This window comes from Arvicanthis niloticus, chromosome 11 (assembly GCF_011762505.2).
Source record: "Arvicanthis niloticus isolate mArvNil1 chromosome 11, mArvNil1.pat.X, whole genome shotgun sequence".
Classification (NCBI taxonomy): Eukaryota; Metazoa; Chordata; class Mammalia; order Rodentia; family Muridae; genus Arvicanthis; species Arvicanthis niloticus.
The window spans coordinates 56,990,392-57,062,480 of record NC_047668.1 but is presented as its reverse complement, the minus strand read 5'-3'; the positions used below and the strand labels follow the sequence as shown (position 1 = coordinate 57,062,480).

The following is a 72,089-nucleotide window of genomic DNA, read 5'->3' as shown; positions in this document are numbered from 1 at the left end:
TATAAAATGGCAATGTGAGCAAAGTGCTAGCATCCACCACTCCCTGCTTCCTGAGTGTGTGTGCAATGAGGCCAGCTGACTCACAATCCTGCCGCCATGATTTCCCGTGCCAGGAAAGATTCGGACTCACAGCTGACAGATTGAGAGAGAGCTTTGTGAACCTCTGTGTGAACTGTACACACAGCACAAGGCCAGATCTCTGGCCTCTGCTCACGGCACAGGTATGAAGCACAAGCTGTACTGCTTTGGGCATGGGCCACGTTTCCCACAGCCCATTCTGTTAGCCCTGGGCCCACACCCTACTGCCTTCATCAAGCTACCATCCCCGACTCTTCTTTCTCAGTGTCTCTTTCACATTGTGTCTAGTCTCTTTCTGCTCACTGCCAGGCTCAACAGGCTTAGGGTCAGTCAGGTCACAGATGACCCTCTCCTAGACCTATCCTGCCCTTAACACTGTGATGGCCTTGAACTCCAAGGGGTAGAACTGGCCAGTCAATGTGATGGTCCAGCCCTGGAAGTGAAGCTTTGGAAAGCCTCACCATTGGGCTGAAAGCATCCTTGCCCCATGGGGTGTTACTGATAATATTTAAAAATGCTAAGGTTTGGGCCAACTATCTAAGCAGCCATCGGCCATGCTCTCTGGCCTGAAGCCAAGCACTCCGCAGCTAGAAACAGCCAGCCAGAAACACTGACCCTGGCACCCACGAGATGCCAGCATGGGAGATGGCTCTGCCAATCTCCCATGCTTTCGCCACAATGCTTGCCTAAGCCCAGACCATCCTGCCATCCATGCGGTACCTGGCAAAAATGAGACTCTAATGCTTAAAGATTATCTGATGGCTTTATATATTTGGTAATGCTCAATAAACAAGATGCCCACATAATCAGAGGTGTTACCCAATACCTAACCTAGATATTACAGCTACCTTAGACTGCTAGAGACATGCACATCCCTGTCATCTTCCCCTCTCCCCTCCGGTCCTCTCTCTCTTAGCTCCTCCTCTTCCTTCTCCTCTTCCTCTCTTTACTCCTCCCACATTACTGAGTTTGTTGTAAAATATCCAGCTACACAGGGGCTGAAAGAAGAAAATGGTCTTGTTTCTCTGGTAACAGTAATATCAGTTAAACTGAGTTTTCATAACAATGCATGAAATTAGTTCTCCATTGATCTACATATTCTGAGACCTGTTAGATAAACAGAGGCCTGGTTCTGCTACCATCACTGGAGTGGTAGTAACAGGATTTGAGGGCTCTAGAGTTCAATGAAGGAGTCCAAAAGAATGAGAGGCCATGATCTTGAGAGCTGAATCAAAGATGTAAGGAGAGTAACAGAACCTGAGGGAGATTAGGATGCTCAGAAGCCAAGAATCCTGGTTTTGCCTGTGAAAGAAAAAGACTGTTCTATATTAGCCAGCTGCCATACACAGCTACAACCAGGACAAAGTGTCAAACACTGAACAGTGATCAGCATGAGAGTAGGATGTAGAGAATGAGAATCAATGAGGTGAGCCCTTGAATCACCTCAGGTTCTTCCTGAAGAAATGAATTTCTTAGCGAGTGATGAAGGAAGTAGAATCTTAAAAAAGCCAGCTGGTCTTGCCCAATGAAAGATACAGCATCTGGAGGTCAAGGAAGCCAGGGCAGCTCAAACACGCTAGAAAAAAAAAATGCCCAAAGGTGAGGGGCTGCATAAGGAAGATGTTCTGGAAAACTTCTCAGGGGTCCCATGGAGCCTCGAGCTGAAACTTTTTCTATACTTTTAAAAAGTAAAGCCCCACAAGACTGGACAGCAATCAGAACAATTCTCATGGCTGACCCAGAGTTAGACACTTTATAAATTCCCACTGGCTGGAGTTAAAACACATTTAGTGAATACCTGATGTCTTTACTCAAGACTCTTAGGGGTCTGTAACAGCTGTGGAGTCAAATGATCTAAAGTAAAGACTTAGACTTCTATTAACCTCCCCTAAAGCCACTTAAAACTTTTAAGTAATGAAAGAATCCCTGAGTGACGTATCTACCCAGAAAAGTGCCATTATTCCTTAAAACAGTGGTTCTCAGCCTTCCTAATGAGACCCTTTAGTATGGTTCTTCATTTGTGGTGACCCCCAAAATAATACTACTTTATTTCCACTTAATAACTGTCATTTTGCTACTGTTGTTTCTCAAAGGGGTCATGACCCATGTGTTGAGATTGAGAACTACTGTTTCAAAGGAAAGTAATGAGGGTCCCTACTCCAGAACTATCAAGTACGTTGTGTAGCTTACAACTAGTGACAAGTTACACCAAGAAGCCAAAAATGTGATCCATGACCAGGAACAAGATCAGTCAGTAGGAAGTGACATAAAAATAGGAGAGAAAGTGACATTAAGCAAACCTGAATATTAAAATAGGAACTACAAATATTTTTATGTTCTCAAAAATGTTTAGGAAAATATGCAATGAGGTAAGATGCAATGAGGTAAGACATGGAAGAGATTCCCAAGTGAAATCTTTAGAGTTAAAAAATACTCTTGAAATAAAAATTATACTAGATGAGAATGATAGCAGATTAAACCCTGTGGGAAAAAGCTATTTTGTTTCATCTTGAAAGTATCAGAACTATAATTTGGCATATCATCTCTCTCTAATAAGAGTAGCTGTCCTCTCCTTAAATGAGTCACCACCAATGATGATATGATATTTTGGTAGCACTTTACACACTAGGTATTTTTGGTGACATTTCTCATCTAGATAAAGTCCCTCTAGAAATTCAGTTAACTCATAGCACTTGCAATGCAGCACATACCATCACCAGTAAAATCCAGCTTATTTCTCTAACCACCAGATTTTTTATGTATTAAAAACAACCTAGGGAATGTCATAGGAGGGAGGAAATGGAGGAGGAGATGATGTAATTATAATCTCAAAATTAAAAAAAAAAAAGTTAAATGACCAAGTTGGGGATGAAGAAATGGCTCAGCAGTTAAGAGCACTGGCTATTCTTGCAGAGGACCTGGATTCAGTTCTCATTACTCACATGATGGCTCACAACTATCTATAACTCTCATTCCAGCGGGTCCAATGTTTTATAAAGGCCTCTGTGGAGCCTGCATGCATGTGGTACCCATATAAACTTGCAGGCAAAACACTCAGTCACATGTAATAAGAATAAATAAGTCTTCAAAAATGATCAAGTCATAATACACATAAGAATATGCTTATATATTCTAAAGTGTTACATGGGGGATAAGTATAAGAATCTTTGTAAAAAACAGTACAGATGACCCCCACACTGTGCCTTCCTTTCTATCTGTGTCTATACCCAGGGTAAAACCCACATACCTTTCAGACTGCCTGTAGGCAGGAACGACATATTTATAAGCATCCAATCAGAATGCCTAGAGGCCATTAAATGTAACCAGAGAGTAAGGATCAATCCACATTTATTTACATCTGACTCAACAAGCCCTGAACTGTGTCAGGGATAGAGCAATGGGGTAAAGTAGCCTACAGAGACCTCAACCAAGCCCCACATGCGGTCTGACCTTAAGCCACTCACTTAATCCAAGTATTCATTCCTCTATTAGTAAAGTGGGGGACACAACTGTCTACCCCATAACAGTGCTGATTGGGAGATTGAATGAGACGATAAACGTTCAAAGGATAGGTCACAGGACTGGCAAGCCCTTAATAAACATTAACTTTAATTGTCCTAATAAAAAGAAAGCATTCTGTGTAGCATGAAGCTGCTTGTAAACGTGAGGGGTTGAGCCTTGCTCTGGGAGCTCTCTGATCGGTCTAAAAGGAGGCATATGTTTAGCTATGTGTGAAAACTGCCCCACCATTGTAGCCTCCATCTGCCTCCCAGACGGTCCAGACATTCACCTAGAACATCAGTTTTCTTTCTATGCCCCCTCCAGGGGTTCCATAGCATTGCTATGTTTGTATAGCAGGTACACAAAATAAGAATTGATTTGGGTTGCTGGATTAAGATAAACTTGCCAGATATCTGGGGGAAACTCAGATTTGTAGATGAGACCAGTAGAATAGTCAAAGAACTGGAATGATTTGGTAGAGGAGAATTAAGGCCCAGAACACATAGACTAACCTCTCCGAGGCTAATGCTCAAACATATGGTAGTAGGCTCGACAGTGGTCTACCCAGAACCTATGACAGTGACCTTGTTTAGACAAGGGAACTTTGAAAACGTAATGAAGTTAAAATCTAGATAAGAGAAGTCACCCCAGATTATGGCATGGACCTTTTATCCAAAGATGAGTGCTATTAGAAAAAAAGAGAAAGATAGACCACCCCCAAAGACTGTGTGAAGACAGGCAGTCTAACATCGAATAGCCCAAGGGACTGAAGCCATGAGAAAGTGCAAGAGGCAGGCAGGCTCCTTCCCAGACTGCCGGAGGAGGGTGCAGACACACCTTGATTTCAGCTTTCTGGCCTTCTGACAGTACAAAAATAAAACTCGTATTTAGTTTCACTCAACTCATCATTTGCTGTGGCAGCCTCAAAGTGAATACACTTACCTACTCAGGGCAGTGCTCTGAGATTAAGGGAACCCCCAGCAAGGCAATTAGAACATCCAGAACATGGTGGATCATGTGACGTTAGCTAAGTAAATAAATTCCAAGTCCACGGCACACAGCAAACATGCTTGTTGGAGACTGAGAAGGCACAAGTTAAAAATTTTAGAAAAAACAGACTCTTGGCTGCCATGTGAGTATCCTACAAGAGATTTGAAGGCCAGGGAGAGGTAGTGGAGGGTCCTTGGGAGTTGGCCACTCAAGGGACAGCCAGAGTTTCTATTAAGATTCATTCCACTAGCTGGCGGTGGTGGCACATGCCTTTAATCCCAGCACTCAAGAGGCAAAAGCAGGCAGATCTCCAAGTTCAAGGCTAGCCTGGTCTACAGAGTGAGTTCCAGGATAGCCAGGCCTACGCAGAAAAACCTTGTCTCCAAAATGAATTAGTTAGTTAGCTAGTTAGTTAATTAGTCAGTCAGTCAGTTAGTTAAAAATATTCATTCCACTGGTCTCTTATCACCAAAGTTTCTCCCTCAGAATGTCTGTCTCCCTCACATAGAGGCTATTCTGTGAAATCTTGTCTTAAAACAAATAAAAATTAAAAGACCCTCTTTTATGGGGAGCAGCTCAGAGTTTTTTCTAATTCTATTGTTCTTTTTGATTCCCTGTACTTCTCACCACCCCTTGTCTCTGATACAATGCCTCCATGGTTTTCCATGTCTAGGTGGGGGCTTGGTTGGCGTGGGAAGCAGTGATGGTCTTGGCATCAGAAAACAGTAAATAATTCCATATTTTCATAGACATAGTCCCTTAAAATTTAGGTGTATGACAGCTTCTGTGTCAATAGATCCTAAGACTTTTAGAAAAATCAGACTCTTGGCTGCCATGTAATTTAGAAGAGCCCCTTGTGAATTTTGCACAAAGTTGAGATTTACAACTCCTCACTTCAGACAGTGATAATAATTACTGAGGTGGGACAGAAAACAATCTATAACCCAGATTAACTTTACTCTGTTTCCAAGTATGTTCCCAAAATCTCTTGGATCAGACTTGGAAAAGTGGGTTGCATTTTGAGTTAGAAATTGTCTTTTATAGGAGTTGTTGGTGCATTTTACATAATGACAAATATGCTGGTGCAGTGATTAATAGCTTCTTAATTTATACATCTCATGAGTCTGGTTGATGTGGGGTGGGGTGTTAGAGATACACTAAAATTTGTTCCCAGCAGATGGCATTGGCCATGACTCAGGATTTCATACCATGTCTGATGGAGCCAAGTGAGACCTCAGTATATTTTGGTTGCAGCTGCCATATGTATTTCTGGGAAGGCCTGAGAGAGATGCTTCTTAAACATGTGGCCTTCACCATATAGAAGATGGGAATGTGGGAACTCAGTTTGCCCCTCTTAAGAATTACTGACACAAGTACAGTGTTGTGAAATTGCACCTTTCTCTTGTTGCTTCATGCATAGCTCCTGAAGTCCCTAAAATCACCCATAGGTTAGTTACGGTCTTTGCGTGCTGATGAGATGACTCAGGTTGATAGTCCTCTGGGCAGCTTCAGGACTGGGATCAGTTACTGGGAAGATCGAGATGCAATTAGAGAAGGTGGAGACTTTCTATCCTATCCCCCCCCTTCCAATAAAGTATGGATGGAGATTAAATTGATCTTTAAAGGCCAATGACATGATCAATATGCCTTTGTAATAAGCCTCTACAAACCCCAAAGTCAGGGTTTGGTGTTTTTTGTTATGTATAGATCAGTGTTCTCAGCCTGTGGGTAAGCAATGCCTTTGGGGGTTGAAAGACCCTTTCCTGTGGTCACCTAAGACCATAGGAAATATCAGATATTTACATCACAATTTATAACAGTAGAAAATTACAGCTATGAAATAGCAACAAAATAATTGTATGATTGGGGATCACCACAATATGAGGAGCTGTATTCAAGGTTTGCGACATTAGGAAAGTCGGGAACAATTGAATGTAGAGGTTCCTGAAGAGTGGTGCATCTGGAAAGGGTATTGTGTTGTTACTTTTTTCATTACTGTAATCAAATAGTTGATAAAGCAATTTAAAGGAGGAAGGCTTTATTTTAGCTTGAATCTAATTATGGCAGGAGAGAAACAGAGTCAGGAACAGGAGGTAGCTGATCACAAAGCAATCAGAGTCAGCAAGTAGAAATGAATTTTCTCCTTTTCGTTCTGTCTGGGACCCCAGCTCCACACTTAGGATGGCCCTGAAAACTGCTTTACAGATATGCCTAGAGGTCTGTTTTATAGAACAGCTTTTCCCAGAGTTCTCTGAGTTGCTCTAGGTATTTAACAGAACAAGGAAAGGTCATAGGGAGCTTAATAAATACTCTGTGGGTCAGAGGCACACATTGCAGAGTAAAACTTGGAGTTAGAATCTTAAATGAGAGTTAACCTTCCAGGATTGAGCTCCCAGCCTGTGGGATCTGTCACTGTCTCCCAGATCTAGACTGAACCAGAGGACACTCAGCAGGCATCCACTGGAGCTGCTTGCTGACATTTCAAAAGAGGCAATGGTCTCTTATGCCCTGTTAGAGTATTCTAGATCTACAGGCCTAAGCAAAGAAGGCTGCAAGCAGGTTGGAGAAAAACCTAGACACCCCAAACACACACACTTCACCTTACAGGTCCAAGGCAGCCTGACTGTTCTCATGACTTACGGGTCACACATTAGCAAAGCTTCACTTCCCAACCTACCAAAAGAGTTACCTCTGTGAGGAAGCCAAGTTATTTCTGTCCTATAATGTAGATCACATATTAACTAAGCCTGCTTCCTTGCTATGCAGGACCTCGCCTTCGCTCAGAAGCTTTTAAGAGTGGATATTTTGCCGACTTCCAGCCCAGTGCCATGCAGGCCTGGGTGGGCAGACCACACCCAAGACAACCCCTGCTCAGTGCCACAGGCAGGGCATAGCACTCCTGAGACAGGTCCAGACACTTAGAGGCCCCAGGCTCACTAGGATGAGCAAGTAAGTAGTGGAAAGATGGAAGAGAAAGAAAAGCAGAAGGATGCGAACACAATGAAGAGAGAGGGAACTGGACACTAGTGAGGAACAGCCTGATATAAGTAGCCAATGATGAGGCCATGGTGTTGGCCAGCCTCAACATCTGCCCCTTCAGTGAGCTGCTGGAGCCCATGAAGGGCCTGGTCCTGCAGATCGAAAGCTGTAAGATCTCAATGACACAGGACAACAACAAGATATCTGAGGGGAGTTCTGGTGAGGATCCAGTATTGATAGTCTAGCAGGAGCCAATGGCCTGGAAAACAAACCAATGACTCATTACAATGAACACTTGCAAGCAAAGATGTGCGGACAAAAGTGTACACTGTGGGACATACAGTGACACACTACAGTTTCCACAGTAAGACTTTTTTTCTTTTGGTGGGGAGAAGTTTCAAGGGCAGAGGGCTGGTACAAAAAGTTGGGAAGATGAGTGGGATTGGTGTGTGTGAGGTGAAATGTACAAAGAATCAGTAAAAAAGTTAAAAATTTAAAAATAGTAGATATTCTGTTTTGTCTGGTGGGACTGATGCTATTTTAGAACCCCACAATACTGTACTGTCAGTCTGCTTGCCAGACTGAATAAGCTTTTGCCTGAAGGATGACCCAATGAAGTTCCTATCTCAGAAATCTTCTCCCTCCATAAGAATCTAACAAGCAGCAGTCTAGTAGGGCTTCAGTGTCCTTTTTGGAGACCTGTAGAAAACCCCTCATCAAGTCTTTCTACCTCATCAAGTCATCTGCTTCAGAAAGGTGACTGCAGACACATATAACAGATGTTGGCTTTGGTCCCCAGTGTCTTTGAATGGTCTCTGCTGCTCCTAAACAGAGTGGAGTATTGGCTCACCCACTTTCTGAGGGAAATAGACAGGAAGTGAAAAGATAAAGGTTCCATGTGAAAAGGACCAGATGGGCTTTTTCTGGGTTCTTGTCTCAGAGACTAAGGTTCTTAAACACCCACTTCAACCCTAGGGTTCCTAGGAGGCATTTGGGACCTTATGGCAAAAGCTTATACATAGAGAGGGGTCTCCACAGTCAGACATTATGCAGAGAGAGTCTAAATTGGAGGTCTTCATCAGGTCCTTCCCTTCAGAGACTTGGGAATCCTGTGGGAGAAGGGAGATAAAGATTGTAGGAGTCAGAGGAGATGGAGGACACCAGGAGAACAAGGCCCACCAACTCAACTAAGCAGGATTCATATGGACTCTCAGAGACTGAAGTGGCAAGCATAGGGCCTGCACAGGTCTGCACCAAGTTCTCTTGTGTATGAGTTATGGCTGTTAGTTAAAATTGTGGTTTAGAGGAACTCGTAACAGTGGGAATGGGCCTGGTGGTGGTGGTGCATGCCTTTAATCCCAGCACTTGGGAGGCAGAGGCAGGCGGATTTCTGAGTTCAAGGCCAGCCTGGTCTACAGAGTAAGCTCCAGGACAGCCAGGGCTACACAGAGAAACCCTGTCTCAAAAAAACAAAAAAACAAAACCAAAAAAAAAAAAAAAAAAAAAAAAAAAAACCACCAAAAACCAAAACAAAACCAGTGGGAATGGGTGCGTCCATCTCTGACTCTTTTGCCTGCTCATGGGACTCTTCCTCCTATCAGGTTGCCTTGTACATCCTGGATATGAGAGCTTCTGTTTTGTGTTATTGTAGCTCATTTTGTCCTGTTTGGCTGTCATCTCTTAAAGGCCTGTTCTTTTGTGAATAGGAAATGAAGGGGTAATGGATGGGGGGGGGGGGCTGGGAGGAGTGGAGGGAGGGGAGAACTGTGGTCAACATGTATTGTTTGAGAGAGATCTATTTTCAATTTAAAAAATTAAAAAAGAGAAGGGGGAGTGATTCTTTTGCCTCGGGGGCTTGCCTTAGATACCTGCAGGACACAATGTTACAAGATCAATTATGCTTATCAGGGAGTTGGAGAACAGAAGCCAGAAACAAAGGCTCACACATTGGGGCTCAGAGTGAGTGTGCTGCTCAAGGGCACCCAATAACCTTGTCCGTCCTAACAGGGCACACAATGGTCTTGTCCCTCATCACAAGGTACACAGTGATCTTGTCCCTCTTCACAGGGCACACCAGCTCTGACAAGTCCAGCTGGTACCACTTGACTTTCCTTCCTTTCTCCTACAATTAGTGTGTGTGTGTGTGTGTGTGTGTGTGTATATATATTATATATATATATTATAATATATATTATAATATATATATATATAATATATATAATATACTAATATATATATTAGAAGAAACCTGGATCTTGATGGCTTTCCTGATCAAATGTACCAGCTGTAGACCTCTGCTGTGACTTAAAGTGTATGGACAAACTATTTCCTAACTGGAGTCTTTGTAGCCCTCCCAACTGAGACATAATGACATGTAGAATTCGACATGCCTCATGGATACGTCTTGTGAAATCTAGTCAGGAGCTTCATTCCAGGTCTCAAGCAGCACCCAGCAACTCCAATATTCTAGCAAAGCCCTAAATCTTCTGCACCTACTTTTTTTTTTTACAGCTGCAGTTGAATAAATCAATGTTTTCATAGCCTCTGTTATTTACCTCCTGGTGTACTTGTGATAGAAAAAAATGAAGTTAGGAGAAGCCTTCGAAGTAATCTAATACAGTATTTAAAAAAATATAAGAGTGGAATTCTTTCATCAAATGAAATCCTACGGAGACACAAGGATAGAATCTTGAGTCTGTTGGTTGGGTTACAATGCCTTTTGGAAAGGTTTCTCAATTTATTGTTTGAAATATCACCAGTTACCCAGACCTCTCATTCTAATCTGTTAAAAGCAAAACCCACCTTCCATTCACTCACTGAAATTGTTATTTAAGATTTGCCGTCTGCCCTTCCCTCTTGGCTTCTACACTCTGCTAGGAGGTAAATGGGTGGCATACTAACAAAGAATTAGTGTGCCAGAGCCATACCCAAGAGTCCTCACAGGCCCAGCCTCCCGCGCTCGCATCTGCTTGACACAGTTCAGATCTTGGTGCAGGATGAATATACATACTATAAAACAACAGAAAAACTCATCCAAGTGTGAATACCCACTCATGGCTTCAGGAGCAACTCAAGGGTCCTCTCCACTGGTCAAATCTGGTTTGTCTCCTTGAGTCCCTTTCTCCAGCTATTGACCCTCAGCCTACCCCGGCAGATTACCTACAATTTTTTAATTGATGCTTGTCAATAGAAGGTCTGTATTCTTTTCTTTTTAATTTGTCACAGAAAATTAGTGAAATGAATCAATAGAAATGTGAATTTTTGATAGATACACAAAGTCAAGCCTCACTTTTAAAAACGTCTTCGGATTCTATAGAAAGAGAGTTCTTTGGTCAATTGCTATAAAAGTGTTTCTAAACATTTACCCTCAGTTTTGCTTCAGCTCAGCATGTGCTGCTAGTGTCCTGTCATGGAATGGCCCTGTCCTCAGATCTACTTTTGGCCCTCCCCTAAGCACTCATGTGGCAGAAAATGTCCCTGTTTGGTGCTGGTATTTTTATCCCAGAGGATTAACTCTGGTGGGACATGGCTTGCCTCAATCCGTTCTCTCCATTCTCTCTGTGTAGTTAGTACAGTCTGATTCTTGGCTATTATTGTCACAAGTGTAGGCAGACTTCCTTGAAAGAGACTTGTACTGTTAATAAACCTGTTGTAGCTGCTCGTTCTTGTGTCTGCCTAGGATCGTTCTATTTGGATGAATGAATAGACACGGCCTCCCCAGGTCTAGCCCCATTTTCTTCACAAGTTCCTTGTACCACATGTACAATGATAAACATACTGAAAGTCACAGTAAAGCATGGTCTTACTGCATTGTCTCTTCAAGCTTAAACAATGATCCTACTGCTTTTGATGTGATTCAGGCTCATGTCCTCCTTGCCAAATTCTGGGTCACCCTCTCTAAGACTGAAAGTATGGCATCTAATGACAAGTGATGTGCGCCATGAACTGAGTAGAAACACTCATCAGGAGTTGTTCTTACCATAGCATACGCTTTTAATCCTAGCATTTCGGAGGCAGAGGTGGACAAATCTCCAGATGTTTGAGACCAACTTGGTCTACATAGTAAATTCCAGATCAGTCAGGGCTATGTAGTGATACCCTGTCTTAAAAATAAAAATTCTCTTAACCCTCCAAATTTCAGAACGAGGCCACACATATGCAAATAACTTAAATTTAAATAAGGGCCAAAAATATATGTCTTCTATGGAAGACGCTGGCTCATTCTCAGGTTAGCATTACTCTTTGAAAAGAGCCAGATGGGTCTTGGTCATATTTGGAAATTCACTGTGACTATTGAAACCCAGCAGTGTTGACACAGCTCTATAAAATAAAGCTGTGGAAATGGAAGAAAAGAGCTGACTGGAATATAAGACACTGGCATATGCAGCCTGAAAGCATCCTTCCTGTGCAGGCAGGGGGCAGGGCATCTTTCCTGACAGTCTGCTGTACATTGCTGTGTATTGTTCTTCAGGCCAGAATTCTTTTGCACTCAGGGTGTTTAATCTTTGCTGGCTCCACAATGGCTGTGTTCTGCGCTATCTACAGGATGGGTGCCCTACAATGGGAAAGGGGATCTGTGGCTCTCAGCCCTAGTGCCTCAAGCCAAAGGAGGCCTTTTTTGTGTAAACTGGCTATTGATGATCAAGTAGCATCATGGGGGTGGGGTGGGGCATCAGGTCTGCCTACCAACTACAGGCAGGGTCTTCTCCCTCCTGGCAATGCTTTATTTAATAGATTAGAGATTATCATAAGTCTGTGTTCACAGGTGGCGCTTGTAATTGCCCATGGTGATCATGGCTGTACTGCAAAGCCGGCACATGGGATAAAGGAAGGGCTACATTATTTTTTAAAAACAAATAATAAATGTTTTTTTTGAGAGCTAGTTGCTAAACATTTACCAGCATTCTACCAGTTGAGCCTGAGAAAGCAGATTGATTGTTGCTGTAGATTACCAGGTAGAAGACTCCAAACTATTCACTATTTCTTGTGAATGCAAAGTCCACAGTCTCTGGTGAGAATCATCGAAGTGTTTTATCCTGATTATCACATTGATGCAGAAACGATCAGATCCAGTGGCTGCAGCCTAACCAATGGCTTAAGCCATTGATGGATTCATATATATGTATATACATATATATGTAAATATACATATGTATACTTATATAAGAATACTATAAGACATATATAGTATATACATATATATTTACATATATATTTTATTATATATATATTATAAGTACTATATATGTACTTATAGTATACTTATATAAGTATACTTATAGTATACTATAAGTATATATGTATATATACATTATATATATGTCATATATATATATATATATATACTTATAATGCTATGTCCTCCCCACCAGCACAAACCTCTAGTCCCAGCAATGATATAATAAGCATGACAGTGTTCCAACACATTTAGAAAGGGGTTGATCACCGATAAAGTAGACAGAGATAAATATATCTCTGCCAATATAAGGTTAGTTGTATGGCTTTGTATGTTCACTGTAATAACTTTGGAAACAGGAGAAAGACTTCTTGCCTAGTTATGAATTGACTTGTTTCCCAAAAGCAAATATTTAGTATAAGAATATTAGAAAAAGGGAAGATGACTAAAATGACTCCTATCTCAATGTTTTGTTATTAGAAAGAAATTTTCTACATTTAATTTTATTTTTTATGAAAGTGAGATGCAATACGTGTTTTAGTGCAGTTTTTATTTTGACAATTACTAATGAACACTTTCTTTTGTCAACAAATTGAATATGCAAAAGCATATTTAATTATTGTAAAACATACTATACTATTTTAATACTATTTCTGGATTTTCATAACTCTTCAGGTTTCCACTACTCTAACCATTGCCAGAATTACTACATTATAAATTCTAGGAATTGTTTCACTAAGTTAGGTATAGAATTAAAATTGTTAACCTAAAAATTGGGCTGCACTAAAATATATAGAGCAACATTTTACTTTGTAAGAAAGGGATTAAAACCATTTCCTTAGCGCTTGAGAGATGGCTCAGTGGGTAAAGTGCTCCCTGGGTAGCATGAGGATGCTACCTGAGATGGGAGCTCCAGAACCCACATAAAAGCCAACATATATCTGCAACCTTAGTGCTGGGACAGAGATAAATCCAGTGTGCTAGCCAGCCACACTTGCTGATGAGATGACTCCAGGTTCAGTGAGAAGTCATGTCTCAAATACCAATATGGATAAAAAAAAGAGGAAGACAACCGACATTGACATCTGACCTCCATAAACACACCATGCATACAGGTACATACAAGCCTCCCCTCCCCCCCACAACACACATACACATATGGAAGCATGTAGATATTTTAAGAATAGCAATTACTACCACTCATAGCTTCAGTTGTAAATCTTAGCCAAATCAATAAGAGAGAATAAATAAGCACACACACAAATAAGAAAGCAAAGAATCTATTCTTCACAAAAAAGATTATTCTACATGTAAAACATCTATAGGAAATAACACAATTTTTAAAAGTCAACGAGTACAAAGCAATTACCCTAGACTCAGTAGAACTCAATGGTGTTCTTCATAATAGCGACAACTAAATAGAACTGTAATTTAAAGAACTATTAATAATAATGCAGGTTACTGGTAGGAGTAATTTACCTCATTAATTAAGATAAAGGGATCAGAAAGTCTATGAACAAAATAATTATTTCAAATGCAATCATTAAAGATACATTAAACAATCACTGGGGAAGCTGTGTCTGTTTCATACCCCTGTCATTAGCATGCTTGTGGGTATGTGCATATGGTAACACACACACACATATGCACACACACACTAAAAAAAATACTTTTAAATAATATTTTTATAGTTTTCTATATTTTATGAATTCTCTAGTATACATCTTCTATCATGAAAAAATATGTTTTATAAAATACAGTACTGATAAAGCAAGCCAGCATTTACATGAGGCCAGGATGGACAACTGACTGGCAAGGTTCAGGGACTTTTAGAGTCATTGCAATGTGCTCTTTTATGGCGTGGTTGCAATGGTTCTAGTGTAGAGTGAAAAATTATAAAGATCGTTTTATAAAATATATACAGGCTTTTTTTTTTAAAGGGCATGAAAAATGTAGAAAGTTTTTAAGACCCCTAGACCTGAGCAAAAGAATGCAGGTTCACTAGTTTCAAGAAAACGGAACTAAATGCAAGATTTTGGGTCTTCACTGCCCCTGGATACATTCCACATTCTGGGAGGGGTACATTATCCCTGAGTCAGAGGACACTTGCTAGATTAACATTCCTTAGACCTTCCTTAACATTAAGATTAAGATTAACATTCCTTAGAACAGGTGGGTTCTCAGGGGAGAGAACCCACCTGTGGGTGGGGAAGGCCCAAAGCAGGAAGACACATTCCTGATCACAAAGAAAAATGCAAGTCATCTAGGTGGGGCTGAGAAACTAATAACCAGGATGACAGGGCAACAACTGAGAAATAGTTGAGCAAGTGACAGGGCAAGACCACATTTTTGAGAAGAATGAGTATATAGAGTGTTTTCCACATGACCCTGATTCACTTAGGTTGGGTTCCTCTAGAATTCTCCTCTATTTTTATGTTATATTTCCTTAGCAACCCCTCACCCCCTCCTCACTCCCCTGGTTTGTGGTTTTCCCCTTTAAAAAGCCCCTCAGCCAGCCAGTCTTTGTCAAATTCAACTCCTGGGTGAGCAAGCAATTTGACCATTGGCTGACCAACTCTCCCTAAGAAACCTCTGCTGATTGCATCCAGGTACAGTGTCTTGCAAGTTTGGGTGGCTGTGACTTCCTGAGACTTGAGTCTCCCGAGTTTGGGGGTCTTCACTAGTTTCATTCTGTTGCTGTGATAAAAAAAAAAAAAAAAAAAAAAAAACACTTTGACCAAGCCAAGCATAGTGGCACACTTGGGAGGCTGAAGCAGGCTGAATCTCTGTGAGTTTGAGGCCAGTCTCACCTACATAGTGAATTCCAAGACAGCCAGGAACCTGTCTCAAAGAAAATACAAGAAAAAAAAAAAAAGACAAAAAAATCACTATGACCAAAAGCAACTTAGGGGAGAACAGGGTTTGTTTCACCTTACAATCCCAGGTCACAGTCCATCACTGTGTGGAAGCCAAGGCAGGATCCTGGAGGCAGCAATCACAAAGGGACACTACTTTTTGGTCTTTCCACTAGATCACTCACAGGGTTAGTGGCCTTCTAGTACAGCCCATTATCACATGCCAAAAGATGGTGCTGCCAACAGGGAGCTGGGCCTTCCTATGTCAATTAAATTTATTAATTTAAATTAGAATTAGACAATCAGAAACACAAGCCCACAGGCCAACAATTGAGGCTTTCTTCCCTGATGACTGTACCTAGGCAAGTTGACAGTCAAAGCTAACCAGGACACGTGGGCATATGCATATGTCAAAATTCAATAAACTGTGCACAACACCCTAACAAACACACTGACTTCTGTTATACAAAATCATACTCAATGAAGCTGATTCACACTGAATTCTTAAAGTCAATTTAGTAAAAGCAAGGAACCAGTCCAACTCTTATCCTTGGGCATTATCCTGTTTTGAATTACAGTAACAACAAAGCTACTGGATTTCCTGTGTGAAACCACCTCCTCTGAAACAGTTGGGAACTGTGGGCTTTACTTTAAAGCCGGAAAGATAAAGATGTTGCAAAGTAGAAATGAATTTCTGGATCTCAACAGAATACAAAACAAAAACTAACTTCAGGAGACTTAACACCTGTCTCAGTGTTCAGCTCAATTATAGTTTCTCTAAAATCCTACCAACATACCAGAAACTGTGCCTGGGTTGGGCATTTACACTGGCTTGATGCACCTGCAAGGGTAAAAAGTCGAGTCTCTGGAAAGGAAGGAAGGGAAGGAAATCCCACCTCCTTCCTTCCTGGTGCTGTAGTCATGCAGAAGCCTCCTTGGGATGATGGATTTCCAGAGGCACCTGGCCTCTTGCCACAGCTACTACATTGTCCAGGGTGGAACTGGAGTAGAAACCCAGCCTCCTTGTGAAATGGGTCTGTCTATACGACATGATACTCTACATTGGGAACATGATCAATTCCCTGCTCTTGACACAAAACAGAAAGACTGATTGTCAGTGCTGCCTGATCTATCCTGCTTCTCTCATATAAGCTACGTACGGTGGTCACAGAGTGTTAGATTTGGACCATGAAAACCCAGGACTGTCTGATCACACCCTCTCATGCATAAGAGAGTAAGCAATCTCTCAGTCTAAGCTGGTTCTCTCACAAAAATAGGGGCCAGTGTGTTGTAGTTATTTTCTTGGGACTGTGATAGAACACTGACCAAAACCAATTGGAGGAAGTACAGTTTGTTTCATCTAACACTTCCAAGGGACTGTCCTCATCTCTAACATCAAGGGGCTCCGAGGCAGGAACCAGAAGGCAGGACCTGAAGCTGAGACCGTGAGGGGAACACTGCTTTCTGGCTCACGTTCCATCTGAAGCTGAGACCATGGGGGGAACACTGCTTCCTGGCTCACGCTCCATCACTTACTCATGCCACTTTTTAAAACTATTGGTTATTTTATTTATTTGCATTTTAAATGTTGTTCCCCTTCCTGATCTCCTCTCTACAACATTCCATCCTCCCTCCCCTTTGCCTCAAAGTGGGTGCTCCTCTACCCACCCACTCCCCACTCACAGCTTTATCAGCCCCCTACCCTGAGTCATCGAGCCTCCACAGGACCAAGGGCCTCCACTCCCATTAAAACCAGAAAAGGCAACCCTCTGCTACATATGCAGCTGGAGCCATGAACTCACCCATGTATATTATTTGGTTGGTTGTTTAGTCCCTGGGAGCTCTGAGGGGGTCCAGTAAGTTGATATTGTTGTTCTTCCAATAGGATTTCAACCTTCAGTCCTTCCCTGTCTCTTCCATTGGGTTCCCCAGGTTCAGTCCGATGGTTGGCTGTTAGTATTTGCATCTGTATTGGTCAGGCTCTGGCAGAGCCGCTCAGGAGGCAGCTATACCAGGCTCCTGTCAGCAAGAACTTCTTGGCATCAGCAATAGTGTCTAGGTTTGGTGTTGGCAGATGGGATGGATCCCTAGGTGGGAGAGTTTCTCAATGGCCTTTCCTTAAGTCTCTGCTCCATTTTTTGTCTGTGCATTTCCTTTAGACAGGAACAATTCTGGTTTAAAATTTTTGAGATGGGTGGGTGGCCCCATCCCTCAACTGGGGCCATGCCCATCTACTGGACCACACACTATTGGTACAGAGACAGACAGGTAGATCAATGGACTAGAATTGAAGACCCAGATATAAACCCACACATCTATGGTCACTTGATCTTTGACCAAGAAGTCAAAAACATCCAGTAGAAAAAAAGACAGCATTTTCAACAAATGATGCTGGTTCAACTGGCGTTCGGCATGTAGAAGAATGCAAATTGATCCATTTTTATTTCCTTGTACAAAGCTCAAGTCCAAGTGGCTTAAGGACCTCCACATAAAACTCCACATAAAAAATTCAGATATGCTGAATCTAATAGAAGATAAAGTGGGTAGGGGGAGCCTTGAACACATTGGCATAGGGCAAATTTTCCTGAATAGAACACCAATGGTTCAGGCCCTAAGATCAACAATTGACAAATGAGACCTCATAAAATTGATAAGTTTCTGTAAGGCAAAGGACACTGTCAATAGGACAAAGCAGCAACCCCCAAATTGGAAAAAGATTTTTACTAACCCTACATCTGATAGAGGTCTAGTATCCAAAATATACAAAGAACTCAAAAAGTTAGACTCCAGAGAACCAAATAACCCTATTAAAAATGGGGTACAGAGCTAAACAAAAACCTCTCAACTGAGGAATCTTGAATGGCCGAGAAGCACCTAAAGAAATGTTCAACATCCCTACTCTTCAGGAAAACTCAAATCAAAACAACTCTGAGATTCAACCTCACACCAATCAGAATGGCTACGATCAAAAACCCAGGCAACAGCAGATGCTGGCAAGGATGTGGAGAAAGAGGCTGCAGGTGGGATTGCAAGCTGGTAAAACCATTAAAATCATGTCAGGGTATATGGCTCAAGATGGCTGCAAAGCTGATAGCCGCTTTCTGCTAAAAGTCGGCCCCCAACACATAGTACTACCTGAGGACCCAGCTATACCACTCCTGGGCATATACCCAAAAGATGCTCCAACATGTAACAAGGACACATGCTCCACTATGTTCATAGCAGCCTTATTTATAATAGCCAGAAGCTGGAAAGAACCCAGATGTCCCTCAACAGAAGAATGGACACAGAAAATGTAGTACATTTACACAATGGAGCACTACTCAGCTATTAAAAACAATGACTTTATGAAATTCTCAGGCAAATGGATGGAACTAGAAAATATCATCCTGAGCGAGGTAACTCAATCACAAAAGAACACACATGATATGCACTCACTGATAAGTGGATATTAGCCCAAAAGCTCAAAATACCCAAGATACAACTCACAGACCATATGAACCTTAACAAGAAGGAAGACCAAAGTGTGGATCCTTCAATCCTCCCCTTAGAAGGGGAAACAAAATAATCATGGGAGGTAGAGGGAGGGAGGGACCTGAGAGGGAGAAAGGACAGAGAGGAAAGGGGGCAGGATCAGGTATGGGAAGAGACAGGAGAAAAGTCCAGAGGGTCAGGAAAGTGAATAGAAATATGTAGCAGTGGGGAATGGGGAACAGAAGGAAGAACCACTATAAAGTCCCAGATGCCGAGGAAGCTAGAGCTCCCAGGACCCAACAGGTATGACATTAGTTAAAACACCCAACAAAGGGGTAATAGAACCTGTAGAGACTAATACCATTTTTTAAAAATGACCAATGACTACCTGCCCAGGGATGGCACCGACTCCAGTGGACCAAGCCCTATGTCAATCATTTATCAAGAAAATGCACTGGAGAGTTGCCTACAGGCAACCTGATGGAGGCATTTTCTCAGTTGAGGTTCCCTTTAGAGGGCCACCTAGCTGTGTCAATCTGACAAAATAAATGCTAACCAGGATACCTACTCTTAAGACCATGAGAAAGGTCTCGAAAACAAAACAAAACAAAACAAAAACCCTTCATGTAAGATTTGACAAAATATAGACTGTGGGCCAAATCTGGCCGAGTCCCTGCTCTACTTTAACAAAACACAGCTATATGTGCCTGTTTACTCTTGTCCACAGTTTGCCTTGGCAAGGCAACTGAAGGAGTGAATAGATGCCATGGAGACCCTGTAACTCACAAGCTGAAACTATATCTTATCCATATTAGTATGAGGTCCACTGAGCCTCCTGCAAGGCAAGGCTTCTTGTTTTGGTGCTGGGAATACCTTTTCATCAGGGAAATTCTATGTGACCCTGGATAAAATCAGGTACTTACCATCTACCCTAGAACAATTTACTTTAAAGTTTTTGATATGCATGCATTTTATCATTTGTTAAGGGTGAAGGCAAAGTTGCATTGGAACAAGACAGACACACTTGTTAGTTGAATATCTGATGCTGTAGAATGGGAAATGCCCCCAGCATTTCTCAGAGTTAAATGGTACTTTGATTTCATAACCCATAAAGCTGAAAATTCTGGTTTTCTTTTCTTCAAAAGATTTATTTTATTTTTAACTCTCTGTGTGTGTTTGTATATGTCTTTGTGTGTGTCTTTGTGTTTATGTCTCTTGTGTTTTTCTGTGTGTGTATGTCTGTGTGAGACTGTGTATGTGTCTGTGTGTATCTATGTGTGTCTGTCTGTGTCTCTATGCCTCTCTGTGTGTGAGAGAGAATATCTCTGAGTCTATGTCTGTCTCTGTGTGTATGTGTATCTCTCTGTCTCTGTTTCTCTCTCTCTCTCTCTCTCTCTCTCTCTCTCTCTCTCTCTCTCTCTGTGTGTGTGTGTGTGTGTGTGTGTGTGTGTGTGTGTGTGTGTGTGTGTGTGTGTGTGAAGGTGCTTGCAGAGACCACAAGTACTGGGTCCTCCTGGAGCTGGAGTTACAAGTACATATGAACTACCCAGGATAAGTGCTAGAAATTGAACTCGGGTCCTTTATAAGAACAGTGCATGTTCTTAACTTCTGAACCATTCCTCCAGTCCCTAGAATGCCGTTTTCTATAAATACATAATACAAAATAGCAGAAATATGTTCAGAACCAGTTCAGAAATTGTTGGAAATTCTGTTCTAATCTTGAGCCAAAATTAATTTGGTAAGACACAAGTCAGAAACTAAACAGCAGCTTTTAAGATCGAATATTGTAATACAACACAGTACAAAGATACATGGATCTGGTAGTTAAGGCTGAGAAATAATGGGCGAAAGTATTAAAAGTCTTTGTTGTTCCTAATGTTAAACCATTATTCCTCTGTAAGAGCAGAAAGCCTTGTGTGTGCAGTAAAACACCACAACCATAGCATGCAGCAGTCTGGAATTTGAGCCTAGATATTCTAGGCAGTGTTTGTTGGTGCAGCACCTTATGATGGCATGTACCATGTGATGGCAAAGCACACATGTGTGTTCAAAGCCAAGGTTACACAATGCAACATGCGAATGCAGGATGGCCAGAACACCTCGGGTGTGTTGCACATTTATTTTGATTAATTTTTGGTCATTAAACATTAAGAAACAATTTTGGCTGCCTAATTCCTCATAACCCCACTAGTCAGTTATGTGACCTCACGTGTGGGTTATGACAAAGCTTTTTCTGTGTCTGTTGGCAGACTTCAAGCAGGACTTCACAGAATAAGACATGGTTGACCAAATCCATCATTAAGACTTTATCTTAACCAAGAGTTTTTCTTCCTAATCTCTAATGGATACATTGACTTTTAGTAGACTTTTGACACTTTCAGTTCACAGACATGTCTCTAAGCAAATGTGGCCTGCTAATTTCCTTAGTAAAGCTTGATCCATATTCAGTTTTAGCTGTGATGCTAGGACACATTCCTGGGCAGTTTCGAGTAGTTCTGCAGTTACTTGGTTTAACTAGGAAAACTCATCTCTTTATATGACCATTAGAACCAGTTTGCACGTATGGGAATGGTTGTGTCAAATCAGTGGCTTAAACAGCTTTAAGTTTTTTTTGTTCTCTAAACATCTGTTTACATTCTCCGAGATGTGTGCATTCACACAGAAGATGCTAAACACGCATCCTCATTAATTCAGACATCTATCTGTCTGTAGAAAAGCAGTGAGAGATGACCCAACTTCTATCTCTTGAAGACAAGGACAGCTTCTATTCTTCCCCTGGGTGTGCAGAGCCATGAGGTATTGTGTCATGAACAAACAGATGCTTGATTAATGTTCACTGACTGAATAGATGAATTCATGGATGATTCTTCACTTGTAAGACGTGTAGCAGGAAAGAAAGAAAGAAAGAAAGAAAGAAAGAAAGAAAGAAAGAAAGAAAGAAAGAAAGAAAGGAAGGAAAACAGAAGGGAACAAATAAATAAACAAAGCAAGCCTGCTTCCCCTCCTATTGAGTAGCTGAAATGAGACAAAGGATGTCAAAAGGAACTCTCTACCTCTTATTCTGTGTTTTGACCACATCTGTACAAAATGATGGGTCAAGAGGCCCCTTTCACTCTTCCCACTTCATGCTCCATTAACTTCCTGGCTTGCCTTAAGGATCCTTTAGGTGAGTGAGGAGACTCAAGGCAAAGCACCCCAAGGAAGTAAAATCAAGGTTGGCCAGGAAAGAGAAAAGAACTCTCTAAAGAAGCCATTCACCAGGAGAGTAGTTCCAGTAAAAACAGGTAGCCCTTAACTCAGTGGTTCTCAACTTTCCTAATCCTGTGGTGCTTTACTACAATTCTTCATGTTGTGGTGACCCCAATCATAAAATTATTTTTATCATTATTTCATAACTGTAATTTTGCTACTATTATGAATCATAATGTAAATATATGATATGCAGGATATCTTTTGAGAGGTTCTTTTAACCCTCAAAGGTAGCAACTCACAGGTTAAGACCCACTACCTTAACTGGTGATCTTTAAACTGGAGGTGAGCTCCTGTGGGTTGACTGCCCACCTCAGTGGAGTGGACTTCTTGACCCATTTCCAATGGCTTTACCTGCTTTCTGACCCCAGGGGCCACTGCACTGCCACTGATCTGTAGAAGTACAGGATGTGGGTGTCCACCTTGAGGTGCCAGTTATGAGGACATCCCTTCATGTAGAATCTAGATTCTAAGAGGAATTAGTGTACACTCTGGTCAGCAGCCCTGTAAACAGTAAAATGCCCAAGTAGCTCCAGGGGTTCTTAACCTACTAAGTCTGTTTCAGGTGAGTCCTGAGTCATTCCTTCTACATGTCCTTTCTTAAAGCCTCTGACAACCATGACTTCAGTAAGGGTGACTGTTCTCCTCTAGCCTGTTCTGCCCTAACACTTCCCATCAGGGTAGATGGCAGCCTCAAGTTCAGAGTCCAGAGTCTGTTTCCACTTCAAACTTCTCCATTCCTTCCCATGCTTTAGAGGCAGTTCTTTAGTTTCTTACCACTGTGTGCATTTAAAAGCCCATTTGGGTAGGAAAGGGTCTTAAAATACATATAAGTCTGTTCCTCTAATGTTTCTGTGATATTTGCATCTGAAATGAGTCACAGAATATAAGCTTCATTCAATGCTCACAGAGGTAGATTTTTCTCCTCACTCTGCATTCTCATCTGACTGGCCACTTCACGCAGTGCTCCCCTAGCCCATGCCTTCAAATTCGTATGTCAGGATATAAATACCCCCAGAGCATGCCTGCCTCGACAGAATCCATTTAAAAACACATTTGGACAGGAAAAAGTTTACCCTCCAGGCTTTGTATAAGATTTGTATCATGTTCAAAGCCCAGCACAGATTGCTCCACCTCCAGGGAGATTTCTCCAATCACTCATCTTCTCTTCCTGGCAGAGCCGCCTCATCTCACTTTAAAGGACTTACCACAAAAGTTTGTGAGCTTACATAAAGGATGAAGGCTTAGTGCAAGAGAGTGCTTCCATGAAGAAAATGCCCTAAATCTTTCATGACCAATGACTGCCCCTTCTTCAAGTTTATAACCCACAGCAAAGGCTGCTGGGTAAAGGCATGCTTCCCTGAAGCTCTCTCTTTGCTGAAGAAATTTCTAGTTCCTTAGGTAATCCAGAAGACCAAACTCCATGGGCAGACACTCAGGTAAAACTCGAAGTTAATCAGAAATATCTTTTAGGAAAATCATTTGATGATAAATACCAAAGCCAGCCATCTATGTGCTTATGACAAAATAATTCTAGTCCTTGGTACTACATAATACATTGCACTTAACTTTATGTACAAAAGACACGTGGAATATAACATTCATAGCATAACTATTCAAAATAGTCCACAGTCAAAAACTATCCAAATGGATAAATATAATGAAAGCACATTCTTATGGTAGAATGGTATGTTTCACTGAGAATAGACAAGCAAATACTACATGCTACAATACCAATGGGATTCACAAACCAAGAACCGAGTGAAAGAATTCAGACACAAAAACTATTACTACATTTACAAGACCTTCAAAAATGGCAGAAAAACAATCTATGTGTTAGAAATCAGCTTAGTGGTTTACCCTGGAGGTGGAGTGATTTATCACCAAACCGATTGCACTCCTAATAGTTAAATCAATTCTATTCTTTTCCTATTGATTGTTTTGATGGTCAGAAGAGAGGTTTACAAAAAGAGTTTGAAATGTAATAAATTCAATTCATTTTTAAACAAGGCTTTATTGAGTACCTCCCTGTAGATGGAGGTCGCAGTAAATCAGAGGGCATAGAAAGAATTAGATAAAATTTCCGCAAACCGGGATCTCATAGTCCATAGATGGAAATCACATTTAGACAGTCCCCTTTCTTTTACTTTAAAGTACTCTCTCTGTGTATTGCTGGTACCTAACCTGTCCAAGAATCTTCATTCAAAGATAATCTCACCCTGTTGGGCCTGAAGATGGCCTCCACATTGAAAATCTAGCTCAAGGTGACATTCAGTTATAGCCACAAGCTCCTAAAGGTTACAGTTGGCATTTCTGGCACAAAATAATTAATCATATCCAAGCTGCCTCCCATACACCAAGTATCACTTCCTGCCTTTCTAGAAGAGGGTTGAAAGCTGACATGAGAGCCAGATGACTTTCTCTGTCACCCTTTAGAGCATTAATTAGTGACCTCCAGCATCTAGAGACTAGTAAATGGCTTAGGTAATGGTGGTTTCTAGATGGCTAGTCTTTGCAGGACTCTTCCTAACACCACATGGGCAACTGACATGTCAAGAACTATTTCATTCTCACAGACTACGGATGTCATCAGTACTCTTATATCTCACTTCATGGAACTCAAACCAGGCTTGTCATGTGACATAATAAACCAGAGAAGCCTCCCCTGCCCCCAACTCCCAACCCCAAGCTAGCCTTGATCTTTGGGCACACAAGACCTTGGGCAGGAGCTAGCTGCCTCCTGGCCCCTCCCATGTGAAAACATGAAGAAGCCCCTGAGATGGTCTGCATTCTGGGAAATAACAACCTCCAGAAGTATCAGCAACTCTGCCAGATCAAGGTTTAGAGAAAGTAGAACTAGATGAGACTGCAGGGATTACCCAGGCCCAAAGACAGTCCTTATCTTTCCCCAACTTTGATGAAGAGACTGGGGCCAAAGGGCTGAAGTCTATTTTTTCAAGTTTACACTGTTACATAACTCAAAACTGTGGGTAGGGGAAATTGGATCTCCAGAGCCTCCATATGCCCTTGAACTTACAACACTCAAGCTAGATGAAGTAAATGCCTCCCTTCTGCATTCTAAAACCCTGCTTTGTGGAGAACCCAACGTATTCCGTGCCAAATAAGACCTATCCTTAGAACTAAAGAAATTTGGACTCACAGGAGACCTTGACCTTACTCTGATGTAGTTGAAAGCATGTAGTATGAGACTTCCTCTTACACATGGGCCCTTCCTTCTACAAGTGCTTGGTTGAGATGCCACCTCCCAAGGCTGTGACTCCTCCCCCATCATGAGTTCTCTAGAAGGGAGAGAGGCACCCAAAGTTTTGTGCAAGTTTTATACAAAGCCAATGTTTTCTTAAAACACCCTACTGATAAAACTTATTCCAGTAATACTGTCTTACCACAGCTGTGATGAAACATCATGACCAAAAGCATGGGGAGGAAAGGTTTTATTCAGCTTATGTTTCCACATCCATAGTCTATCACTGAAGGAAGTCAGGACAGGAACTCAAGAACCTGAAGGCAGGAGCTGATGCAGAGGCCATAGAAGGTTGCTACTTACTGGCTTGCATCCCGTGGCTTACTCAGCCTGCATTCTTACAGAACCCAGGATCACTAGCCCAGGGATGGCCCCACCCATAATGTGCTGGGCCCTGTCTCATTGATCACTAATTAAGAAAACACTCTACTCATTTGCTTATAGCCCAATTTTATGGAGACATTTTCTCAACTGTGGTTGCTTCCTCTCAGATGACTCTACTAAGCAGACACAAAATTAACCAGTACAAATACATTGATAGACAGTCATCTTACTTCCAAGCCTTGGTGTAGCTTAGAGTAGAATTCCACTGGGGAGCACTTGAGACTGCCTACTTACATCTTCATTCACACAGGCTGAGATTGCCGGACAGCTCTGTGTTCAAACTGTACATTGGCTGAAGGGAGAAAAGTAATAACAAAGGTTGACTGTAGGCTTTCCTTTATTATTTTTTAAGATTCATTTATTTTTAATTTGTATATGAATGTTAGCCTACATGTATGTATATGGACTTTAAGGTTTAGCCCGGGTTCAAGTTCTGAAACCCTTTTTATTCTCTGGTCTGATAAAGAAGACATCTCGACTATATCAGTGATAATAGCCAACATCTACTGAGTATGGATTGCATGCAAGGTATAGCAATGAGCACATTACATGTAGAATGTAATCAAAAGTCTCAAAGCTAGTGGTCCTCTTGTCATCCCTATGTTATAAAGTAATAGCCAAGGCACAGAATGGAAGCTTGTCTAAGATAACCATGGCTAGCACAGAGGGGACTAAGCCACAGGGATGCTATATTTTACCAAGTTTTCATCATCTTGGACAGGAAAGATGTGTCCCTAGGTCAAATCCTGAGTTTAGAATCTCTTGTTCTTGTTCCCACTGTGCCCTCGCACTTTCTGGTCTGAAGGTATTTTAAACACAACAAGAACCATGGGGTTAGGAAAGGAAGACTAGTGGTTAAACCATGCTTCAATTTTCTCTTCTAAGAAACAAGAAAAATACCATCCCTAACTCAGGGCATGCGGCGAGTTAGAAGTGCAGAAAACACTGTATAAAATCCCCCACAGAGTTCTGCTGACACGTGGGTGTAGGATCACCATTGAACTATCCTGTGCTTATCTGTACATCCCATTTGCAATCTCATCTCTCCTGGGCCTCAGCTACACCTCTTGTGTTCATCATCTCAGGACACCTAGGCTGGGCCACATCTCATGTTTTAAGACATCACCTCACTCACAGCCTGGAGCTGGGGGCCACTATGAATTGTTTACACTATGCTCATAATTGGGCTTATCATGCATTGTGTCAAAGATTAGAGGAGCCCAAGAGTCATTTCCTCCCATGACAGCCCTTGAAATTATTGACAGGAAACAGATGACCGGGAAGTTCATCCGCCTCTCACCCCAGCCCTGGGAACTTTGGGCATTTCCAAGGTCACATGGCCTGATTTCTCATCAGGTCAAACTATACCTGAGACAAAGGCAGTTGAGTCCATGACAAACCTTTGGCATCTTTGTGGTACAAGAGGTTTGACCCAGCACTGGACCGTGGGTTGGCTGGTTTATAGCCAAGAATTCATTTCCTACGGAAACAATTCCTTAGGAGAGTAAAGTTCCCAGGAGGACTGTGGCAATGAGTCTGAGCACATGCTGGGTGTTTGCACCTCGGAGACAAAAGAGAGGAAGCAAGTGGCTCCTCTGAGAAAGAGGGGTTCAGTCACAAAACAGGAAATCAAGCCAGGAGTGGTGCTGGACCCCTATAGGCTCAATGTTCAGGAGGCTGAGGCAGGATAGAGAACTCAAGGGCATAATCTACCTAGCAAGAATCTGTCCAGAAAGAAACAGACACAGAGGCATAGAAAGGGAGAAACCGGGTGAGAGGGATGAAGGAGAGTAAAAGAGAGAGCAAATATGAGTTGAGGTTCCTAGGGGGCAGGAAGGAAGCCATGTCTACATTAAACATTCTGCTTTACTGGTAAGAACCTTCATTATTGTTCAGAGTTAGAAAGCTGCAGGTTCACTGTGATTATTTTAGTTTATATTAGCCCCATAAATGGCCACTTATTCCTGGTATGGAAGACAATAGTTATCTGACGTATTGGTCCGTGCTCACACAGATCACGGATGCTACTTGATTAGCCCCACATTGAAAATCAATGGAAACGCTTGGGTACAGTTCAGCTAAACACAGGAAAACTACTGATGTAAACTGATGCTGTAAATATTGATTCCCTTTTTGTGCAGAGATAAGAACAAAACCAGACAATTGCAGGCTATCATTGCCTTGCACAGGATTCCTTCTGGTGTGCTATGGATGGGACCTAAGGTTCTGGTGAGTTCCACATCAAAGCCTGATAAAAATCAGCTTGCATAGTCTGTTATTCCCTGACATTTTTCTCTACTCAATTTTTGTCATTGTTGTTGTTCACTTGGTTATATGTTTTCAAAGCCGGGATTTAACAAGCCAAGAAGAAGGGTCTTGACATATGGGTGGAAAGAACAATAAACACTAAGCTCAGGGGAATGAGAGGAGAAACCAGTGGCTCCACAGATATACCTTCAAGAATTAGAAATTTATCCAAAAACACCAAGATAATAAAAAGAGGCTTTGTGGTCTAGCTCATAAATTAAAGTCAGCTCTTACGTTCCAAAGTAAGTTCCAACATCCACTTTATTAATTCCCTCACGTTCACAGTCGCTGGAGAATGTCATAGAGAAAATCTTCTTTAAGGGATTCTTTGTAAAGTTTGGAAACAAACAAACAAACAAACAAAAAAAAAAAAAACAGATGAGCGATTTTTCATATCAGAGGCCTGTTTTCCTAAATCGTCCAAAAGCTAATTAGAATCCCAAGGGCATTTGTTTGAAACTCATAACCCTGGTGAACTCAAATGAAGCAAGTGTCCTCAGTACAGGAAGGGTGTGGGGACAGTACTGTGAGGGACACTGAGCAGGGACTGGGGCGGGCAAGAGAGCATGAGCCAAACACCAGAACAAGAGGCAAAGTCAAGGCCATCTGAGGTTCATGGGGACAAGAAAATGCAAACATATACTAATGTCCAGCTTGAGGTGGACAGGCTGCCGTCCAAAAGTTTCTAAACCATCTGTGGTCTACTGGCCACAGGCATAGATGGATTTTGGGAAAAGTGGCAGAAGCTGGCCTTGCTCTTACTGGAAATTGAACTCCTTGATCTTCACAAGAAAGGGGACTTGAGACAGGGTGCTCTGGTGCTATGATGCTATGCTAGGTAATTGTTGGACTGTATAAAGTTAAACAAGAGCATGGTCATAGAAACAATTCCCCAAGGGCCCTCAGAATATCTAAATTGGAAGTAGGTACTTACCTGGTCTTGGGTCAGAGGAATCTTGTCCAGGCTGAGGTTAAACAGAAGGGAAGGCAGAACCCCGCCCCCCCTTTGACTGATTACTGTCTCTTCTAATCTACTATCAGCAGGGCAGCAGGGCAGCAGGTTCGCACAGCACTTGGAGGCAGCATGTCACACACTCACATATGACAGGTCTGTAACATTTCAGTAGACAAGTCGTGCATATTTGCATTTCTCTAGTAAGTTTTGCAACATGCATGAGTCCAGCATGCTCATCTTCCTCTCCTTTTCCTCCCTCCTCCCCCTCCTCTCCCCCTTTTTCTTCCCCCTCCTCCTCCTCCTTCTTCTTTTAAAAACAAGTTTCTCTCACAACCATTGGAAAAAATGTGATAACCTTATTCACCAAAAGGTATGTATAGCTGATAATGGACTGTCAAGGGCCAAGGATTCCATTAAAAATTATTGATGTGGAGACACTGGAGTCTACCCGTAACAATGAGGCAGCGAAGAGCTCTTTCAGCCTGGTGAGTCTTCCTGGAATGTCAGAGTAAAGCAATGGCCTGCTCCTCAGAACAGCAGCTGCTCAAAAGGAGACACCAGAAAAGGCCTTGAGGTACGATCCACCTTTCCAATTCCTTTTTAGCAACTTATTCTGCCCAAAGATGAAAATGTCTAGCAATTTCCTCTTTCAGTCCAACCTCTCGTTTCTGCCTATTATTCATGCACTGTGGCATTGTTGAACATGTCTAAATCAATATTCTCCTAAAGAACACCTCAGACGATCCCTGCGTCTGTTCTTCATGTCATTTTCCCCCAGTGTCTCTAGGTTTTGCTTCTGCTTACTCGGCTGCTTTGGCTCACTGGTTTTTTTTGTTTGTTTGTTTTTTTGTTTTTTTGTTTTTTAATTTTTCTTTTTGACTTGTGACCTGGCCTATCTTCCTCGGCAGGAAACTCATCTGGCATTATAAGGCCTGTGACAGGGAAGAGTGATGGCTGCTGAGAACAGAGTGGTTTCTGTGCTTCCTTCCATGTGGGGGAGGGGCATCTGCTTCATGTCAGTGGAAATGCACCAGTGAGAAAGAAGACCTGGTGGTCAAGAAACCATGACAAGACTCAAGTGTGAGAGGGTGAGTAAGGCACCAGGCCTGATGCCAACCAAGAACAAGCAATGAGAGGAGATTTGAGAAGCCCCAACTGCCCAGCACCCTGGAGTGATATGTCCAATAGAGGTAGCAGCCTGGCAATTCTACTCATCTCCAAAGAGATGTCTCCAGTATGGAAGCTTCTAGATCTCTCAAAGAAATTCTTCACTTTAACAGCTACATTACTGAGCCACCATAAAACTTGCAACAAAACAAAGGGTTTGGCTTTTTTTTTTTTTTTTTTTGGTTTGTTTGTTTGTTTGTTTGTTTGTTTGTTGAGACATAGTTTCTCTATGTAGCCCTGGCTGCCCTGGAACCCGCTCTGTTGACCAGGCTGGCCACGAACTCAGAGATCCACCTGCCTCTGTGTCCTGAGTACTGGGATTACAGGTGTGTGCCACCACCCAAAGGAACGTAGCATGGATTTATACTGAGTTATTCTCTTCTCAAAGTTCCACTAACAGGTTGTCCTATGCCTGACAAAGCATGGAAGAGTAGTGGTGACCACCATCCTCTAAACCACCACAGATGGTCTCATTGTCATCATCTTCAAGCGAGAATAATAAATAATTTTTATACTTTAGTTGAAAAAATTCAAATAGTCATTTTTAATGAACATCCTGGAATCTTAGTATGTCATCTCCATCTATAGATGGAAACCCTAACCTGCACAGTGATGGGGATACAGCTGTAGGACCTCTGAGAGGGCGTTTGGTCAGGAAGGTGAAGCCCTTATGAATAAGTTGGTGCCCTAACAAAATGGACTCAGAAAATTCTCTGCCATCCTTCTGCCATGTGGAAACAGAATCCATCGGTCTGCAATCAGAAAGAGGCTCTAAGGAGACCCCAACTGTTCTAATGTTCTGATCTCAGACTTCATGTCACCAGACTGTGAGATCTGTTTATAAGATACCCAGGCTGGGGTGCTTGATCACAACAGCCCAGAGAGGTGAAGACAATGGGGAAGGCACGAGTGGGTACAGAAATATTCAAGACTATCAGCATTTGGGTGGTCACTGTGAATCAGAAAGCCCTAATGCCACACTAGAGGCATGGACTGCTTTGAATTTATTCATTTCAAGTAGCACTTCTTAAAAGGTGTAGTTTAGTGACCTATTCTCTAGTGGTCAAATGTGGCATTGCAGACCCCACCTGGAGTGTACCAGACAGTTAAGACAATAGCATATTTGACCATAAGGGAGTAGTCAAGAAAATGGGCTCCTGTCCTGCCCTGCTGAGGTCTGGATCTTGTGATTAGGTTTTGTTTTGTTTTTATTTTTCTTTTAATCTGGAAGAACAATGACCCTTGGAGATAACATTGTGAACAAGAAACAAAATGCTTCATCTGAGAGCACCATATGCGCAGGCCATCTGTCAACACTGACAGCCATTGTTCCCTACGTTTATTGGAGGCAGTAAGAGCTACATGATCATTTTGGCAGCTCCATTTAGTGCCTATGCACATTGAATTTTCTGTCAATTAAATCTCATGTATCTTTAACACATGGGTTCTGTTCCAGCCTGTAAAGGAAGAACCCTGTGAGGAGATGCCAGGACATAGTTTCCACCTTACAGAGACCCTTGATGGCAATATCTACAGTCTCCTGCCCAGCTGTGGTCCCAAGTTCTCAGAATGCTGTTACCAATTGCCCAGAGAATCCAAGAACACCTAGAAGACACTGCATACGCCATACTGACTGTATACTTACAAATATATGGTTGTTAAATTTGAGGTTAGGCTACAGTAAGGATTCTGCAATGTCGTGGCAGCTGTCACCCTTCCTAAACATGGCTTCCACAGCCCCACTTTCTTCCTGCCATCTTTACCCTTCTCTCATTTGTCAATTTTATAGTTTGAATCTGATATGTACCACCTCCAGGCTCATATTTTGAATGGGTTGTCCATAGCTGGTGGCATTATTTTAAGAGGTTGTGTAAACTCTGAGAGGTAGGGTCTAACTTGAGGAAAGAGGGTACTAGGTATGACTTTGGAGAATACATTATCCCAAATCCCCCAGTTCCTTCTTTCTTCTTCCCTGCAGGTCAGAGAGAAGTACCTCAGCCACGAGCTCCTGATACTTTGATGCACAAACTCATAAGGATCGAACCCTATGAAATCATGAGCCAAAATAAATCCCTCCTCCCCTACATGGTTTATGTCAAGCAGTTTGGTCACAACTACTCACAAGCAACTAATTCACCAGACCAAAGGAATAACTGAATACATGTACATAAAAAACAACAAACTGAAATAAAATTATCACAAATTTTCATAATTACTTTTCAGTTGGGGAGAACAAAAGATTGGAAAGGGGTAATGAAGAGAAGGAAGGTGAGGACAGCGGGAAGAAAGTGAGGCTGTAGAAGCCATGTTTATGGAGGGTGACAGCTGCCATGACATTGCAGAATCATAAGGTTTCCATGAGTTAAATGTCATGATACTAAAGTGGATACATGGCTCCCTGAAACAAAGCAGACAGCCTGAGAAAGGAGTTATCACACGGAGCAACAAGACTTATCTTCAAGAAGTCTTGACAAATCAATGGAGAATGGAACATGACTCAGCTGAAAGAAACTAGGAAGCTGGAAATCCTTTCAAGTAGATTACTATCTGACAAGGAAGACCATGATTGTAAAAGACATGCAAAAATGGAACTGTTTTTTAAAAATGACAATTTTTTTCTTGAATTTTGGATAGAGGAACATTTTCTAAGTTGAATGTAATAAGAAACCACAAGGAATAAAATCAATAGCCTTTGCAACAGAACATTTTAAAAGTTACCCACGTAAAACACACAAATTTCAGCATTAAAAAATGTACAGAATAGACAAGATTAAAACAGAGAAGGAAGCCTTAGCAAGTCAGTATAGACATGGACAGGTTCTCAGGAACAGGCTGTGAGTCCCCTCCTGTCTCCTTTCATATTTCTAAGTAATCCATGCTTTTATCTCTGGCTTTTATCAGATTTTGTGCTCGTGTAGACATTTTTACGATAGCCATAGCCTTGCTGTTTTATGATCATTGGCCAACTACAGGCAATTCACATTTCCAAGCTTCCTGTTTGTTTAAACAAGAGCCCCACCAGCAATGAGTGAAGTATGCAGCCAGCACTGGCCCAGCACGGGAAGTTACAAGCTAGTGCCCTTCCCCTGAAGCTTCCTCTAGGTCCCTCCAGAGGGAGACACTGAAACCTTACTGACAACCCAAGAAAGGGGCTCTGGAACCTGCTCTGGTTCCCTGACTGTTGGCCCAGATTTTGATGCTCTGAGTGTTTCTTTTACAATCAACATCTTCTCTGCAGGGACAGACTAGCATATCTGGGATTGGAACCACTGGGCTGTTCCTCATTTTGCCTTGATCAAGAATTCTGAGGCTTGGTATCATGGCAGATGCCTTTAATCTCAGCACTTGGGAGGTGGGTTTAAGGCCAGCCTGGTCTACATAGCAAGCTCTAAATCAGCCAGGGCTAAATAGAGAGACCCTATCTTACGAGGAAAGAGGAGGAGGAGAGGGGATGAGGAGCAGGAGAAGTGGGGAAGGAGGAAGAACTCTGTTAAGCTTTTGGATACATAAGCCCCTCTCCACTGACACTGTACTATGCCACCTACCTCTTATTCTCTCATAGCTGCCTCGAGAGTTAATTTACTTCTTGGAATGCTGGAGCTTTTGTTAAAAACAAAGGAGAAGGGGAAAGTAACCAAGATGAAAAACTGCTCAACAAAGGGTACCTGGGGAGGCAAAGCTTTCAGCTTCCCCAGGCTTGACTGTCCCTCTGTAGCATCCCTCCCTTCCACTTTGAGATTTCTGTGAGGACATGGTACTTCAAAGACTCTACTTCTCTCTGTAAACACGTATGTCACAAAAGCAGAGCGTGATGGTGGAGGTGAGGAAGAGGTTCTCTAATTAGGGCTCCTAAGTCTTATCAGTTACAAATGTCCCGCCTTTGGAAGCTGAGCTTCTCAGAGAGAAAACTGAGCTCATTCAGCAAGCACTTTCATAAAACCAGATACACTCCACAGGCTCCCGGGGATGGGCTTTCCTTCTTGAGAGGATGATTTTGTCAAGTGAGCGTTGCTCTGTTATGGCCTAGATACCAGCATGACATCATCTTGCTGCCCCCAACAACTGATAAAGCAGGATGTTGAGGAGATAATGACTATTATGAGAACTATCTTTCCTGGTCAACAGGGCAGTTGGACTCAATCTGAGCTTCCTTGATAGGCTCTTGGGTTTGTAGGCTTCAGGTTTATAAGACTGTCTTAGTCAGGGTTTCTATTGCTCTGATGAAACACAATGGCCAAAAGCAAGTTGAGGAGGAAAGGATTGATTTGGCTTACACTCTCACATTTCAGTCCATCACCGAAGGAAGTCATGGCAGGAACTCACACAGGGTAGGAATCTGGAGGCAATGTAGAGGGTATGGTTGCTGTTTCCTGGCTTGCTTAGTCTGCTTTCTTATAGAGCAGTGGTTCTCAACCTTCCTAATGCTGTGACCCTTTAATACAGTTCTTGTCATGGTGACCCCCCACCATAAAATTATTTCGCTGCTACTTTCATAACTAATTTTGCTACTGTTATGAATTGTAATATATCTAATATGCAGGGTATCTAACATACAACCTCTCAAAGGGGTCACGACCCTAGGTTGAGAGCCACTGTTATATTGTAGAACCTAAGCCCACCACCCCAGGGATGACACCACGCACAGTAGCTGGGCTCCCTCACATTAATCACTAAATAAGAAAATGCCCTACAGTTGGATCTTGTGGAGGCATTTTCTCAACTGAGGTTTCCTTTCAGATGATTCTAACTTGTGTCCGGTTGACATAAAACTAGCCAACACAAGGGTACAGTTCTCCATTTCCCTATTTTTCTCCCAGGCTTCCCTCTCTGTGTAGCATTCAGTGTTCCCTCATTGGAAGGGAAGTGAGTGACTGTTTGTTGAGGAGCCACTGTGGATGCAGGAAATTGTATCAATCTAGCACATTTACTTTAGTCTCATAACAAAGTTATGAATTATCAATATTAGGCCCGGTTACACATGAGGATGTTTTCATAACAGAGGTGACACAGCTGCCGTTGTTTGGGTACGTTCTGCCTGCCTCCCAGCAAATTGAAAACCTAATGGCTAATGAAAAACTGTCAGGGGTCGGGGCACAGTGGGCACCAGGAGCATAATGGCAGGTGGCTGGGTCCTCGGTTCTCCGAGCCTCGTGAATGAATTGGTGTTGACGATAAGAAGGCTTGAGGCTGCAGTTTAATCTCTTTCGATTTCTCTTTGATCTTCTTCCATGGGAAGATGTAGCAGAAAGGACCTGCCAACTGACTGCCTCTGGATTTTAGACTTTGCAGAATCCAGAACTATAAGCATCTATATTTATATTCATTACAAGTCATCTTGCCTGGGGTATTATAGCAGCATTACTCAATAATACAACTTACATGATTCTCAAGTAGGAGCAACCGGCTAGCCAGGGCCATTATCTCCAGTAATTGATGTTTTGGGGGAGGGGGAGTGGATAAAATACAGGACCAGGTGGAAGACATACACTGTCTGCTTGGAAGATAAGTGGCTGTAACATACATGTACATACAATGAAGTGAAATGAGAAGTCATGAAGATCATGTGAGGTGGCATGGAGAGGAGAAGGGGGACCATTTACTCCTCTGGGAAAGCCTTCAGCTCGATTCTTCAGAACAGACACTGAAGAGTGAAGTGGAGTCTGATGTAGGCACCCCATCAGAGAGATGGGGAACAGAGGACTGAGGTACTGAGGGCAGGGTTTCTAAGGAACTATGCACATGCACAGTAGAAGCAGTCTTAGTATCAAGACCCTTCTTTATGCACATGAGGCTCCAGAAGGCTCACTGGGCTACAGGGGTGGGGCTTTGGAAGGCTCACTGGGCCACAGGGGTGGGGCTTTGGAAGGCTCACTGGGCTGCAGGGCTGGGGTGGCAACAAAATGAGTGGGACCTATAATTAATTGCCTGATTGGTTGGTGATTCGTTCTTCATCCCTCTAACTTCCCTTGGCATGGCTCAAGTTTCCATTCCAGCTTGCCACTGCACTTCTCATCTCCCCGTTTAGCCCTGTCCAGAGTTGGTGGTCTTGGCACCAAGGAGAAAAGTGAGGAGTACAGAAAGTCTCATTTCATGGTGGCACTCCTAAAGGATTGCACAAATGCTACAGCTTCCACTATTAGCAATTATAGTCCTTGGAGCCAATGAGCCACCCTCAGTTAGAACACAAACGAACCAGAGGGAGCTGTTCATAGCTTATTAGGTGCTAGCTTATTAAGTAACTTATTAAATATTAAAGTTATTGCATATTAACCTTATCAGTAGCTTATTAAGTAGCTTATTAAACATGATACAGGGCAGTACCATGAAGTGAAGAAAAGTTATAGTGATTACACTAAAGAGCTAATGATACAGAGACACGCATAGTAGATCAGTCCCTGAGCTAAGCATGCTTTAAGTGTTCTCTCCTTTAATTCAGACAAACAATACTGCCACTGTCTCCTTTACAAACTAGAGAGCTGAGGCCTGAACACAAAGCTGTTTGCCTTCAAACCTGCATATCAAAGACCAAGGGGGCATGGAATCTGGACTCTGTTATAGGTGAGCACCCCCCATGTGTGTACACATACATGTACACCCAGACACATGATCAGCACATACACATACATGTACACCCAGACACATGATCAGCACATACGTTTACACATGCATGTACACACAGACACATGATCAGCATAGGGATTGCTTTCTGGGTTGGAGCAAAAATATTCAGGAAAGAAACGCTGTTGCAAAATGTTGGGTGGAACACAAGTTGAGTTCCAGGAAGAAGGATGCTTTATAAAAAGTCTCTGAATGAAAACTGAACTAAGATGCCCTTCAACTGTGTGTGTGTGTGTGTGTGTGTGTGTGTGTGTGTGTGTGTGTGAGAGAGAGAGAGAGAGAGAGAGAGAGAGAGAGAGACAGAGACAGAGACAGAGACAGAGACAGAGACAGAGTTACAGACAGAGAGACAGAGACACAGAGGGAGAGAGGGGTAGAAAGGGAGGGGGAGGAAGAGAGAGAGAGAGAGGGAGAGGGAGAGAGACAGAGAGACAGAGAGAGAGAGAAAAGAAGGGGCAGATTCATCAATTTTATAATTGCTATTTTTCTTAATTTCTGGACTAGATGATGCATTCCCCAGGGATTTGTTGCAGTGTTAAAACACGTTTTTTTTTTTAAAGTCACAAAAGTCTGTTCTTGTTTGTTTGTGCCCACAATTTTAAAAAATTTCCCATTTTGTGCATCCAAGGACCAAATGTTTTAAAATTAAGGACAGAGAGAATAATAAACCAACCATCAATTAACCACAATCCAATGTAAGAAATAAAACATTATAAATACAGCGGAAGCCCTCGCTTCTCATCCCTAATTCCATTTAAGGTTTCTATCACCAAAAGTCAATACTCTTCAGAGTGGAGCCTGTTTCCTTGTTTTTCTCTTTAATAACCTGCATCCATACCTGTGACTCACATGAAAGAGATGGTAAGGTTTGCATGCATAATTAAGACTTTAAAGAGTGGGGCTGGAGGGCTCAGAGATTAAGAGCACTTGCTGCTATTCCAGACAACCACAGTTCATTTCCCTGTACCAATGACAGGTGGATCATGACCGTCTGTAACTCCAGCTACTGGGAGTATAACTCCGTCTTCTGGCAACAGCACGTACGCGCGCATGCCGCGCGCGCGCGCGCACACACACACACACACACACACACACACACACACACAGAGAGAGAGAGAGAGAGAGAGAGAGAGAGAGAGAGAGAGAGAGAGAGAGCGCCAGATAGCCAGATAGCCAGACAGACAGAGACGGAGAGGGGGAGAGAGAGATTCTTTTAAAACACTTTAATGAAATAGAATTGCCCTCTGCATAGCAGGACACCTCTGGCTTTATTCACTCTCCACTGCTTAGCATTGATAGCTCTGGCTCCCCCTTTTCCCCACCAATATAATGCTCATCTTATTGCACAAGTATGGCTCCTTGTATCCGTGTGGGTTTTGAGGCACATTTATTTGCTATAATTTTTGATTGTTAAGAATAATGTGACCATGAACACTCTTACCCTTAAATGCCATGTACTCTACATAGTAACTGCAATGACGCTTCAGGACACAGATAGGTGGCTGATCACACCCATGTTCAGCTTCACTAGACCATGTGAGATCATTCCCAGAGCAGTTGGCTCAATCTGCTGTGCACTGGCACTGTAGGTGTGAGAGCTGCCTCCCCTGCCTCCTCCCCAGTGCTCAGGCCTGTACAGCTTTCTGCCATTTTGGTTTTGGGTCTTGGCATTTCTCCAGTCATGAGTGAGACACACCATCTTTTCTAGCACCTTAGGACTCTCATGTCACTTCTTTTGTCAAAGGAAATTTTGAGTTTATTTTTTTTTCTAATGGAGTGTGTGTGTGTGTGTGTGTGTGTGTGTGTGTGTGTGTGTGCTACTGGATAGTGAACCTAGGGCCGGGTACATTCTAGATAAGTGCTTTCCCACTGAGCTATATCCCCCGACTCCATTGATGTCTTCGAGGCAGGATTGACCTGGAACTTACTCTATAGCACAGGCCTTGAGCTTTCTTTCATATATCTGTTTATATCAGGTATACACACTAATGTGCATGTGTGCGTTTGCTTATTTGCAGGCACACATGGAGAGCATTGAGTGTGAGTGTATGTGTGTGTCCCTGTGAGGTCTGGTCCACACTGACTGCCTTCCTCCATTATTCCCAGCCTTGTACTTTGAGGCAGGATTTCCTGTTGAAGTCAGAGCTTGCAGTTTAGGCTAAATTGAACAAGACATCTTACCCAAGGAGTCTTGTTTCTGCCTGAGTGCTGGGATTACAGACAGTCTACTACACCCATCCTACTCTTATGTGAGATCTGGGGATGCAAATTCCCATCTTCCAGCTTTATGGTAAGGGCTTTACCCATGGATCCGTCTCTCCAGCCCTAGTCCTTGAACTTGTGATTCTCCTGCTTCAGCTTTCTTAATTTTTACTAAATCCAAACTTACTATTCTTTTTGTTTGTGTTTTTGGTGTCTTGTTTAAAGATTTCTTCTTGACTTGTGGTGACATTCATGCAACTTCTGTGTATATGAGTTTTCTGAGTTTGCTGGCATTTTGACTGTGTCATGATTGTATTGGTCTATCTCTGTGCTAAAACCACACCATGTTACCCACTACAACCGCGAAAATGCATCCACCAGGGCAGGTCCTATATATAATGTATGTTCAGCTATTATTTTGCTCCCCTCCCTCTTCCCCTCCCACCTCCCCTCCCCCTCCCTCCTTGGCCCCCCACCTCCCCTCCCCCTCCCTCCTTGCCCCTCCCCCTCCCCTTCCCCTTCTCTTGTGTATGGGATATGGAAGCTGTTTTAGTACACCATGGTTCAATATACAGTTTAGCTCCACCTCATTAATTTTCATAGACAACTCAGTTTGGATTTCCATTCCTGTGCCGCCTGAGTCTCTAGATGTCTGTGGTATTGCCTTCTGGCTTCACATTTGGTAGTTAAAAAAACGTGAACCTGAATGGTTTCTCAGTGCTGATTTCAGAGCTCAGAAGAAGATAGTCAGTACACTCTTGGGTTCAACAAGAGTGTCAGGAGACCTGAACTGAGAAAATTCTATTCAGCGCCATCTCTAATGGTCCCCACAGAAATCCCAATGTCAACAAACCCCTCCTCTACCTGCCACGCCTGCAAACTTGTTCTAAGGGTAACCCATCGTAGCTCAAACGGATCCTCTTCCTGCTCTTTCTGCCCCCTTTCCAACTTCTTCAGTCACTGCGTGAACTTTTTGCAATTGTCTGGTTCCCAGCAGAAGAACACCTGAAACGGCCCTAGGCTTTGGGTCACCGTCCTTTCCTCCTTCACCGTTAATCAAACTATTAATCCTATGCCAGAGACTCCTGACTCTAACTGCCGCTGCTCTCCCATTGCTGCTGTTCCCTGATGTTCTGTACAGTTTCCCAGCCTCCACTCCTCCAGATGATGCCTCCCAGACTCCCCAGCCCCACCTAGTCCATTAGCTCCTTATCTCGTTGGCGGAAGGGAGGGCAGTGGGAGCCCTCTGTCTTCAGAGAGAGGAATGGCTTGCCACCTCACTGGTTAGAATAGTGCTAGAACTGTCATTGACTTTGTTCATTGTTGCTGGCCTACTCTTTGCCATACCTGGCCAATGTCCCACCACTGTTCTTGGCATCACTGGAGATGAGATGACAGGATTGTTTCCAGAGGGGTGCTACACTGTTGCGATGAAATGCTGCTTCCTGAGATAGTCAGCAGCCCCTGCGCTTGGTGAGCATTTGTTTAGTATAGCGATTATTGGTAATAATATTTTCATGGGTTTCCCATTTCTTGTTTGCCTCCTGTCTCGGTGTGCGCATCCTTCCATGCCTGTCCCCGACCATCCATTTCACCATCTCCCCTTCTACCTTCTTGAATGCAGCTCTGCCAAACTCTTTGCACTGCTCTGGATTCTCTTTGCAAAGGCTTTTTACTTGGTCTCGAATGCCTTCCGGTCTTCCCTCAGCTCATCCTTGAAGAGCCATCTCACAGTGTTTCCTGTGACGCCTTCAAACTGACCACGAAAAAGCAAAAGATGGTTTCCCTTGCCATGTCCGTCTTCTCGTGTCTCCTGTAACTCTACCCTGCTGCATCTCCTAAAAGACTCAGCTTTGTATGTAGTTGTGTGCAAAATAGGTTGCTGCCCCTTAGCACTCCCTGCCTTTTTGCTGGGTTTACCTACCTTATTGACAGGGAGGGGGAGAGAGGGAAAAACTCTCTGTTTTTTGCTGGGTTTATCTACCTTATTGACAGGGAGGTGGAGAGAGGGAAGGAGAGAAAGAGGAAAACCGTTTTTGTTTGTTGTTTGTTTTTTTACTTCACCTCAGGCCTAGTGAAAAGTTTAGTTACTGCTATTTTTGGTTATTTTATGTCACTCGTCAGGGGCACCTCCTTTCCATGCCTCAAGGAAAGTACAGTAAAAATTTCCCCAAATGGTTCCCAATACTAGTGTCCCCAGGGAACTGACCTCAGTAACCAAAGGAACTGAGTCTCAAAACTGTAGAGTAGGTCAAGGCTGTCTTAGTCGCCGTCCTTGAGAGGGCGCTGCTCCCAAGTCAAATCCCCAGGGCTGGGAAAGAAATGTCTGTGCTTTCCCACAGGACTCTTGCAGCAGCATTTTGCAGCTAGAGTCCGCGCGGCCGCAGAACGCCTGCCCACAGACATGGCGGCGCCCTGTTTGGCTTCGCTTCGCCCTGACCGTGGGGCCGGCCGGGCTTTGCCAGTTCTCGGGGACTTCCTGCACGTCTGGCATTTAAATGCGCGCCGGGGGCGGCGGGATGCTGCTGCGGATGCGGAGCTCCATACGCCGCTGCCTACTCCAAGCAGCCTAGGCACCGCAGCAGTGGAGCTCAAGCATCCTTTAGCCACCTATCTGGGGAGACCCAGAACTCACGCTTCGGCTTCCCTCCCGGCAGGTTCGTCTTTAATTTCCAGAGTTGCAGTTCTCTTGACACAATCCGCAGCATCCTCCTCTCCAAACCGGCTGTGGAGGAACCTGGGGCTGGAGTGGTTCCAGAAGCTGGGGCAGCCCGGGCCATGGTGCGTCTGAGCCCTGAGCTCTGGTAAGGCAGCAGTGGCGGCGTTGTTCGAGCTAGGCGGGTGCCACTCCCGGGAATCTTCTCCCAGCTGCCACAATGTTCAGCTGGCTGGGTAACGATGATCGCCGCAAAAAAGACCCTGAGGTCTTCCAGACAGTGAGCGAGGGGCTCAAGAAACTCTACAAGACCAAGCTGCTGCCTCTGGAAGAGTATTACCGCTTCCATGAGTTCCACTCGCCCGCCCTGGAGGATGCTGATTTCGACAACAAGCCCATGGTCTTGTTGGTGGGCCAGTACTCTACCGGCAAGACTACCTTCATCAGGTGAGCTGCATCTGGGTGCTGAGCCTTCCGGGTGACATGGAAAGTCTTCCATGAAGGGCTCTGAAGAAATCTCAGTGGGAGGCTTCAAAAGTTGACCCTGCTGCCAAGTCCCCCATTGAATCCTACATGATGTCCCTCCTCAGTTCTTAGCCCTGGTCATTTTGAAGCATTCAAATTAAGAGTCATCCCTGTTGTCTGATTTGGGCACTGTGAAACTGAGACACAGAAGGAACCAGACACCTTATGAAGGTGGGGGTATCATAACCCTCCCTTGACTAGGACCTCTGTATTGTCTTGGGAAGGGCTCAGGATTACCCAGGGGAGCCTTACCTTTGCAACTGAGTTCTTCTCCTGGTCACAGGCTTGGGAATGGAGATGAACTGGAGACTCTGGGTTCTCTTGCCCTTTTATCATTTTTCCTTCTCTCTGACAGCACTTTTAGGTCTGTCTCTTAGAGAAGAGAAGCAGGATACTTTTACTAGGTTTCCTTCTTTGATCTTAATAGTTCAATAATAATATTAAAGCCCATAGAAGTAGAGGAGAGGCTGAGATGCCTCACCCGGCCCTTGACTTTGCAGGTGAGATAGCAGAGGTGATGGGAGGGTAAGTGATGGTTTCGAGCCTCACGAGATGGAAGCAGCCCTAGGTGTGTGTGGAAAATGTTAGCTAAGTGCCTGTAACTTTAACAAGGAATCTTCCATTCCACTGAATATAAGGGCCACAAGCATTCAGGGAGAGTCAGAAACATCCCTATCTCTGAAGAACAGGCCTCTCCCTATCTTCAGTGTGTACAGTCTGCCAGGCCAGGCTGCCTTTTTTAAAGGTTAAGGAGTTACATATTCCAAAGATTGGGCACTGCTTATCCCTTGGGCTGAGACTCACACTCTTACAGGTGCATATCCTCCCAGAGTCAGGGGTACCCATCTGCAGAGGGTACCCTTGAAAGCAGCAGTCCTCATATTTCTGGGTTGGCATCTGTGACATACAAAGCCATGTGCTTTGCTTGGTAAGGAGAGCAGCGAAGTTGACAGCCTGGTGACTCATTTTTCAGTCTCCCATGTCTCCAGTGCTCAGCTTCCGGGGGCTGTGTGTATACTGTGCTAACCTGTCCTGTCTGAACACAGCACCAAGTCATTTGTCTTTGTGGAGTGGACAGTCTTGAGCTGTCAACTTGACCTGCATCTTTGCAAGGTCAAATGATTTCTGAAGTGGGGACCTGGGGGTAATGGCTTATTAACATTAATATATTTTAAGCATGAAAGATAAATCTGTTGGTTTTTTCACTTTATTTTTAAAAATCTAAATCACTTTTCTTAAAAAAAAAATAATGAAAGCTATAAAGCTCTCTCTAGAAAACTACATGTATACCCTAAGTTTACCTGTAGTGTTGAGTGGATTTAACTGGGAACACAGAGGGAGAATCTTGGATTCAAAATCAGCCCTTAATTTTATTAAACACCAATTGATGCCAAATGTGCTCCAGAGATACCTGGGTTGTGAACACAAGTCCCTTTGTATCGCTGTTCTCCACCCTATTGGGTTTATGCCTCATGGGAAGTGTAGGCAATCTGCAAACTGTTCTCGGCTTCGCACAGCCTGCCCTGGCCCTCTGATCATCCTTGGTCACGACCCTGAGGACATTAAACTATTGGAACATCTCCTTCCAGCAGCAAAGGCACTTTAGTAGTTCTGTGCCTGAGCATCTCCAGGGACTAAGCTCTGGGGAGTTCCCAGCAGCCATCTTTCAAAATGGGAGGGAAGAAAGGCAAGTGTGTTTTAAGAGCAGGGTCCCCGAGCAGCAGAAATGTTTAAGTGCCTCTGTATGGGATGCCCTCTGGATTTTGCCTGAGTCACCACAGACTGTTACTAGATCTAAGAAAGTGGCCGAATGAGGTGCCCCACATTTTCCCTTATCTGAGGGAGGCAGATCCCTCTTCTTTCTTATCCTCCTAGTCTGAGGGGGCCCCTTCCTGCTCATAACAATAACTGAATTTAGCTCATACACCCAAAGCTGTTTCCCTTCTAGAAAGAGAGCAAGAGTGAAGAGAATCATGTAAAACAAGGAAGACTATAACACAAGGTTTTCCCAAACCAAACTGCACATTTTTCTTTCCTCATTAAATCCAACAGTTTCATTTATTGTTAGAAAGTGAAGAATAGAATAAGCTTGAAAAAGAAACAAAACTGTCCATAACCTATAACTCAGGAAAAAAAAACATTTAAAATAGTACATTTATCTTTTCTGTCCTTATAGCTGTCTTACACTCTGGTGAGGTCATACCATGAATGCAATTTCGTAAGCTAGAGTTTTTAGTTCTAGTTACAGTGTGAATATGCCCCACATAACCATCATTTTTATCAGCTATATAATATTTCACTTGAGATAGATACAGTCTGTTCCTTAATTAGCTGCTCCTTGTGAGTGTTTCTGGTTGTTCCTGATTTGTTTGCTGCTGCAAGATTACTCTGAATAGCATATTCTCCACAGATTGGTCTTCTTTTTCCAGAGACTACAAGAAGCCGAGAAAAAAAGGCCAAAGGTTATGCAGCATTTTTCATAAATAGTTAATTTTTGTAAAAAAGTTTCTCTATTAGAGTCACATTCTGGAATTGTCTTCCAAGACGGTAGTACACACAACTATCACTTTCCTCTGAGTGTGTGCACCCTTGTCTGGCTCTTAGGAGCCTCCTCATCTCTGTCTGAGGCCTGAGCCTGTACAGAACCGTTCCCCTCCAGAGCTCGCCCCTTGAGTCCCTCATTATTAGCTTTTGTCTCCTGAATGTCCATCCACTTTCTGTTCTGCATGTTTGCCATGAAATCTATTTCTTGTCTTGGGAAGAACACACAGAGAGGACATTCTTGTAATAACTAATTGACGTGCTATGATCTCTGCCTGAAATAACTTCCCTGGCCTAAGGCCCAGCAACGCAGAGTAATAAAATAAACAATAAATTGGTCTGTGGGCTGCTCCTTCCAACACAGTCTGTCTTTTTGGAGCACAGTAGCTCTGTGTCCCCGGCGGTCTCCTTCCACCTCTGCTGTTTCTCCTGCTGGCCTGAAGCTTTAAGCTTCTCCTTCTTTGGACCTGTTGAACTCCTGGCCACCTTTTCTTGCTATTTATTTTCTGGGCCTCCTCTGTCTGCTGGCAGACAGGAGAAAGGAGGTAGAGCTAGGCAGGAGCTAGCCCAGGTACCAGCTCTTACTATGGTCTCCTTGGGCTTTGCTTGGGCTGAAAAGGAGAGATCTGAGGTTCAGAGCCCCCACTGGAATGTCTGGTTTGATCCTGAGCCTCTTCTGTAGTAAGCCATGTACCACTGGGATGCTGGGTGTTCCAGAGTGAGCCCAACTTAGCTGGCTCTTTGAACTGTTCACATTTCTTCTAGGACTCTGCAGCCTCCACCAAAGGTGACTGATGTAGTGTTTCCTGTGTTTGCTGCATCTGTTATCATTCTCAGGACGGATAGGATGGGGTCCCAGGGATGGGAACCCAGATCTTACCTTGGCCTTCAGTATGTGATTACCTCATGAAAGGTGATTTTCATGGAAACCAAAGGCAGAGAGTTCACCATCCTTGGGAAACCCACTCCTCTGTGGACTTAACTCTGCCTGCAACAGTACCTAGACTACTTCAGGGCTCTGCTATCAGGAGTCAAAGGATGTTCTTTTATTGTCTAGGGTCCTGGTCTGTCGGGTTCAAAGTGGAGCTGAGTAAATATTCAGTTGCTTTTATCCAAGGCTCATTGGTTACTGAAGGGAGAAACAAGCTTGAGACTAGAGGAGCTATATCTGCCTCCCTCAGGTCCAGTTGAGGAATCCCCTTGAAGCCAGGCATCTGGAAATCAGTAGAGACAACAGTGGAGGAAGGTTTGCATACCACTCCCATTGGCTGTGGGACAAAGGTCGTAACCCAGGCTAGGTCAGTAGAACCTGGCTCCCCTACTTTTTAGCCAAGAGGCTGACAAGGAAGGATAAGGGAGGTTACACCTCCATTTGTCTCTGATCTTGTTTCCTTACCCATACCGTGTGAATCCTAGTAACCACTTTCTTGGAATAGGAGTGTTCAGAACCAATTCTGCACCATTTAGTTCCAGGTACCAATGGGGTGGTGGATATCAATCCCGTCCTTCTTTCTAGCTAAGGATGATGCTAAGGAGGTAGAGGAGCCTTCTTCCTGTACCACTATAGCTTGGAGAAGGTGAGGGCATGCTGCCTCTCTGTACTACAGAAGGGCAGAGGAAGAACTGATGCTGGGGTAACTAGTGTCCCAGATGGTCAGGCTTGTCATGGGGTAGAGCCAGCAAGGGAATGCTAAGACCAGCCAATTCCAGTTCTAAACTGTTCTACTGCAAGCACTTCTTCCCATAACAGAGGGTCCTTGAACAAGGCACCGTGGCAAGTTTTCCTGGGGCATGAGCTGACTTCTTAACCTAGCTACAGTCTTCCATCTACTTTGTGTCTCTGTGTGTATGTTACTCTCTCCGTAAAACTAAGTCAGGCTGATGGGGCAAGAGTTATCCTGACTTTATTTTAAAGTAGAAGGACCCATGGCTGAGGGACTCAAAGATATAGATGCATAACACAAAGGCCCACAGTACAGGACAACTGTGCTTTTCGAATGCGCTTAAACTGCCTGCAAAGGAAGCGCTGTAAGATCCGCTGTTACAGGAGAGAGGGAAGAGTGTTTGTGCTTTGTGGGTGAGGTGGGGGATGAATCTGTTACAGCTTCACAGAGGACACATGTGAACTGGGTTTAGAGATGGGTGGGAATGGGCCGAGTACCTGCAGGCAACCCTGAAGGGTTCATTTTCTCTAATTATTGTTTGTGTCATTGTGGGAAAAGTCTGCTACAGGCCTTGCTTTCCCAAAACTCTTGTGTATTACCTCAAACGGTTTAACTTTTTAGCTGTCATAGTTAGAAACCAGGTGTTTCCCTGTTTTACCAGTCTGGGAGGTGAAGGCTATTCTTTTAAAATGTTTAGTTACTTAGGTCTTTAATTAATGTATCCATGCTTGCCTGCCTGTGTGTATGTGTCTGTCCTGTATGTGGAGGTCAGAGGACAATTTGCCAGAGTCAGTTCTCTCTTTCCACCATGCTAGAGATCAAACTCAGACTGTCAGGCTTGGCAGCAGGTGCCTTTATCCACTGAGCCATCTTGCTGGTCCCAATGTTCTTTTGAGCAACTTGTTCAGGGTCATGTCGGTGGTAAAGTTGTGTGGGTCCCTAAGCCACTTAAGAGAGCAACAGATTCTTCAGATCACTTGGTGCACCTAACCCAGAGCCTCCAGCAACAGTATTTGCAGGTCTTTAGCCTTTGTGGTTCTTTCCCTGCCTGAGGTTAAACCCAGCAGCTGCTCAAAGCCTGGGCCTCCTTGCTGGGGAGACGGGTGCCTGAAAGACAGGCCTGGATGAGACTCTTGGGCTCTATGCCATACCCTGCATACTTAGGTCATCAGGAAAGCAGACCACATGCTTAGATTGCCAACTAAGCAAGGCATTAAAAAAATGAGGAAAATGTTATGAAATAATTTCTAGTTAAGAAGCATATGAAGAAAAATCGCCCTCAGAAAAATCGCCCTCATGGGAAAAAATCGGATTTGTGTTGAATTTCCCCACACATATTTTATGGTTTAGCCTTTATTTATTTTGCATTGGATGGCAAGGGAGGGGAGGCACCGAAATCCTTTCAGTGTTTGGGACCTCAAATTTGACCCTGAACTTGAACATGCTATTTTTCAGCTGACTCTGTTGCAAAACTGAATTAATGTTGTCATGTCATGGTGCAGGTAAGGTTGATTATGTGGGAGGAAGTTCAAATCACAGAATAAGCATAAACACAATATAAGGAGTGTTCTGTCCCTCCTTATTTCATGTGTCCCCATCTCAGATGGTCCCACCCAGGCTTGAATTAACTTTTCTTTTTTTTACACAGCTGTGGGAATGTTTTCGCCCAGGAACAGAGGCGATCTGTCCCACACCCTGTAAAGAAGTAGTGCATAAGATTGCTCAATAGATTTTCCTTTCTGGACACAGTGGTGGCTTTGTTTGAGGGGCACCCGGTGCCACAAGCCATACCCAAATGTCTCTGAGAATTTATCCCACCCAGTTCCCTGCTTGGCCTGGCTGTAGCCTCTGGGCATGCTCTTGGCTTCCTTAGTCTCTGGGTTTCCCCAGACTCATACGAGGTCAGCAAGTTTTTGGGTCTTGGGAGTGTAAGAAGCCAGCAGACCCAGCCCAGAGCCCTTTGCCCAGCCACCTCGGGCAGTGGCTTCACAACTCCCCAGGAAGCTGTCCTGTTAGGCTGGGCAGTGTCACCCTTTGTTCATCTGCTGAGTACAGCATGTCTTCCAGAATTGGAATCTGAGACGCCTTCTAAAGAACATTAGCTCATTGCTCTGTGGCCTCATTCATTCTGGGCATTTTTGAGGCTGCCTCAGAATGGTTCTTTCCATCCCTCTAGTTCAGCTGTCCCCATCTACACTCCGCTACACCTCCTCTGTGGGTCTGCATGGGACAGAGCAGCCAACATCAACTGCCCCAAATCAGCACACACATTTCTCACAGGGAATTTAGCCTTGCTGTTTCTTGGTGTCCTTTTGAAAACCACAGGGTCAGGACCTGCTCCTGCCATCTGATAGCAAGAGCATATGCATATATATCATATACATATATATGCATACGCATACACCTGCGGTCACTGAGGCTGAGTGTGCAGCCAGGGGCTGAGTTTCTGGAGACATGTGTTCTTGAATTTGTGGGTCCCAGTGCCTTCTCTTTGCCCCAGGCCCTGGCTTTAACCAGCTTCTTGATACTTTTGGAGCTTATATCACTTTTTTTGCTTCTAGTTCCACATGGGGGTGGGGAGCATCATTGTTGGCCAGTCCCCAGAGGCGGCTGCATTTCCTGAAGGAGGCTTAGTGTCTTGAAAGGAAACAGTGGCTATAGTGATGAAAGGCATGGGTTCTTAAATCCAAATGCCAGGCTCAGATCCTAGGCTATCTGTTAACTGATATGCACAGTGAGCAAATTAACTTTGGTCTCTTCCCCTTTAAAATGAGAAAAGATGCTCCATAAATGGTATCAGTTAAATATGTAGCACACGTAATGAATTTAACTCCCAGAACAGTCTACAAGGTGGATTTACTCCCTAGGTGAGCTGTTCTCAATCTGTGGGTCGTGACCCCTTTGGGGATTGAGCAGCCCTTTTCACAGGGGTCACCTAAGACCATCAGAAAACACAGGTGTTTACATTATAATCCATAACAGTAGCAAAATGACAGTTATGAAGTAGCAACAAAAATAGTTTTATGGTTGGGAGGTCACCACAACATGAAGGGTATCATATATGTACATGTCATAGACAACATGTATTAAAGGGTCACAGCATTAGGAAGGTTGAGAAGCACCATCCTAGGTGCATTTGACAAGGAGGGTCATCACGCTAACAGCCCAGTGGATATGAATATGAGATGAGATGACCATGGAACATTTAGAACAGTGTCTGGCATATGACAGGCAAGACATAAGCCTGAACTATGATTCCCTGTGTGATAGAGGGTGGTGCCGAGACCATGGTGTTTACAATAAGTACCTTCTAAAGGGCATATGCCTCATAGTCAGAGAGCTCTTGGTCCTGTCTCACTCAGGAAGTCCCCAAGAGAAAAGATCACCAAGAAAGCAGAAAGTACAGTCCTGTGTGCTTTCTATATGGCTTTGTTTTTTTCTGATCACAGCTCCAGCACGAGCTCTCAAAATGATGTTCTTACTGGGAGAAATCCTTCCTTGATGTCCCCAGTTGCTAGGCAGGATGGGAGAGGTTTGAGGGGATCCCCAAGGCAACCCAAGACTTAAAAGGCTCGCCCTCACTGCTGCTGTAGAATTAGTCTCTGCGCTCATCAGCAGCTTCCTCTGGGGTTGAGGCTACTGCAGCTGCTCCACAGGCTCCTTGGGGACAGAGTCCATAGCAACCCAGCCCAGGAAACATGGAGCCCCAAATACTTTCTGAAGGCACACATAGCCTGCTGGGACCCAGAGGAAACTCAGCAGGTTTCTTTGAATCCTGCCCACCCTGGAGAGGCAAAAGATGGCAAGGAACTCAAACTTGAGCCAGGGAGACTGGACCTCTAGCCCCAGAGCTGCCCTGTCTTTGCCTGGGCCTTGGTCAGCTTTCTGGGAGGTAATTTCAAAGAAGAGTCAGAGATGGGAGAAGGGCAGCACCAATGTCTCCCCACTGGGGGCGTGGGTTCCTGCCCCAATACTTGAGAAAATCATGTAACCCTTTTCAGTTTCCTTGGAGCCTGTGGGGAACAAAAGACAGCATTACCAGACTTTCAGAATAAAATGTAACACTCAGAATTGCTGTTATATGTCAGCGGTTAATATTAAGAAAATGGCAGGGTTAATATGGAGCCTACTCTAATACCCTGGCTGTGTTTGAATCAGGTGGGAACTTTATAAAGAGTAACGTTGCTAAGGTCTTGTCCCTGGCCAAGCAGGTTAGAACCATCAGAGTAGAGCTCCAAATCCATCAGCTGATGCTCCTCGAGGATCTTGAATACGTAGCTAGTTCTACAAGGAAGCTGGGCCTCTGTGCTTCTCATTGTTTCTGAGCCCTCACTTTGTAGGTTTGTGTTTCTCAGGCAGCATCCATTAGTGCCCAGCAAAGATGCTCTAGCACTGTCCTCTGGCTAGCCCTACCTCAGGGTAGATCCATGCACCATTATTCAGTCCAGACCCCCCACTGTCTGTGTTCAAACTTGTCCCAGGATCCTAAAGGGCTCTGTTGTCCATGAGCCTTAATGACCACTCCCTGGCTAAGCATACACCCTTTCTCTTGGCCTCTACACGGGGCAACAGAGTTGGGGAGGCAGGTGGCCTTAAGCTCTTGCTGTCCAGGCAAGAAGAGCAGAGAGGTGCCTGTCATGCTATGATACTGTCAGAGTTTCAGAAGCAACCATCCTTCTGCCCCCTCCGGAGTGCCATCACCAGGGATAAAAATAAATGGTTCAGAAGTCCATTCCTGGCACAGTAGCCCAGGAAACAGGAGAAACTCTGAAGATCACATTGGCCAGTCTTCTAGATCATGAGGTTCGGAGCAGGAAAGAGGCCTGCCTGGGCCCGGCATGAGCAGACTCAGGTACCGGAAGAAGAGAGTGAGCACGTTAAAAACCACCCCATAAAAATAGGCAACCCCTCTTCCTCCCCTTCCCTTCTTTCACTGAGATAATGTTTCAATTCCTGTGCCACCATTTTTTCCCTTCTAGACAATAGAAGCTGCTACCAGACATCATTAAAAATTTCACTTTAAAATGTAACAATTCATATAATGGAATTTTACATAGTTATTAACAAGGATAAAGTAAATCTGGATTGCTGTCTCTCTAAATGTGTTGAGCATAAAATGAAACCCATGATGGCTATTATCTGCATAACCACTGCAGAGTATGTAAATTCCTACCCATGGGCTGCAGAACATCCTCTGTGGTTACTAACTCTCAAGCTGGGGGCAGGGTGTGTGTGTGTGTGTGTGTGTGTGTGTGTGTGTGTGTGTGTGTGCGCGCGCGCATGCGCGCGCGCGAAGGTGTCAGGTGCAATAGAAAAGCATCAGTAGATAAAAGTTAAATTTTGATTTACTCCACTTCAGGTACAGAGATAAAACCCAAACACTTAAAAAAAAAAAAAAAAAAAAAACACACAGTTAAAATCTCAACCTAACAACCTCACCATGAACTGAAATATTGGGGATAAAACTGCCCGATGTTTAAGGATGCAAGGGAGACAATGTGCCTTGTGCAAGTACCACACAAGGTGTCTTGAATATAGTCTTATGCCAGAAGCTTGCATCAATTGGGTAATGACAAAAAGGGAGGTGTAAACTGCTTAGAAATGTCATTTAGAGCCAGGGAGGTGGCTCAGTGGGTAAGGACTCCAGCCACCAAGCCTGAAGGCTTAAGCTCAATCCCCAGGGCTCATAGTGGAAGGAGAGAGCCAACTCATTAAAATATCCTCAGATTTTCACGTAGGCATAGTGACACATGTCAGCATGTACACGTGCGCGCGCGTGTGCGCACACACACACACACACTAAGTAAAACTATAACACACAATAAATAAATGCAAATATAGTATGAAAAACCTCCAGTCATCTATGTGTAAGTCAATAGCACATGTATACATGGAGTATTTCTAGAAGATCTAGAAGATCCAGAATGCAAAGAATAAAGAGGAACCAAACTCTAGGGTGAGTTGGGATTCATTTTTCATAGTTTATTCTTTATTATTACATATATGTATATAACAAATGATTTCTAAGAAGCCAGAAGAGCCCTGGGATTGTCTAATTATGTGCCCGTATATGGAAATCTCAGCTGGTTGCTTTGATTTGTAAAGTCTGCAGGTCCTACTGGAGTTAGGAATCATCTTCAGACCATGGGTTACTTCAAGGCCCAAACCTTTCTTTCGTTCACCCCCTCCTGAGTCGGGGCAGGGAGAGGGCCAAGAAAACAGAGTATGTGAAGTTCAGCTAAAATCCTACTTCCTCTGCTCAGTGGTTGCTCTGGAGCTTACTTCTCCCATGACCCATGTATGACCAACTGTGTAGTAGACAAACGGACCCTCTACGAGCACCATACCTACATGACTGCACTCCTTCCTGCAGGTACCTGCTGGAACAGGATTTTCCAGGCATGAGGATTGGACCTGAGCCAACCACTGATTCCTTCATAGCAGTGATGCAGGGAGATGTGGAGGGGATCATCCCTGGGAACGCCCTGGTGGTGGATCCAAAGAAACCCTTCAGAAAGCTCAATGCCTTCGGCAATGCCTTCCTCAACAGGTGAGTCGGGGTGGGGTAGGGGTGCACTGCTGAGTGGTCTCTTTGCTTCTTTTGGGGGCACAGGGGGTAAAAGGAGAGGATTGTAGTCCCGGGAGATTCTGTCTTTTCTGTACCAGTTTCTTGACTGGTGCCTGAGTGTAACTGAGACAGCCATCATGGTGTGGGACTTGACAGCAGTAAATGCTGGGCTGATACCACCTGATTAAGGACCAAGGAAGGATTTGACAGTCCTGGATCAGATGGACCTATCCTGCCCTACCCAAATAAAAGCATTAGAGGAAAGTTACATGCTTCCCAGCATTTGCTTACACCATGCCTGGGATTATTTGTCCAAGCAGAAGGGGGCAATAGAAGGTTCCTTCTTGTTCCTGAGTGTTCTACTTAGAAAGAATATTGGACTTAAAGAAGAGGCCTTGAGTTTGAGCAGTAGTCCTCTTAAGCTCCTGTGTGACCTTGAAAGGTCACCTCCCTTCTCCTAAGAAAAATTAAAGCCTGAAAATACCAAGGTCATCATGAGGCTTTGAGTGGGGAAAGCCCAGAGCACTGCTTCTCAACCTTCCTGATGCTGCGACCCTTTAAGACAGTTCCTTCATGGTGTGCTGACTGAAACCATAAAATTATTTTTGTTGTTACTTCATTACTGTAATTGTGCTACTGTTATGAATTGTAACACGAATATTTGTATGTAGTCTGATGGTCTTAGCTGACCCCTGTGAAAGGGTGGTTTGACCCCCAAGGTGATCAGGACCCACAGGTTGAGAGCCACTGCTCTAGAGAGTGCTGGGCAAGCCAATCTGGCCTTCATATTAAACTGTACTCAACTGGAATTCGGACAGGTTCCCTGGATGTACTTATTAATATGATTAATTTAATTTACACAGACATTGCACTCAATTTCAAGGCTACTTTTTCTCACTGGAGATATTTCAAATGAAAGTAGAGACTATGAGGTTTGGCTTCAGATGATCCTGGAACCAGATCCCACTTTGAACTGTGGCTCTTGGACGAGTTTCCACCCTTCTCTGTGTCTCACTTTGCTTGGGTTTAATCTAGAGTAGTGATGATATCTCTGAGGAGCCGGTGCAGAGGTGAGCAGGACGCTGAACACTTCATGCCTCGTGCATGGTAACTAACAGAAATGTTAGATTGTGGTAGAATGGTTAGTTACTGTGTGGACTTTTCACTTTTATGTTTTTAAATTTGATTCCTGGGCTGGAGAGATGGCTCAGCAGTTAAGAGCAGAGGACCTGAGTTCTCTTCATAGCACCAACCTCTGGCTGCTCACTGGAAGGGATCCAGCACTGCCTTCTGCCCTCCATAGACATTGTATTCATGTACACTTACCCCAGCATAGACACACATATCAACACATATTTAAATTTAAAAAAATCTTTAAACTGATTCCCTAATTATACAGTGAGAGAAATGGTGCCATATTCATCTTTAGAAATTGAGGCTTATTATTCAGAGACATTTTCAGTGTCTTCTGTCCTGTAAACTTTCCTGTAGTGATAGGCAACTCGTAATACTCTGAGACAAGAAGGGACAGGTGGCCTGGTAAACCGTGTGGAATGCCAACTGGCAGGACATGTTTCCAAAACAGGGCCAGGGGGACAAGAAAAATCACTGGGGAGTTAGTCTGGTGGTGAGGGAACCTCAGGAGGTAGCCGTGGCTTCCTAGAAAAGAAGGTTGAATCAGCAAACATGAATGGAGGTGGTCAGTACTGAGGTGCGTTGGGTTGGGGTCTTTGAGAGCACGAGTTCCTACTGCCTGGAGCTGAGTGAGGAAGGGCAGATCCAGATAAAGTCGAAGAGAGGCACATGGGATACTAAACACAAAATAGTTGTGTGTTGAGGGAACATGATGTAAAAGGATGAGTCAGGAGGTGTGACTGAGGCATCTGGGCTGGGAGGCACGACACACTCCATTTTGTATGCCTCGGTTTGCAGTAGTGACTGTGAGTCAGCTAAGCTGCCTCATTCTTCTGAGTCAAAGAGGAGCTGGCTTCCAGGTAAGGGGGGAGAAAAGCCGGGGGTACACAGAGTCAGTCATCAAAAGAGATAGAGGGCAAGGCTAGTGGTTAGCCCCCCTTCAGGATAACTGCTTACAATGATAGTAGTATCTATATGTAATGGCATATGGTCAGTTATGATAACAGATTTGTGTAATTACCATAGTAGCCAGCACATTCCTGACAGAGGAGTGCCTTTTTTATGTCATTAACCAAACCCAGCAGGTCCCACTAACTCTATGATTAGACTTTTTGAAACCCTTGGAGTGTGTGTGTGTGTGTGTGTGTGTGTGTGTGTGTGTGTGTGTGTGTGGTGAAGTCTGTGTAACAATGCACAAGCTCCTTCAGGATTGCTGTCTTCATCTATAAGATGACAAAATGCAAGCTGCAAAAACTGTGGGTGTTGCTCTCTTCCTGCAAATGTGTAAAGGAACCTGAGAGAGGAAAAGGCATATAGAGAGCAGGTAGCTGTACTTGTGTGAATTTCTCAGTTGGAATTGAGGGGGAGAAGGATGAAGGAAGGCACTGTCTCAGTGTCTGTGTCATTATAGTGTTTTCATTTTTTAAACCATAGAATATAGACTAAAAGGTTCTGAAAGCGATTTCTAACGAGCATGTGTGTGAAGCTGTTTTGTGGGGTTGAGGGGAAGTACACAGGAAGCAGTGCCTCTAAAGTGCCCGCCTTCTCTCTTTTAATCTGTGCTTTTGGTGAGTAAAGTGTTTAGCCTGGGGAAGCAAACCCAGGTGAGGTCCTGCTTCAGGATTGGTAACTACAGGGACCTGAATGGTGCTGCTCTGGAGAAGCAAGGTTGGAGGGAAGAAAACAGGTTAGCTGTCTTAAGGGCTGCCCCAACCCCTAGGCACAATGCCAGTGCCAAAGGGTGGAGTGCATGTTTTATTGCAGGGCACTCCAGGCCTTGGAGGCAGCAGCTTGGGTGAGCTCAGCAAGAGGAGTGAGTCTAGTCCACAGGCACCTGCTGGAAGATGCCTCCCAGTAGGGGAGAGTAGTCCCCAGGGGCTGGGTGGAAAAGCTGGCATTTGACGTGGGCACAAAGTAATGGGTGGAATGACCCTGGAAGGGTGAACAAAGAGCATTTCAGGAAGAGGAAACTGAAGAGAAAGAACACAAGCAGAGAGAGATGAAAGAAAGCCGCTCAGTGTAGGGCTCTCTAACTGGAGCACAGGGAGGAGCTGGTACTGTGCACTCACCACTAAGACAGTGACTGATAGGGCCACCTGGGGCCTGCCAGTGGTGACCACTCATCTTTCTGGTGCTGGCCATAGATTCCTGGTTACCTTCCTGTGCCAAGGAGAATCTGTTTTACACATTGTCAGCACACATCCCTGTTCCTTCTGAGTAGGGCTGGACAGTCATCCTAGAGCACTGTCTGGCCAAGGTAGCCCTTTAGATGTCCAGATAACACACTCCTGGGAGGCATAGCCCATCTCTCAAGGCCAGCCTCAATGCTGCCTCCCTGAGGAAGCCCTCCCTCAAAGCCATCTTTCTGCATTCTGGATTCTAACAAACTCTTCTCTGACTTTGAGGTGCTGGCCCCTCTGTACCCTGGTTTTTCATTGCTGTACAGATAGCATCTTTGCCTCCACCAGGGGCAAGGATAAAAAATGATATTTCATGAGGATCTTGACACTAGGGGTTCAGAGTATGAGCCCAGGCTGCCTCGGGATCACCTTGGGAATTCCTGAAAAAAACAAAAACAAACAAACAAAAAAACCCAGATTTCCAGGTATATTGCAGTCGCTTTCAGCTTTGTCTCATGTAGGCTTGCAGATAACAACACATGCAAGATACACGGGGATGTCTACCAAGCATCAAGTCAGAGAGGGCTTCCCATGTGCTAACTATATGTAGACCTAGAGATTTGAGAACACTGTGCAGCGGAGGGAGGTAGAGTTCTGATTGATCATCAGGAGCTGCCCGAGCTAAGTAAAGCTTTCCCAGGCTGGCCAGGGATCATTAATGACTTGGGGACACAAGCATTAAGCCACGGCTTTGGACAAACATGGGGGATGGGATATCACTATGTAGTAGCCCTAGTGGCCAGCCAACATTTTACTAAGTACCGTGGATACAAAGCACTCCAAAACAGAATGTAGCAGGTGGCAAGGAAACCATAACTCACTCCCAGGGTCAGCTATCATACTTAGCAGGCCCACAACATGGGGCTTGGGACCCTGTAGCCCATGGGAAAGTCAGATGATTGAACCCTTGAGGCTGAACCGGTGATGTCTCAGTGGCCTACCACAGCTTTCTTCTCACCATCTGTGCAGGTTTGTGTGTGCCCAGCTGCCCAACGCTGTGCTAGAAAGTATCAGTGTCATTGACACACCGGGGATCCTCTCTGGTGAGAAGCAGAGGATCAGCCGAGGTAAGTGGCATTCCTGGTGGAATCTACCCTTCTAGCCTCCCACTCCTGGCTTCTTCTGCCTTAGCTGCCATGTGCCTCTGAGTAGCCCATTGTCCTTTCAGCTTTATTTAGATTTCAGATTTTGGAGACAGAGTCTTATGTAGCCGGGGCTGGCCTTGAACTGCTGGTCTTCCTGCCTCTCCCTCTTAAGTACTGAGTTTACAAATCCGTGCCCCAGCATCCAGCTGCCCTGTCCTTTCTGTGCTATGCTTTGTATCTTTAGCAACAAAATTAGACAAGATGAACTTTCCCCAAACATGATACTGGCAGCCTGGACTGGGGCCAAATTAGCACTCAGAAGTCAGCCTCCGGGAAGGGTCAGCCTCGGACTAGCTATTTTCTCTGGGAAGTGGCCAGGGCTCTCTTGAGTGTTGACCTCGGGTGACACACACTCCCTGTAGCATGTGCTTCACCTCCTGTGCTTCATGACTCCTAACTGACAAAGGATTATCCATCTATCTTATCATCACAGCAGGGCCCAAGGGCATGGCCTGTACAGGTCAACACCCACTCACTCCCACACCTCAGTGTCCTCAGACATGGAGTAACTGCCTATATGACCCGTGGATCTAGACCCTTGAAGGTTAGCAGTGCAGGCCTTTGGCCCAGGGAAGGCTCTGGGCTTTTCTCTCACCCCTCTTTGAGCTGCCCTGCTTCCTCTGTTCAGATCTTTGGGGTCACACAATGGCTGTGTGTGAGCACAAACAGTCAGAGAGGGTGCTGGCGAGGCCCGCTGGGAAATAACCTTCTCTAGATGAGCCCCAGGCAGGCCTTCCTAGAGCCCCCCCATTCTAAAGCAGTGTTGGAAGTAGAGTACCACGAAGTGTCTGAGTAAAAACTCCCTCTGTCCTGGGAGGTAAAACCTGGGAAGCAGAGAGGAAGGAAGCATTTGAATTGAGAGGGCAACTCCCATGCTCACAGATTCCTCCTCACAGATTTCCAGTTCCTGTAATTGGTGACTTGTGACAGGGTCCAGGAAGCCTGGGACTCTGGGCTCTGATGGAGTGAGGACCAGTCAGTCTGCACTCACCCTGGGTCTGAGTCTAGGCCTAAAGGGATTTATAGGCTCACAGGTTATGCAGCTTGCTCAGGAACACCAGGGGAAGTCACACCTCAGGCTGGGGGGGGGGGGGAGGGGAAAGTACATCTCATGCACCTGCTAGGCCAGCACAGCCTGGCTTGCAAGCAGGTCTGGAGAGAATGGCCTGTAGGGGTCCAAGATTGCCACACTGTAGTTCTGGGTTGTAGACAGACAGAGCCCTGGAGGTCACAGGGAAATGCCTCTTAGGGCCTTCCTTTAAGGTCCACAGTTCTGGGACTGGATCACAATGGGCTCCCTTCTTTCCTCCTTAGCTACTATTCAGAGCTATGTGTTACTCGACTCCAGGGTCAGCTATGTGATTCATCAGCCTTGTGCTTTTGCCTGTGCAGATATATAAAGCATCCTTGTCTCCAGGGACACCTGTCTTCCTCCATTCCTCTCCCACTCCTCTTCATTCTCTCCCGCCTTTGTCTGCAAACCTCAGTGGCTGTTCTGCACGTACTGGGCACTAGTGTCCCTGGCTTTATTTCCATACCCTCCCTCTGAAAACTGATAGGATGCCAGGCTCTTCTTGTCTCTGAGCAAAACAATGACTATGCCAGGGTGTTCTCTGTGGTCCTGAGTCCCTGACTGATGAAGCTGCTGGCAAAAGCAGCCTTCCAAATGAACAGGAACTGAGTGGGGCAGCCACCAGCCTCCAGTGATGCTGACTTTAGCACCCTAAGAAGACCAGAGTCAGGGAGGATATCAGATACCCTAGTGATTCAGGTGGTGGTGATGGTGGTGGGACTTAAATCAGGTACGTTGCCTAGGTACACAAGTCTCTCCCACCCTTCTCCATGGTTACCATAAAGCCAAAGTCTCAGTTCATCCCACTCCAGACCCCGTTACTCACACATTCTTCATACATATTCCCCTATTCTCCCCTCCCCCACATGCATGCCTGTACACCTCCTGACACCCCCACACAGCACAGATATATAATACACAGATCTAAAGTTGACTGCCCAGACTTACTTCACCCCTGGGACTGGCCACAGTAGATTTGGCACTTCCTACCTTCCTCAAGCCCAGGTGGGCCAGGTCTCCTCAGATATTCTTGCTGACCAAGCCTTGTGTGAGGGCTCTAGCTGAAGGGTTTGCAGAGCCTGAAATTAAGTCCCCTCACCACACCACTGCCGGCTCAGGGCTTGTGGCTCAGCACAAGGATTGGAGTCAAGTCAGCACAAAGACCTTGCTCTAGGCTGCCCAACCCCTGGCAGTCCTGAAAAGGAAGCTACTCCTCGGGGCTCCCAGGAAAAAACTCAGACAGCATAGAGCTGGGCCTTCGCTCCAGGCTAATGCCAAACAAAATGTGATTCTTGCTTTCAGGAAGCCTACTGTCCAGGCTCAGGGAGTGGTGGGGGCAGCAGTGTATGGCTGTGGAGAAGCCATGTGCATGACATTTTGGGGCTGGCACTCAGGACTGAGAGAAAAGGCTCTGGAGTAAGCAGGAAAGGCAGAAGAAGCTGTTCCTGGAAGGGGCAGGATGTGGCTGGCCCTGGTTCATTACTGGAAAGGAGCTCGGATGCAGTAATGAGGAGCTCAGAGGGACCCAGAAGACTTCATACTTTTTCACCTGGAAGCCACATTTCCCGACTGTGCCTCAGACTGAATCCCTGCGCAGTACCACTCTGGAAAAGTCACCTCAGGGCTTCATGCTCTCATCCCAGACTGTACACAAATGAAAACTCTTGGTCCAGGTACTCTGCAGGCTCAGGGCAGGTGACACAGTTAGAATGGGAACCCTGGTCTCCCAAGTCCCAGTTCTTGGCTTTTGACATGTTATCATACATAACCTGTTGGGAAGACCAGGAAGGAATAGGGGACAAGCCTCTCAATTCCAAGTTCCCTCTTGAGACTTTGAGGGTGTGTGTCATTCCTTATAGCTACCCCTGAGCACTTAAGAGCTCCTGTGGTTCCTCAGATGACCAGCTGGTAAACCCATGTGTGGGCATTCATGTGCTGGCGAGACTGGTGAGGAGCAGCTGAGCCCTGACGCCCTCCAGAGGTCATGTTGCCTTACTGGGGCCATCTGGAGGCCTGGGATGAGTCTGCTGCATTGCTCCCCATTGTCAGCTGAACCCTTCCCCCACTCTTGGTACTTCATGCCTCTGTATCTCTCTCTTTTTAAAAAACATCTCTAGACTGTAACAGATTTTTCACAAAATGTGCTATATGGCCACCACAAGCATCCTGTTCACTCTGGGTGATGGGGAGCAGGAAGAATCCACTGAGGTTGGTTTCGAAAGTGAAAATGCAAAGAATGACGCACTGTCAGACAGCGAGGGGAGCGCTGGGTGATTAAGGAGTGGCCCTGCCTTATTGAGTTTGTCTCATTGATTTCCTCCTGCCTGGCATTAATTAGAAATGCTTTCTTCCCAGCCCTTGGAGCCTGAGGGTGGGGGCTACAGATCCCCACAGGCTTCCCAGACACTGGCCTATCCACGGGATCCCTAGGTACCAGCAGACATTCCCAGAAGAATCCAGGAAGAACCACTTCTGTATTCTGTCTCTTCACCCACTGATCTATGATTCAGAGACTATGAGCTATTGCATGTATTCAGGCATAGTTACCGAGAGTCTCAGAGCCATTTCTGAGATAAAGGGATATGGCCATCTGGTAGTCACCTTTGTCAGGCTGTACATATTCTGCAGTCTTCATTCAGATTGAGCTCTCTCCTCCTAATGTCAGGTATGCTTTCCATGGCGACATCGTGGGCTCTGCATTCAGCCAGTCTCAGACAAATAAGAAAGTAGTCTCGTGCTCCTCTCCTGACTATGCCCAGTCTTTGCCTTCCCTATGCCTTTATTTCTAGGCATACACATAAGTCCAGGCTATAGAAGCAACTTGAGATCCATCCTCGAGGTCACTTAAGCCCTGAGGTAGCCCTAGAGTAGCCAAGAGCTAGGAGGGTGGGCCTCAGAGGAGCTTGCAGAGCCAGGGCTTCAGCCTAAGTCTTCCCCACCACACACCTCAGAGGAGGCTCCTCATTGCTTGTCATTTGATAGCAGCTTACCAGAGTTTGCAGAGTTTGCAAAAGTAGGAGGATTAATAGGAAGCCTCTGTGCTTATTGCATCATGCGAAAGGTTCCTGGAAGCCATCCATTTGTCAGCAGACCCCAGCAGGCTTCCTATAGGCAGGCCCAGGGTCCCAAAGGAAGCAGCCTCCAGCAATTCTCTCTCCTTTTGTCTCATCTCCATGTTACTGCACTGTCTGTCCTCACACCTCTGGGCCTGGAAGCAGAGAACTGTAAACCAAGAAAGGGAGTTCAAAGGTCATCCATCCCAGAAGCAGAGACCAAGGATAAGCAAGGAGATTCTGTTGCCCAGCATATGAAGTTAATAAACTAAGCAGAAACTACAGGGAACCTACCCAGGCCAGCCATCCTACAGAGACACAGATGTGCCAAGCAAGCTTCATCCTCTGGGAACACACTGAGGGGTTCTTTATGAAGGGGCTGGGCATTTGGCCAAGATCCTTAGTAAATAATGAGAGACTTGTCAGCCTCTCATCTTAGACTTGATCTTCACAACCCTGTGGTCAAGCATGAGTGGGTTCTAATTTAGAGACTGGAAAACTAAAGGTCCAGAGTGACCTGTTCAGTGTTTCCTGGATGTGAAAGGCAGAACAGGATTCTATGTCAACTGTGTGCAGCATATGCTGATGGAGTACCTGCCATGTGTACCCTGGGTACAGGAGAGATGGAGAAGCATAAGGCAGGTTTGTTCAGGTTGGCTGTGGGGAGATTCCTTAATTATATGAGGGTAATGGGTACCCACTGTTAGGGAGATGGCGCTCAGTTTGTAACGTGTTTGTCATGCAAACGTGAGGACCTGAGTCTGAGCCCCACAGCCCTTTTGTATAATAAAAAGCTGGACTTAGAAGCTCTCATGTTCCCTTATACTTATAATTCTGGTGCTGAGGAAGCTGAGACAGGTAGATTCCTGTGGCTTTCTGGGCTGCCAGCATAGTTTATTTGGTGAGTTCCAGGGATAACCTCTCCTTCTGTGGTTGGCTTTTCATCACTGCAACAAGCATCTAAGGCTAATAACTTAAAAAGAGGAAAGGTCAGGTGTGTCTCACGGTCCATGGTCTCCTGGCTTCTCTGTTTCTGGGCTTTGGAAAGAATAGAACATCAAGGTATTGGAGCATGGCAGAGTGACGTTGCTAAACTTTGAGGAACGAGAAAGCAGAAAAAGAAGGGCTTGGAATAAAAGTCTGTTTTTCCGAAGTTGCCCCCAGCTCACCCACCTCAGTAACCCATTCCTCCAAATAGCCTCTGTCTCCCAATAATGCCCTTGGTATTACAAATCCACCAAGGAGTTAATTCAGAGGTTATCTCAGAGCCCTCATAATCCATTCACTTCCCAAAAGCCCACCAGGTGACAACCAAGCCCCCAATATGAGCCTTTTGGAGACCACTGCATAACCAAACCAGGATAATTTCTCCCTCTCCCAGATCTGCAGTTGCTGAGTCCCAGATCAGGCACTGAGTGGAACAGGAGTTCCAGAGTTCCTGGAACAAGCTGGATTTGAAGTAGCTCAGTTCTGGATAACCAGGTGCCAGAGGTCCAGTCACATCCTCAGGAAGGACTCCCATACAGAATAGGAGTTGGGAACTTGGGTGGGACTGCAGCAGTTGAGGAAGGAAGTGATCTCGGGAGCTATAGGAGAGCAAGTCACTTGAGTCTGTATCAAGAACTGAGACTTTTTCCCAACCAGTGATAGGCATAGTCTGAACATGCATCAGTAACCTGCATCTTCTGTTTTGTTGCTTATACCTTGTGAAGAATTTCTGAGTCCTTATCCAAATTCAAAACAAGTATCCAAATGGGTCATGATAATCCACACCTGGAACCTCAGCACTTTGGAGGCTGAGGCAGGAGGATCTCAAGTTCAAGGCTAAATTTGCCTATAGAGAAAGCTCAAGGCGAATGTGGGATACTGCAAGACAGTAAGATCCAATCTCAAAATATCAGCATGAAAATAATGTCCAGAGTTCTTTTCCCATTAGGATTCCTGACCCCTAACTTTAATAAATAAGAGGAATGGATAAAGGCCAGCCTTTATGGGAGTAGCAATGCTACTAACATTTCCTGAGCATCTTCATCATCCTACAAGCCAGATACTTCCTAATGATCATTTCATAGATGGAAAATGGTGAGGAGGCCTGGGGTTATAACTCAGTGGAAGAACAATTGGATAGCATTCATAAGGCCCTGTGTTTGATTCCTACTACTGAAAACACACACACACACACACACACCACAGTAATTCGTTCAAGGTCAAACAGTCAAATGGGAGAAGCCAGGATGTGAACCCAGAGACAATTTCTAAGACTCTGTTCTTACATTGGACCTTTCACTATACTTCCACACCCAAAGCTCCTCCCACTGACTGGTCACTCCACCACAGGGTATGACTTTGCTGCTGTCCTCGAATGGTTTGCTGAGCGGGTGGACCGAATTATCCTGCTCTTTGACGCCCACAAGCTGGACATCTCTGATGAGTTCTCAGAAGTCATCAAGGCTCTCAAGAACCATGAGGACAAGATGCGAGTAGTGTTGAACAAGGCCGACCAGATTGAGACCCAACAGCTGATGCGGGTATACGGGGCCCTCATGTGGTCCCTGGGGAAGATCGTGAACACACCAGAGGTGATCCGGGTCTACATCGGCTCCTTCTGGTCCCACCCTCTCCTCATTCCTGACAACCGGAAGCTCTTTGAAGCTGAAGAGCAAGACTTGTTCAGAGACATTCAGAGTCTACCCCGGAATGCTGCTCTTCGAAAGCTCAATGATCTCATCAAGAGAGCCCGGCTGGCCAAGGTAAGGTTGCTGCAAGTTAATGCAATGGAGACAGGTTCAAAAGTAGAGATCGGTTGCAAGAACTGAGGTCCCTTAGGAGAGTTATGGTTGCTGGCTCTGGATTAGATACCCAGGTTGGAGCTTGGCTCCATGATCACCTCAGTGATCCCCAGGAAGGCTATGCTGTGTTGTACTTTCTCTGTGTTGTTTTCTACGTTTGTAAACTGAATGGGCTGGTGGAGGATGAAGAGGAACAGAGTATGAAAGCCCTTGTCACTGTACCAGATACCTTAGTGTTCAGAAGCTGCCATTCTCAGTGTTTACAACAGCAGTGTTCTCACCCCCTCCACTGTGACCTTCCCTCTCCATATTCTCACCGTGCTAGCCTGGTACTGTGGGGGATGAAAGAAATGGTTTCAGAAGCAGGGTCAGGAGGCAGGACTCGAAGGGCCAGTTCAGGCTCTTGCTAAGGTTGTCCTCTGCCTCTCTTTGCCAGGTCCATGCCTATATCATCAGCTCCCTGAAGAAGGAGATGCCCTCGGTGTTTGGGAAAGACACCAAAAAGAAAGAACTGGTGAACAACCTGGCTGAGATCTACGGCCGGATTGAGCGAGAACACCAAATCTCCCCTGGGGACTTCCCCAACCTGAAGAGGATGCAGGTAATGAGGGTCAGGAACCCTACAGTTGGGAGGCAGTATCTTACTAGCTGGCTGCCAGGGAATGAAGGGGCTGACAGAGCTCCTGGGAGAAGCCAGAGTCAGAAGGCAAGGAGGTGGCGTTAAGACATGATCACTCACAGCAAATGCCATAGCCAGACCTGGAGAGAAACAGCCCAGTTGTCCCCAAGGGCACAGGTGTGTTTGATGACACTGAAGACCTTACCTAGTGAAGGCTACACGTTCAACATCTCCACCATCTCCAGGATAATGCTATAGACCCTTAAGTGCTTAGGTTTACCTCTGAGCTCCTTGGGAACAGTCTGTGGCACACAGCATCTTTGGAGTATGTTGTAAGCCCTTAAACCTAGGGCAACCACTTGGGATTGTGTGTTTGGGGGCTGGGGGGGGAATGTGTTCTTCCCCAAAGTCATTCTCAGAGAGAGTATTTTCATCTGACTTTTATACAAGACTCCGCTGAGGTCGTAGCATTTTCCCAGAAACACATGCACATAAGCCTCACATAGGAACTGTCCTCAGAATCCAAGCAAGAAGCCACCATGTCATTAGGCACTAGATACATGCAGAGCCTTCCTGGTGTCAATAAACAGGAGCTGCAAGAGGTTCTTGTACACAACTGCTGGGAACCAACTGAACTATCTTGTCTGCAAGGCCCTTAGTCTAGAATCTTGCTCCGCTCTCCACAGCATTCTCCATGGCCCATCTGTAGAGAGGTGAGAAGTTTCCTGCCAGCACTTGCCTCTGAATTGTAGCTCTAAATAGCCTTTAAATCTTCAGCTGTGCCCATCTCTGTTTAGAGACCTCTTTCCCACATAATGAGATTACTGTGGCCAGACCAGGGCAGCAGTTGGCATCTATGGCTTTCTAGAACAGTGGTTCTCAACCTATGGGTTGTGACCCCCTTGAGGTTTCACAGGGGTTGACTAAGACCATTGAAAAACATAGTTATTTACCTTATGATTCATAACAGTAGCAAAATTATAGTTTTGAATAGCAACAAAAATAACTTTATGGTTGGGGGTCACCACAATATGAGGAACTGTATTAAAGGGTCACAGCATTAGGAAGGTTGAGAACCACTGTTCTAGAAGCAAGGAAAAATTAGATGTTCTAGGTTGAGGGTTGTAGCGGGAGGTGTTAGAAGGGGCGAGCGGCTCGGCTAGCTCCTGGCCTGGCCATGTTCCAGCTGTAAGTTCTTACACTAAATGGCACTGGCTAGCCAGGAACACCAGCCTGGGACCCTCAAGGCATTGGCATGGCTGTTGCCTCTGCCAGTCAGCTCCATGGAGTCCTTGGCTCTAAGCATGGCTCTTGGGCCAACTCTGCCACCCACATAGTGCTCAGCTCAACCTCAGACAATATCTGTCATCCTCATGGTACCCAGTAGAAATAAGACTCTTAATTCTTAAGATTATCCAATGGATTTATATATTAGCAAATGTTCAATACCCAAGATGCCCACACAGTTAGAATTCTTAACCCAATATCTAACCTTTTGACATGAATAACTACCTGAGACACTTAGAGACACATACGTCTGCCTCCATCTTGCTTCTCCTCCTCCTTCTCCTTCTTCCTTTCTCCTTCCTTCCTCCTCCCAACTCCTAGCTCCACATATCTCTCCTACTGCCCAATCCCAAAGCTCCACTGCAAATACAGTGGACAGGACAGGTCCTGCAACAGAGGGTCTTTCAAGACTGCAAAGATTTTTCAAAGTAGAGAATCTTTCTTTTATGATGTGGGTGGGTGGTCATGTGAGAGCAAAGGGGACAGCTTTCATAAAGTCTACATACCTGCCAGTGCCTACTAGGTCTGAATTCTCGATAGGGGTCTAGTCTTTGGATAGCCAGGCAATTCCAGTGTGAATCCTGATTGAGAGCTATAAGATTAGGAATGACCTTTGGCTTTTGTTGTGGTTTTAGTTGCCTTTATTTCCCATCCCCGTGACTCTGGCCCTCTCACTAACTGTGACTAGTGTATGACTTTTCTATCTCCAAGAGCACCAAGAACAGTAGGTAGGGAGGCATCAAAAGCACTTTACTGTGTGTTTTTCAAGCATTTCAAGACCCACAAGACTCCATGTGAGAGGTCCATCACCTTCAAGGCTCACCATTTAACAGACAAACCTAACTTTGGAAGAAATGTCTGAGTTCCAGTTTGTAACAATATTTAAAGAGATGTCAATAAACAAACCAACATTAGTTTTCTTTGTTCCCTGGCCCCAGCTCTTGTTCTGTTCTTTCATAAAAGACCTATCCTTAGCCCACCCAGTCCTTGCTCCCCTCCCTTGCCACAACCTGTTGGCCTAACTGCTTTCACTAGGAAGATAATTGGGCAAGGCTTCTACCTTTGATAGGAGGCACCTTCTCTGATAAGAGTGTCTCCTTTCACTGTAATCTGCTTCATCCTTTTCCTTTCTCTTCCCAGGACCAGCTGCAGGCCCAGGACTTCAGCAAATTCCAACCACTGAAGAGCAAGCTGCTGGAAGTGGTAGATGACATGCTGGCTCATGACATTGCCCAGCTCATGGTGCTGGTGCGCCAGGAAGAGACCCAGCGGCCTGTCCAGATGGTGAAGGGCGGAGCATTTGAGGGAACTCTGCAAGGCCCCTTTGGGCATGGCTATGGAGAAGGAGCTGGGGAGGGCATTGATGATGCCGAGTGGGTGGTGGCCCGGGACAAGCCTATGTATGATGAGATCTTCTACACCTTATCCCCAGTGGATGGCAAGATCACAGGGGCCAATGCCAAAAAGGAGATGGTGCGCTCCAAGTTGCCCAACAGCGTGCTGGGCAAGATCTGGAAGCTAGCCGACATTGACAAGGATGGCATGTTGGATGATGAGGAGTTTGCCCTGGCCAACCACCTTATCAAAGTCAAGCTAGAGGGGCACGAGCTGCCCAATGAGCTGCCTGCCCACCTCCTCCCTCCATCTAAGAGAAAAGTATCTGAGTAAGAGGGGCAGGTAACTTCAGTGTCAGAAGAGAGGACAGACATGATGACCACACATATATACACACACACACACACACACACACACACACACACACACACACACTATGAATGAGAAGGATTCATCTCTCTTTGAGCACCTCTCCAAATTCCCAGGGTTGGTAGAAGGGCAGCTTTATCTCCTCTGTCTTAGGACGTAGGCCTGTGTCCAAACTTTCCCTCCATCTCCCATTCCCCCAAAGACACGAGGCAGTTAAGTCAGATGGCCACCCACCCTATCCCCAGTGCCTCCACATCTAGGCTCTGAGCAGATGGGAAAGGCTTTTTGTGAAATGGACAATTCGCTTCATTTTTCTATGCTCTTATTTTTCCTCTGTGGCTTCCTAAGTAGAAATTTACTCAGGGGCTGGGAGCTGTGAGGGAAAGGAGAAGCTGAGAGAGGATGATCAAACTGAGAAACCTCCACAGGACACTGTACCCCACACTTGAAAAGACACTGGCCTACGTTCTCTGTGTTTTTCTAAACCTAAGACTGTCTTCCTCAGTAAACTTGGACCTTGAATTCTGCCTGCCGAGATGTGTCAGAGACTCTCAAATGGGAAGAGGAAAAGAACAATTTAGGAAAGCACAAGGAAGCTGCCCTGTGATCTTCTTGAACAGGGCATTTGTGGTTCATGGGTTTATTGCCTGTCCCCCGGCCTAGTATCTCTGGATACTCAGTTTCTTTATACATACCAAGCCATTCCTGTGAGTCAGGAGCAGGTTAGGCACTTTATATGTTTTAATCCCTGTGGCCTTCATGAATGCCCTAAGCAAGTATGCTTCCCTCCTGTTACTGCATTTTTCAGGTGAGGAGCCAAAGACTCAGAGTAGTTTGGGGTAGGTACCGTCCCAAACTCCTGGGAGTCACAAGAAGTCTTCAAATCCAGAATTTGAGACCCCTCTGTCTGCCTCAGTTCTGTGATAGATGAAAGATCCCAGTATTACTACTCAGTGACAAAGCACAGGACAGTCTGAACACACAGCCTCTCACACAGCCTCCCAGAGCATCCAGGCAAAGGGAGAAGGCTTGCCAGCCTTTGCTGGGCCATCAATCTGGCCATCTGTCACCTTGTAGAAGCAAACTGTGCCTTCTGGCCTGCGCCTCGTGTTCACATCACAAAAGTCCAACCAAGCCATCAGGAGAGTGGGCTGGCCTGCTGGATATTGTCTGTGCCTGTTCCTGCTCAGCCCCCTTCTTCCCCCGCCCCCCCCTTCATTAACCTAAAGCATCCCAGCTCAAATTCAGCCACAGGCTTTTATAAAACAGGTCTTCATGCTAATTCATGGAAGGCCATCTTGAGAGGAGTGGGACCTTATTCTCTATAGAGTTCCAGGGACTCTGGTGTCCTTGGCAAAAATTCGCATCATTCTCAGTGCCCTCCATTCTCCTTCACGGTCTCCCCCTGGCTTGCTCCATGGCCACTGATGCAGTGGCTGTCAGCTACACTCCTACTGTGATGGAAGACAAAGCAAGTATAACTTATTTTGTATCTATGTTCAGACTGTATCAACTGTTCTGTGTATCTACAATGTGCTTATAACTGCAGTGTGTTTGTCATTAGGATTCATGTTAATACAACATATTTACCCTTTGGTACTCTTTTGGCGACTGAGCATCATTGTATAGCACTGGGTTCTGACACAACATGCCTAGTGGCGACTTTGGAAGACAGTGGCTCATCCACTGAAAGATCATGAATGCAGCACCTTCTGCTGGACTAGTGATCCTATCTAGTGGCCAGCTTACATGAACCTACAATGGCCCCTGTTTCCTGCCTTGCTGGAGTGGAGATGTTCATTTCATCAAACTTACATTTCTCTTGAGTCAATAGTAGAGGAAGACAAAGGCAGAGAGATCTGAACTCAGGAGACAGCCCCAAAGTAACCCAACAGAGGACCCATTTTCCTATACCTTGTGTTGAGCCAGAGGTAAAATAAAATAGTAGATCATGTCTCCTTTAGTTCATATGAAAGGGGGATATGCTCGTGTCTCAAGTGATAGTGTATGATGCTCATACCACATTCCTGCCCTTCTCTATCTCCTGTCTCCCCATCTTGTCTTCAAGATAGATCCCAGAAGGATCCAGAGGGTATACGAATTCTACATTTCTTCTTCTACCATCTGGAAAGAGGAGGTTGTGCTTGGGGCTCATCTCAATGTGTATGTGTTTGGGGGATGAAAACTGTAAGTTATTCTAGCATGGGTAGTGCTCCCCTGGCTCTAGCTATCATGGCTTTGCTGACCCCTGGCAGGACCTGAGGACTTGCAATGTTCCCAAGCCTCAACCAAGGACACATCTCCCATGAAAAGCAAAGACACATGGTAGCCATTGCATTTACAAAATACTCTACTGTCCCTTTCTCCCACATGATCAGCCTAGACCATGAAGGTCATCAATGAAGCAGAAACATCCCACAACCCTGACCCCGTGAAGCTTACCTCTGTACCAAAGAGTTAAATCCTGACCAAAATATATTGTTGTATACGTGTATCTAGGTGAACTGCTCACCACAGCGGGGTGTGGGCCCCTGTTTGCAGACTAGCATTTCTCTGAGTCATCCCCACTCCCATTTGGCTCCCTCTGTTCTAAGATCTAGGATGTGAGAATTTGTCCATCAAGATCTCTCTAGGGGAGAATAAGTTTTTTCATTCTCCCTATGAGATGCTAACTGGCCTCTGTCCACATCCAAACTATTCCATAGTCTGACCATCCACCTGTGTACCATCTTTCACTTAAGAGATCTTAAGCATTTCCCACAGAAAGACTCTTAGGAAAACCATGGAGATTTATTCTTTGAACCATTCAGAAATACTTAATAAAGTCTACTCTAGTTTTAGATGTATCAAACCAACTTCCTAAAGTGTCAGAAAGCTCACATCCTGGTGGAGGAATAAGGTATTCATAAAACTCTGACAATACAAAGAGGGAGTGTTGGGATCAGATACAGACAAAATGAGGACTCAAAAGAGTCAGAAATAACTTCAAGCAGAACAAAAGTGGAAGTCACAGAAAATATCCAGGGGGATAGGACACCTGAGGAGTATAGGGAATTGGGCATCGGCATGGGTCCCTAGACTTACCCAGGAGCAGATGTATCATTGAAAAGAGAAACTACAATTCCCAGGTTTTCTTGCAGTCAGGTTCAGGCAATGATTTTAGGTCCTGCTCACACAGTATTCTAATGAAATCCAGGAACTCAGTCCTTCTTTGGAAATGCTTACCAAGAATGCAGAAAGAAAAATCTGGGACTCTTGGGCCTCTCCTTCCTTCCTAAATGCAAGAATAATAGACAAAATTTTTATACAAACTCAGACAGTGTTTCCAGCCCAGCAAATCATAGCAGACTTAGAAAGACTGCAAAGCATGATTAGAATTTTGCCTCTGGGAACTGTGCTAGCTTTTTTTCCCCCAGAAGACATTGTAAGTGAAATTTTTATCAGTATCTTCAGCACATGGAAGAAAAATATGGTCATGGAGGAGGGTCAGCCATCCCAGCTGAACAACAAGGGTGCACCCTCCTAATTGAACCTCACCCTTTCCATTTAAAGGTTGGTGGGCTGTGTGAGGGCTTTGGCTAGTGAGATGAGAGTGTGAACAGACTGTCGCTGACTTAGAGAATCAAGTGTGAGTGTTGCCACATTGTGTACTCGTAACTTGTCACTAGTGCCCATGGGAGGAAGTGTGGTATTAATTGGATGGAAAGCATTGAACAGGGACCATTGAAAAGCTACAACTTCTCCCAATACACATACACACACACACACACACACACACACACACACACACACACAACTACATTTACAGCATGAATCTGGTAGGACTGGCCTGTGCAGGAGTGCAAGTGTTTGAGAACTTGTCTGCTAAGAGCTACACAGGAACAAATACATCAGTTGAAAAGAGAAAAAATTTAATTCCAAGGCTTTCTTGCAGCCAGATTCCAGAGATGGTCTT

General features: G+C 44.7%; 1 protein-coding gene across 1 annotated transcript; it reads left to right on the top strand.

Moving 5' to 3' along the window:
- The first annotated feature begins 41,718 nt into the window (after window positions 1-41,718).
- Ehd3 (EH domain containing 3) lies at window positions 41,719-69,733 on the top strand. Its single transcript, XM_034514217.2, has 6 exons — window positions 41,719-42,300; window positions 52,957-53,133; window positions 57,435-57,532; window positions 64,073-64,485; window positions 64,961-65,125; window positions 67,571-69,733. The coding sequence occupies exons 1-6, from the start codon at window positions 42,074-42,076 to the stop codon at window positions 68,096-68,098; spliced, it is 1,608 nt and encodes a 535-aa protein (XP_034370108.1). The 5' UTR covers window positions 41,719-42,073; the 3' UTR covers window positions 68,099-69,733.
- The last annotated feature ends 2,356 nt before the right edge of the window (window positions 69,734-72,089 follow it).

Coding starts and splice junctions, on each gene's coding strand:
- Ehd3 (XM_034514217.2), top strand. CDS start 42,074: ATGTTCAGCTGGCTGGGTAACGATGATCGCCGCAAAAAAGACCCTGAG. Junction 53,134..57,434: donor GGCAATGCCTTCCTCAACAG/GTGAGTCGGGGT, acceptor CCATCTGTGCAG/GTTTGTGTGTGCCCAGCTGC. Junction 65,126..67,570: donor CCAACCTGAAGAGGATGCAG/GTAATGAGGGTC, acceptor TTCTCTTCCCAG/GACCAGCTGCAGGCCCAGGA.